General features: G+C 35.8%; 2 protein-coding genes across 3 annotated transcripts; one reads left to right on the forward strand and one right to left on the reverse strand.

Moving 5' to 3' along the window:
- The first annotated feature begins 14,818 nt into the window (after nt 1-14,818).
- Nucleotides 14,819-37,067, forward strand: RpS2 (ribosomal protein S2). The gene is made up of 6 exons (XM_069828615.1): nt 14,819-15,081; nt 15,575-15,805; nt 29,201-29,318; nt 29,537-29,700; nt 29,782-29,941; nt 36,847-37,067. The coding sequence occupies exons 2-6, from the start codon at nt 15,578-15,580 to the stop codon at nt 36,996-36,998; spliced, it is 822 nt and encodes a 273-aa protein (XP_069684716.1). The 5' UTR covers nt 14,819-15,081; nt 15,575-15,577; the 3' UTR covers nt 36,999-37,067.
- A 9,666-nt stretch (nt 37,068-46,733) lies between these two features.
- Polr1D (RNA polymerases I and III subunit AC2 l(2)37Cg) lies at nt 46,734-65,967 on the reverse strand. Of its 2 annotated transcripts, XM_069828616.1 has the most exons (5): nt 65,808-65,958; nt 65,560-65,708; nt 58,633-58,733; nt 58,327-58,483; nt 46,734-46,832 (listed from the first exon to the last, which is right to left on the reverse strand). In XM_069828616.1, the coding sequence occupies exons 2-5, from the start codon at nt 65,602-65,604 to the stop codon at nt 46,782-46,784; spliced, it is 354 nt and encodes a 117-aa protein (XP_069684717.1). In that variant the 5' UTR covers nt 65,605-65,708; nt 65,808-65,958; the 3' UTR covers nt 46,734-46,781. The 2 variants fall into 2 exon arrangements, with proteins under 2 accessions (XP_069684717.1, XP_069684718.1); XM_069828617.1 differs by lacking the exon at nt 65,560-65,708 and having other exon boundaries at nt 65,808-65,967.
- Nucleotides 65,968-72,089: the final 6,122 nt, after the last annotated feature.

Raw genomic sequence — 72,089 nt, forward strand, 5'->3', positions numbered from 1 at the left:
CGCTCCCAGAAAAATACAAGAGATCTATAATTGCCTTTACTTCTGTTGAATTTGTTGGTGAAACCACGTTTGTGGCTGAATCACCCTCATTGAATGGATATAGATATTTGTGGAATTCACAATAACATGTATAATGTCATCATCAATGACACAAAAGAAATGGTAATTTGGCTTCATGGGCTTTTCCTTTGCTGCCAGGTATAATCCAGGTCACCTACCCTAAGGGTGAAAGCTAACAATTTTTCCCCCATTACTACATATGCTAGTTTCGATACTGACTAATACTACAAAGGGTAGTGATTTTGTTCTCCAGGTATCGATCATTTTCCAGCAGAATGAATACAAGAGTGTCATTATCTAGCTAAATTTATAAGCTTGTACTTACTATTTCGGAAAAAGAAATGAACAGTGGAAGGAGTTCATAATTGTACCTGTCTTTAAAAAGGGGAACAAGGCTAACTGTAGTAACTTTTGAGGAATATCACTGTTGTTGATGTCATACAAAATTTTGTCCAATATTCTTTTGAGAAGATTAACTCCATATGTAGATGAAATTATTGGGGATCATCAGTGTAGTTTTAGTCGTAATAGATCGACTACTGATCAGATTTTTTGTATTTGACAGATATTAGAGACAAAATGGGAGTATAAGGGTACAGCACATCAGTTATTCATAGATTTGAAAAAGGCATATGACTCAGTTAAGGGAGAAATTTTATATAATATTCTTACTGAATTTGGTATTCCCAAGAAACTAGTTTGATTAATTAAAATGTGTTTCAGTGAAATGTACAGCAGGATCTGTATAGGCCAGTTTCTGTCAGGTGCTTTTCCAATTCACTGCGGGCTAAAGCAAGGAGATGCACTATCACCTTTACTTTTTAACTTTGCTCTAGAATATGCCATTAGGAAAGTCCAGGATAACAGAGAGGGTTTAGAATTGAACGGGTTACATCAGCTCCTATTTATGTGGATGATGTGACTATGTTAGGACAAAATCCACAAACTATTACTGAAAACACGGGAATTTTACTTGAAGCAAGTAAAGCGATATGTTTAGAAGTAAATCCTGAAAAGAAAAATATATGATGATTTTTTGTGACCAGAATATTGTACGAAATGGAAATATAAAAATTGGAAGTTCATCCTTCCAAGAAGTGAGAAAATTCAACTATCTTGGAGCAACAGTAACAAATATAATTGATACGTGGGAGGAAATTAAATGCAGAATAAATATGGGAAATTCCTGTTATTATTTGGTTGAGAAGCTTTTATCATCCAGCCTGCTCTAAAAAAAAATTAGAAAGAATTTATAAAACAATTATATTACCGGTTCTTCGGTATGGTTGTGAAACATGGACTCTCGCTTAGAGAAAGGAACAGAGGTTAAGAGTGTCTGAGAATGAGGTGCTTAGGAAAATATTTGGGGCTAAGAGGGTTGAAGTTACAAGAGATGAAGAAAGTTACACAATGCAGAACTGCATGCATTTTATTCTTCACCTGATATAATTACGAACATTAAATTCAGATGGGCGGGGCATGTAGCACGTACGAGTGAATGCAGAAATGCATATACATAGAGTATGTTTGTTGGGAGGCCGAGACGTAGATGGGAGAATAATATTAAACTGGATTTGAGGGAGGTGGAATATGATAAGGACTGATGGCAGGCTTATGTGAGGGCAAAGAGTTTGTAATATATAACTAGAGACACCAACAGCGCTAGTTTCGCGTACAAAATTGAAGCGCTGTTCGGCCGCCATTAAAGGGAGTTGATGCTTCGCCGGGAGTGAGAGCAGTTTATGCTTATTGAGGAATACGAATAAATATAAGTACACTTGAAGGGAAATAATAAGAAAATGGTGAAATACTGCATTGCAAATAATTGTTCGAACACAGCTACTATTGTAGGATGCTCAGGAAAGCATACATATCTTAATATTTGGAAGAATGTTCCAAATGCAGTTCCTCCTTTGAATGTGTTTACAGATTGTCGGAATATTTCTTGGATAAAGTTTTTCCAGAAACACATTAATCAGGTTTATAAGGTTGGTTTCAACAATGTATGTAAGGGTTTGGTGCCATCACATTACAGTGGATTATAATAACAGAGTGCATAAGAAAATCCTCAGACTATATGTCTAAAACTGTTTTGTTTCACAATAAATGAATTAATCATGTAATTTCCGTTTTGTACAGTATGTACTTGTAGTTTTTGGTTGTATTATATGCAAAGAAATTAGTGAAAATATAGCTGATGACCTACTTAGGCCTATTATTACCACTATACTAACTAGGTCTCACTACTACTAGGCCTACTAATTCCACCAAAACTAGGCCTACTATTACCACTACTAGGTCTATTATTACCACTAATACTAGGCCTACTATTACCACTACTACTAGGCCTACTATTACTACAAAAACTAGGACTACTACTACTACTACTACTACTACTACTACTACTACTACTAATACTAGGCCTACTATTACCACTACTACTAGGCCTATTATTACCACTGCTACTAGGCCTACTATTGCCACAAACACTAGACGTACTACTACCACCACTACTACTACACCTACTATTACCACTACTACTACTCCTACTATTACCACTACTAAGTTACTAGGCCTATTATTACCACTACTACTAGGTCTATTATTACCACTATTACTAGGCCTATTATTACCACTATTACTAGGCCTACTATTACCACTACTACTACGCCTAGTAATATTACCAAAACTAGGCATATTATTACCACTGCTACTAGGCCTATTATTACCACTACTACTAGGTCTATTATTACCACTACTACTAGGCCTACTATTACCACTACTATTAGGCCTACTATTACCGCTACTAATTGTATTGAAAAGTCTGAACTGACCTCAAACCTGGTGGTCATTAACTACACAATGAATAGATTGTTTTATGATAAAATTTATTCTCATTATATTTTAAATCAGTTTCCAGAATTTTTATGATCTCATATTTCACCACTAAATATTTTCAAAGCACCATATACCTTCCTCTTTCTTTGCATGAAAGGACTGAAATATAGATCATTTTAAATATTACAGGAAATATCCATTATTGTGTCCTTAAAACAATACTAGTAATACTGAAAATTAATGTTGACATTGCCATTATTCAATATTTCACATACTTATCCCGAGTGTATATGGGTGATTTAATTTATTTTTTAGAATATCGCCAAAGATGAATCATTATAACACTTTAATAAATATAGCGCTCCTCTGCATTCATGTTTATTTCATCACGACTCATCCTTTGTAAAAGATGTTTAAAACAGTGTCTATCACCAGGCTACATCTATGTATTATGGTACTGTTTTCGAATTTCGCGCCGCAAACACTCCCTTTAATGGCGGATGCTAGCCGATTCAATTTGTGACATTTTTCTTGCCTGCCACTCACGGGTATGTGTCTCTAGTAAGTATTACAAACTCTTTGTGTGAGGGCGTCAATGAACATCCGGGTTCCTTAAAAGCCTTAAGGTAGTGATTTTGTAACTGTTATGTTGGCAGCAGAGACAGACGTTTGTACTAGAATTCCATTTGTACTAGATTTCTGAGCCGGTTACTGGAAGCTAGTGAAATTTGAACATAGTAATAATTAATTAATATCAGTATTAATATTAAGTACAACATTCCCCCATAAGGATATACATAAATATACTTGGACTTCTCCAGATGGATTGATACACATTTATTACAGCAGAGTCCGTATAGGTCAGTTTCTATCTGATGCTTTTCCAATTCACTGCGGGCTAAAGCAGGGAGATGCACTATCACCTTTACTTTTTAACTTCGCTTTAGAATATGCCATTAGGAAAGTTCAGGATAACAGGCAGGGTTTGGAATTAAACGGGTTGCATCAGCTTCTTGTCTATGCGGATGACGTGAATATGTTAGGAGAAAATACACAAACGATTAGGGAAAACACGGAAATTTTACTGGAAGCAAGTAAAGCGATCGGTTTGGAAGTAAATCCCGAAAAGACAAGTATATGATTATGTCTCGTGACCAGAATATTGCACGAAATGGAAATATAAAAATTGGAGATTTATCCTTCGAAGAGGTGGAAAAATTCAAATATCTTGGAGCAACAGTAACAAATATAAATGACACTCGGGAGGAAATTAAACGCAGAATAAATATGGGAAATGCGTGTTATTATTCGGTTGAGAAGCTCTTATCATCCAGTCTGCTGTCCAAAAATCTGAAAGTTAGAATTTATAAAACAGTTATATTACCAATTCTTCTTTATGGTTGTGAAACTTGGACTCTCACTCTGAGAGAGGAACATAGGTTAAGGGTGTTTGAGAATAAGGTGTTTAGGAAAATATTTGGGGCTAAGTGGGATGAAGTTACAGGAGAATGGAGAAAGTTACACAACAGAGAATGCACGCATTATATTCTTCACCTGACATAATTAGGAACATTAAATCCAGACGTTTGAGATGGGCAGGGCATGTAGCACGTATGGGCGAATCCAGAAATGCATATAGAGTGTTAGTTGGGAGACCGGAGGGAAAAAGACCTTTAGGGAGGCCGAGACATAGATGGGAGGATAATATTAAAATGGATTTGAGGAAGGTGGGATATGATGATAGAGACTGGATTAATCTTGCACAGGATAGGGACCGATGGCGGACTATGTGAGGGCGGCAATGAACCTTCGGGTTCCTTAAAAGCCATTTGTAAGTAAGTATTAATATTAATGCATAATAGTTATTTTACATGTTTTTTTTTTATTTTATTGGGTTATTTTACGACGCTTTATCAACATCTAGGTTATTTAGCGCCTGAATGAAATGAAGGTGATAATGCCGGTGAAATGAATCCGGGGTGCAGCACCGAAAGTTATCCAGCATTTGCTCGTATTGGGTTGAGGGAAAACCCCGGAAAAAACCTCAACCAGGTAACTTGCCCCGACCGGGATTCGAACCCAGGCCACCTGGTTTCGCGGTCAGACGTGCTGACCGTTACTCCACAAGCATTTGAGCTGTTGCGTGTTGCGTTGTGGCCTAGATCATAGTATATACCGTTGCTTTCGAGATTATACAAGCTGGCGCATAGCGCTTGAAATACGAGTCTGAAGTGGTTCCCTCGTAATGCCAATTCCGCCGCTCGGAGCGCTGTTCTAGAATAAATATTCATAGCAGAACACTTAAACGACATTGACATTTGGAGCATTTAAAGGACTCACCATTGCTTATTAAATGCTTCGTACAATATTTTATGGACAATAGACGTAATTTCCAAACTTCTAAGTCTCAATTATATTACAATAAAAGGCTGTCAGTCTTGATATTAAAAGATTTTACAAACTAAGGTACTACCTTTCTGTTGTTCAATTCATACACCGTATCTTTTCGGAAATAATGAAAGAAACTTAATATATTTTACATGAACACTGTAGTCTACCCTTTTCACATATTCATTTATTATTATTATTATTATTATTATTATTATTATTATTATTATTATTATTATTATTATTATTATTATTATTCCAATGAATTAAGGTACTGTATTATCTTCCATTTCCCTGACTCCATAATTTAACCATTTGTAAGTAGGCCTAACTTATCCCTTTCTTTTTTAAAAATATATTGACGTTGAAGTGTTATGATTTTTACTAAAGAAAACAACATGATTAGTACAAATGTGCGATTTTTCTTGCACAAATTGCAGCGGTGAAATAATTATCTAATAGGCCTGCTCATTAACCTGTTACTTACAAATGGCTTTTAAGGAACCCGCAGGTTCATTGCCGCCCTCACATAACCCCGCCACCATCGGTCCCTATCCTATGCAAGTAGTGGTAGTAATAGCAAATGCTATGATATTTTAGTGTGTGTAATAATAATAATAATAATAATAATAATAATAATAATAATAATAATAATAATAATAATAATAATAATAACAACAACAATAATAATCCGTGGCGCTACAGCCCGTGGAGGGCCTAGACCGACCAGCCAGCTGCTGGCCTCACGCCCACATGACGAAGCAGAGGTGGAAGATCATCCAACCAGAATGGTGGTATCGTGTGGTTAGCACGATGATCCTCCCAGCCGTTATAGCTGGCATTCGCAACCGGATTTCGCTACCTATCGTGGCTCCCCAAGTGAATCATGATGCTGGGTTGGCACCGGTCCCATGCACTGGCCGAAATTTCATGAGAAAATTTCTTCCCCCATGAGGACTCGAACCAGCGCGCATTCCGTAACGCGAGTCCTACGCAGGATGCCTTAGACCACGACGCCACAGCGCAGGATCTTTAGTGTGTGTAAACGGTTTTTAAATTAGGAGTTAGAATTAAATTAATTAGGAAGTTAGACTGCAATATATGTGATTATAAATGGTTTTCGAATTTGACCATTTCCCAAAACATAAACAAATATCTCAGGAATATCAGGGATAATATTGTTTAGAATTTGCCGATCATAGGCACGTGCGCATCTGCTCTCCCCGATCCCCATTTCATTTTTTTTATAGTAATGTCTGAATCTCTCTCCCCTGAGCTGTTTTCTGTCGTCACTCATGACATGTCAATTTAATGAAAACATAAAGTAAAATTTTCGGTATACCATGCAGTGATAATTGTACTCTATCACAACGAATAATTGTAGTAATTATTTATTTATTTACTTACTTACTTATTTACTTACTTACTATAATTTTCGTACTCGATCAATAATGCACAATTAATCAAACTATTTTCGCGATACACAATGTTTAGTAATGGAACTATTCATCATTTCTTAGTGCAGCGAGGCGAACCTAGCGGCAGAAATTGTCATGACTCTCAGAGACTCTCGATCGTGCTATGCGCCAGCTTGTATAATCTCGTAAGCAACGGTCTCAACTCTTTTATTGGTGGTTCTATAGTCTGCACCAGTGATAGGGATACTTTTCTCTGTATAGCATGAAGACGTCTGATAATTTGGAATTTTGCATTGCTCAAGATTTCGCAGCCATAGGTCATTTGAGATCTTATAACAGAAGTGTAAAGGATTTTTTTCAAGGGAAGTCTGATGTAAGATGACTTCAACAATGGATATAGATGAATGAATCTGGCTAATGTTTTGTTACGAGCTGCTTCAACATGGTGATGAAATCGAAGTTGTTTATCAAGTGTGACGCCGAGGTATTTTACAGATTGTTTATAGTAGATATCTTCGGAGAAGAGATTGAGGTGATCTGGTATCAATTATTATCTTAGCGTATGCTCGATTACACTAACCTCTAGCGCTTGAAATTGGAACTATACGCTGACGCACAGAGAAACAAAATACAGGAAAATTCGCTCAGTGTCCATTCTTTATAATCCCTATTCGCTGGTGACACAGTCTATTATTCCTAGTACACACAGCGCTCCAAGCGGCTAGCAACTATCGCGAGAAATGCAAAAAATCACCCCAAGCTTCGCGACTGTATATACTAGACTGTGATATTATTCTGAATTGTATTCAGCTTCCTCCAAGTGAAGGCTGCCTAGAAGACAAAGCTTACAAAAAAATTGTTGTTTTTTTTTAATAAATGGTAGGTACACAACTATAATAAAAAAAAACAATGGAGAAGGGAAAGAAAAATAAATAACACAATTATAAATAATTGAAAACGACTAAACAAAAGATCATTAATTCCAGAAGAAACATAAAATTTCCTAGTACGGTATCCAATTGCTATCAAATGATCACAGTCGTCTATTTAGCACTAGTTGCAAGACCCAACTTAAGTGAGCAGATCGCCATAGGAAGAGATCAATCTATTTACGTGGAGAGATGGTTTCTTAGGATTTTTATAGATCCCTTTACTACAGACAGAGATACTTCAGTGGCAAGAGTTTGTCCTAGACCAAACTGCTTGCAAAAATGCGCGAATCTTTTTGTGATGGTCCCTCTAGCCCCAATCAGTAATCCAATAACTTCGATCGATGTTAGATGATATTTTTCCTTATAATATGGTATAGTGGGGTCGTATATGTCGCATTTTTCCTGATGTACCTCAGTAGGTTGATTTTCGCACGTTTCCATCCTTATAGTTGGATCAATTATGAATCCGCTTGTTGATCTTGTCGGGATATCGATGATGTCAATGCGCCTTGTAGATCCATTTGTGGACAAACCATGGACCTCCTCCTCTACTTGGTAGTCTTTTCCTCGTAGGGCTGATGCTAGGAGGGATCGAATCTTGTGGTGACGACTATTTCTCAGTAGTTTTCTATGAGGACAGGCTCCCAGAATGTGAGCAAGTGTTTCTTTCTCACTCCAACAATTTCGGCAATGGGTTCCATTCTGAGACCTACCTATTAGAGCACGTACTGGACAGACATTGGCAGTCATCTTAATAGCGTGCTTCCATTCGCTGCTGGTCAATCCATTCGGTTTAGGTAGCCATTTATTACCAGGCGTGTATTCTTTGTATAGAATGACTCCCTTTCCTGTCTGAGGCAACGTACACCAGGAATCAAATTCTTTGTCTCGTAGGAGTTTTCGTAAAGATGGTACGTTTATCTGATCGGAGGAGTCAATATTTGCCAATCCAAGTTTATCCAGACTTGCTTGTATTTCATTGATCAAATCACGTGTATTTGAAACATATATGTTGTTTGTCTTTGCAAGCAATTTGCAAGCGTTGATAAACTGTAGAAAAGCTTCCCATCTTGCTTTAGAAAGACCAAGTCCTTTGTACTTCTTAGGTGAGTAAAGCATATTGTCTGGAGTGTCGGATGGAAGATTTAAAATTTCTTTTACTGTAGTAGTAGTAGTAGTAGTAGTAGTAGTAGTAGTAGTAGTAGTAGTAGTAGTAGTAGTAGTAGGTTTATTTTGCCTGGCAGAGTTAAGGCCATGAGGCCTTCTCTTCCACTCAACCAGGTTTCAATAAAATACATGAGATACAAAATTTGATTACAAAACAACACAAAAGAAAATACCTTAGAAATTACATAAAATATAGTAGGAAATTACAATAGACAAGATCAGTTACACAATATAAAATTACAAATTTTCAAGATCAGTTACATAATATATAAAATAAAGTAGAAAATTACACATAATCAAAATCAGTTACATAACATAAGGGGAACACACACACACACACAAACACACAATTCATAAGATCTAAAATTCCCGAGACAAATTGGACGATTAATTTACTTGAGATATATTATTCAGTTAATATACTAATTGGAGAATACATATGGGTGACGTCCACACCTGTGGAGTATCGGTCAGCGCGTCTGGCCGCGAAACCAGGTGGCCCGGGTTCGAATCCCGGTCGGGACAAGTTACCTGGTTAAGGTTTTTTCCGGGGTTTTCCCTCAACCCAATACGAGCAAATGCTGGGTAACTTTCGGCGCTGGACCCCGGACTCATTTCACCGGCATTATCACCTTCATTTCATTCAGATGCTAAATAACCTAAGATGTTGATACAGCGTCGTAAAATAACCCAATGAAATAAAATAAACATATGGGTGACAAGACATAAAATGTTGATTACCAAAGTCCTACTAAATGGCATACAAACACAAATGATTAAGTAATATATGAAGATAATAAAAAAAAGAAAAGAAAAAAAATAACAACTTGGTCATTTAAGACTATTTAGAAACTTCCGCAAGAGTCTAGTTCTGTTCATTAAAGACATTTCTAAGTAGAGTGTACTTAAAAGATTTTAGACTCCGACTGCTCCTGATTTCCTGTGACAAGGAATTCCAGGAACGAGCTGTGTGTATTGTGAAGGAAGCAGAGTAGAGAGATGTTTGATGGAGTGGAATTGATAGAACATAGTTATGCTGTGAACGTGTATCACGGTTGTGGTGGGATGCTAAAAGTGTGAAGCGAGGAACTAGGTAAAATACTGTAGTTCTAATCAGAATGTCAGCATCAGAGAAGACACTTTGAAGGAATTCTCTTCATCGGAGTCGTTTGAAAGGTGTAAATAAGTGAAGGACATAAAGGTGGATATGACGAGAAACTTTTGGTATGACTGTAAGAGAGATGATGTTGCTATGGCTTCCAGCTTTTGTTTGAGTTTGTCCATTGTTGCTCTAGGATCGAAAACCATTGTAGAACTGTAATTGACACCAAGATATTTAATGGTTGCTTCTGGAGTTATGGATGGTATCGATTGACCCGAAGTTAAAGTTAAAGCTCTATATTCAAGAGCTCCATTTTTAATAGACAAGACTTTGGATTTGCTTAGACTAATTTGTAATTCAATTTCTCCAAACTTGGAAATAGCCTGGCTAGTGAGATTTTTAGCACTGTCTACATCTTTACCCAAAATGATAATGTCGTCAGCGAATGCCATTATATTTATATTTGGGAGGTCAGGCATTAAAGAATATCCAAACTCTTATAAATTCTCATTAGATGACAAATCTCTCAAGATATGATCTATATATAAATTATACAATGAAGGAGAGAGGGGCGAATCTTGTAAAACTCTTTTCTGATAATGACAGGCTTCGTCGTTTGGTGATTAGTCTCGATTTTTGTGGAATTTCCATTTTGCAAGATAATGATGAGGTTAGATAATTTGGAAGGTATGTTTAGGGAAGACAATGTTTCTCCAGATGACTATGGCCAGTGCTATCGAAGACCGTGCTTATATCAAGAAATACTAAGACAAGATCTTTTTTTTTTTTACGTTTTGCTGAGGAGAGAATGGATTCCAGTATAGAAATATTTATAAGACAGCCAGAAGAATTTGTGAATCCTCTCTGATGTTCTGAGAAATTAACAAAAGATCGTAATCGTCTATCCAGTATTCGCTCTAGGGCTCTTCTTAAAACTGATCAGATCGTTATTGGTCTCCAATTATTTGGATCTGACTTATCACCGCCTTTAAAAATTAGTACTGTTCTTGCACATTGAAGGAATTTTGGGACTATAGTTTGGGACAGCATGAATGTCGCAATGCGAGCAATACTATCGTAACAAGAATCATCTTTAAGTGTACGGACAAGTACTCTATCGGGACAGGGAGCAGTATCAACAGCTATTCCTCTGATAGCATCAATTAACTTACTTCTTGTTTGGTTATTACAGTGTTCTCTAGTTCTTCAGATAACACTTGCTCGGTTTCTGTGGGGCAAGGATATTCATGGCGCAGATGGTTGTTAGGCATAGACAGCAAAGAAGAGAAATGATCATAGATTGTATTTGTGTTAATTTCACATATCTCGTGTTTATCATTCAATACATTTCTCACAGCTTTCCGTCGTTGGTTGTAGAAAAGAAATTGCGTCTTTTGATATTCATAACGTTCTTTGCGTTTTTGTCGATCACATTTTGATGTTCTTTCGGGATTACTAGATGTCTTACGACCTCTTTGACTGAGTTGCAACACAGTCTAATATATACAGTCGCGCAACTCATACGTATAAAATATGCCAACATTTGACAGCTGGCGCGACAGTAGTCCTCTAGCGGCAGGCAAGTTAAAAGTGTGCACACGACATATGATAACACATCAGAAAACGGGTTTTGCGTAATTTATTTTATATTTTTATGCCGTACAGTAAGTGTATATGGTTCTTATTAATTTTACTTTAGAATCCTAGAAGAATTTCTCACGCAGTTAATCTACAAGTTTCAGAAGCTGGGAATAAACGTAATTCTTTCTGCTCCTTACAACTGAATCATGGCCCTGATCACGTATCATGGTTTGAAATAATATAATTGTTTGTGCGTGGACTGTTAATTCAATTCATTCCTGGCGTAGAGAGGGGAGAGAGCGACCGCGGCAGAGAGGAGAGAAATCCAGATTATTCGATAGTGCTGAGTTCGAAGTTCAGCGGATTGTGTCTGAAGGTCTGGGGTTCGAGATACTGTGAACTCGAGTGACTGAGCTAGAAGAACTAGCCAAGGCAAACGAACTGTGAACTGAGAACCGACAGTTCTGATTTGTAAATAGTGCTTTGTGAACATTAGTTAAAATTAACAGTTCATTGTTGTTCTCAATAATCCAAGTAAATTGTCATTGTCGTGTGGAGTGCAAATCCCATTGTTGACGGGAGTAGAATTAAATTGTAGAAAGTGATTATTACTGTTGAAATAATAAAAGTTACATTGTTGAGTTGGAATAAATTTACAATACATTAATTGAAAATATAAAAAAAAAATCTTAGGTTACTTTATTATAGACAAAATGGCAAATATCCACTACATGAAAATTATGTTCCATATACTATGCTTATGAAAGTGTACAATTATAATACTTTAAAATTACGTAAGGTTATTTACGACGTCATGTTCCTTCATTCAATTGTAAATGAATGTAATTGTAATCAATGAATCACTCTAGTCGAATTTGAAGTTCCTAATTATAGTAATAGAATTAATAAAACATTTTTTAAGGTATCCCCGGACAAATTACAGTACAAACAATACCATATATAGAAGTTGTTACTATTATAATAAGTATTTTAACAATTGTGATATTTTTAGTTTTAGAAGTACATTTATATCTGCCATAGTACAAAAAGCCCAATCTATATGCAATTTAGTTTAGATTAATTTGTATAAGCTTTTATTTTTTTAATTGCTACCTTTTTGTTATTTGTAAGTAGTTTACCCTTATTGTTGTTGGGTAAACTATGAAAAATAAATAAATAACTAAATAAATAAATCTCTTGATATCAAATTCATTATGTTGAAGATGAAAATTTATGCCACCAATCTGAAAATTCTTGTTCATAACAATTTCATAGGTAGATATTAGTGTGTTACATCTCACAATGTTCCAGTATTAGAAGATTATTGTTTTAGTATTCAATTAAAAATGAAGTAAAAATTTGCAATGTGTACATTAGGTGCAGTTGTTATGGTCTGTGTATGTATAGAAGACGATGTCACTACACGAAGACGTGAATTTAGTCTGAAATCACAAACACTTCATTACACTAATAGCACCACAAATAAATAAGTATTTTAACTTTCAAATGTAACTATAACAGCAGCAAAAACATAAAGAAATCAGTAAATATGTGACATATTGAGGCCTTTCATAACTACATTGACATCAATCACAAATGTGAGAAATGTGGCTGAAACCATGTCGCCATATTCGTTTTCCAACTAAACCTGTTCTTTCGATATTCTAGCACAGTCTACTATATACAGTCACGAAGTTTTTGAGTTTTGAGGGTGCTGTGACGGTACCACAGTCTACTATATACAGTCGCGAAGCTTGAGGTGTTTTTTTTGCAAATCTCGTGATAAAGCGCTCCAAGCGGTTAGCAACTAGAAACAATAGACTGTCCATGGTCGACTTTGGACTGTGTCGTATTTCTATCGAGTGCTAGCTCGTTGCGTATTTCACATTAATGCTTGTGAAATGTTCGTTATTGGTTGTAATGAAAATGTTAATGGCTAAAATATAATAATTGGAATAATAATATGGGACAAGGAGGAGACGTTTGTAGTGCTATAAATTGTAGCAACAGTAAGAGAAAGAGGCCAGAGTTATCCTTTTTCCGATTTCCGAAAGATTCAGAAAGGTACCTGGGTTTCCACAAGAATGCTGTGCAGAAACAAAACTCTTAATTTTGAAGTTCTTTGTGACTATTAGAATACATTATATCCTTAAATTTCACAATGAAATGTTTCAATCTAACCGAAAGGACATTAGATACCGGTTAAAGTTCTGTCACTTAGGCTGCTAAATTTCCAGAGAAATAAAGGTTAGGTCTACTTTTTTTTCAGAGGATATATTTTTAATTGTAGCTATTAATTTTGTTATTATTTTTATGTGTTATTTTACTAAAGATGTAGAAAAATTAAGTTTGTTTTAATGAAATTTATTGATCACGTTTTATTTTAAATTCTGGTGGGATTATTATTGCTTAGGCCTACTTTTTTCTTCAAAGCATATGTTTTTAATTATAGCTGTTAATTTTGTTGTTATTTTTATTTGTTTCTTTACTAGAGAAGTAGAAAAAGTCTGTTACAATAAAATTTATTGATCACGTTTTATTTCCAATTCTGGTGTGATTATTATTGCTTAACCTCATCCCACTTTGTTAACTACGTAAGCCTACACTACAAGTACCGGTAGACGTAAGTTACTCCATTAATTCATATTTCCATTATTATTGTTGTAAAGGGAAATGAAAATTAATATTTATTGGTTTCATAGTTCATTATCGTTATAATCTTGAATGAGTGAAGCTATTATTGTAAATTTCAGTTCGTTTTGCACAAACAAAATTATATTAACTTATTTCTTGCAGGTATCTTCGAGTTTATGGTGGAATTTAATATACTTCATTAAAATAATAAATTAACTTTATGCATTTAATATTTCAATAATGGAAGGAAGGTGTTAATTTTTCCAAAAGAACATGACAACGAAAGCGTAACATATTTTGTCGTCTGCTAGGAGAGAGATCTGCGATGATGAGGCGATAGTAGCGATCCTAGTGGTGGGCAACTACCCAATGTTTGCATTTTTACTACATATTGCGCATCGCGACTGTATATAGTAGACTGTGACGGTTACTATTTTGCTTTGGCTGTAATGAAGCGATATTAGCGATCCTAGTGGTGAGCAACTACCTAATGTTTGCATATTTACTGCGTATTGAGCTTCGCGACTGTGATTCAAGTTTTTAAGAAACAGCAATTAAATTTCGGACTTTATCTGAGAGGATAAAACGATATCCATGGATAAATATACGTTACTTGTAACCGTTAATCGAAAGTGACGCTGACAGGTATAACAGTTACAAAAAATAACCGTTTGTCACATCCCAAGCAACAACAAAAACCTATACAATGCCTTAGAAAAGATCATTTCGGCGGCAAACGTTACTAAATAAATGCAACAGTGGCACTTTTGCTGGACAGTATTATTAAATATTATATAATAGCAAGAAATTATTTTAATATACAGTATGCCAGAATAATGTCTTATTTTGTTCTGTGCACTTTAAATAGGACTGTTTGACTAGCATTGTGACTTCTGAACACAACTGCCATCTATCGTCCGAAATCTTTCTTAACGTTTCTATCTAATTGGAATAACCACGTGTAAGTAATTCTCTTAAATTTACTCTTTCAGATTTAAGTAAAGAAAATTACGGACTGAGTACATTGTGTTGTATAATTGGATCTTAAGCTTATATGTAGCTGAATATAATTTGTGTGTATGTATAATTTTTTAGAAATTATGTTGATTAGAATATTTTGTATTTTGCGTGCAGATGTTGCAATGTATAATGTATGAGGGAAGATGTTGCTAAATATGCCCACAAATATTCATATGCACCACCATTTCAATTACTGGGTAAATGTAGAAGTATTGTAAGCAGTGGTGATATTCAAAAAGTTTAGCAAGCAGTTTTCTCATGTGTACCTGTGTTAAACATATACGGTAGGTAGGTATATGTTCATGGTAATTGCAAATATTACCTAGAAATAATTTAACAACCGGTTAGTCCGAACCGGTGCGAACTGACCGAATATCACCACTGATTGTGTCATTGTCTTTTATGTACCTTACAAGAAATGTATTTAAAATTAGAAAATGGCGGACGCTGCTCCAGCCGGTGGACGAGGTGCATTTCGAGGCGGCTTTGGATCTCGAGGTGGTCGTGGTGGGCAGAGAGGACGCGGTCGTGGACGTGGACGTGGAAGGGGCCGTGGAAAGGAAGCTGAGAAAGAATGGATCCCAATAACCAAATTGGGACGTCTAGTCAGAGACGGAAAGATTCGAACTCTGGAAGAGATTTATCTCTTTTCGTTGCCAATTAAGGTAGTGTATGTTACAGGTAGCCTTTAGTACTACTCTGCAGACCGTACGTACTTTCTTAGGTAACCATAGTGGTTCCAGTCCAGAGTTTCAGCCAGTATTAGGTTAGTTCCAACAAGTGGTTCATGTATCAGTTCATAGGTTTGTTCCAACAACAGTCAAGAACCGGCCGTAATTATCGTGAGCATGCGCAGTACAGAAAAAGCGTTCTAACACACTCCAAACCAGTTCTGAATCGGAAACGTGTACTGCAGTCGGGCATTCCAACAAACTTTTGACACGGGTCCGAAACGGTCAGAAGTAGCGGATTGAGGCATGTACTTATAGGTTCGTTCCAGGAACCGTCCGTAACTATCGTGAGCATGCTGCGCAGTACAGAAAAAGCGTTCCAACACAATACGAACCAGTCCTGAACCGGAAACATATACTGCAGTCGGGCATTCAAACAAATTTGATATGGGTTCGGAACGGTCAGAAGTAGTCCGTGGATTGAGGCATGTACGGAAGAGTACACGAGATGTGCATGCACAAGCTTACCAACGTCTCCTGGATACTGAAGAAAGACATGATCTACTGTTCACATCAGTGAGGTTATGATGAAAAGTGACAGTGCAGACGAATAATAAAACTTGAGATTTAATTTAAATTTTCGCCAAAAAGGGAATGGAAATTATTTGGGTATTGAAGTAGTTAATTACAATTATTTCAACATGCAGCTTTGATTAAAAGTATAATAAATAATAATTTAAAAAAAGATTTATTTTTAGATGAGAATCCCCCAATACACGACATTGAATTAGCGGAATTCTTGCCTTCCATATTTTTTGTCATCTTTTTATAGAAAATGATCGAAATTCTATTTTCTGCAATTAGAATTAACTGCGAAACGATAATATTAAGCATCCCGTTCTTAGCAAAGATGATCACAGTTATAGCATCTCTGGATTTAGTACATAACGATCCGCGAAAGCGTTCCAGCAGCGTCCAGTCCAGTTTCAATCCCATAGCAGATGCTCAATTAGCGCATGCGCATAAGATGGTACAGGAACCGTACATGAACTGATCCATGAAGCGCTTGTTGGAACGAACCTGATGAGTAGACTAAGCAAGACACGCATGCGCATAAGCTCACCAATGTTTCCTGGATACTGAAGAAAACATGATTGACTGTTCACTCAGTGGGGTTAAGATGAAAAGTGACAGTGCAGACGAATAATAAAACTAGAGATTTAATTTAATTTTTCGCCAAAAAGAAAGATAATTAAAATTATTTGCGTATTGAAATAGGTAGTTAATTACAATTTCAACATGCAACATTGCTTAAAAGTATAATAAATAACGTACATAAATTAATAATTAAAGAAAAGAACTATTTTTAGATGAGAGTCCCCCGGTACACGACATTGAATTAGCGGAATTCTTGCCTCCCATATTTTTTTGTCATCTTTTTATAAAAAATTATCGAAATTCTATTTTCTGCAAATAGAATTGGCTGCGAAACGATAATAATTAAGCATCTCGTTCTTAGCAAAGATGATCACAGTTACAGCATCTCTGGATTTAGTACATAACGGTCCGTGAAAGCGTTCCAACAGCGTCCAGTCCAGTTTCAATCCCATAGCAGATGCTCAACTAGTGCATGCGCATAAGATGGTACAGGAACCGTACATGAACTGATCCGTGAACCGCTTGTTGGAATGAACCATGGATCATCTTATGTGCATGCGCTGGTTGGGTATCTGCTACGGGATTGAAACAGAACTGGATGATGTTGGAACACTTTTTCGGATCATTTTGTACTAAATCCAGAGATGCTTTAGCTGTGATTATCTTTGCTAAGAACGGGCTGCTTAATTATTATCGTTTTGCAGCTAATTCAAATTGCAGAAAATAGACTTTCGATAATATTCTATAAAAAGATAACAAAAAATATGGAAGGCAAGAATTCCCCTAATTCGATGTCGTTTACTGGGAGACTGTCATCTAAAAGTAGTTTTTTATTATTAACGGATAAACTCCAGAACATAGATTGCACCCTTTTCCTCTTACTTCAAAATTCCAACCTTGTGCACACAAAATAAATTATTGGCACTGAAAAGTGCCTTTTCGTAAATATGATGCGCATTCAACAAACGCAGACAAATCTGCTCTTTTTAGTATTTTAAGACATAATTTGGTAGGTGCAATCCATGTTCTAAAATTTTCTCTTATTAACTTATATACGTTATTTATTATACTTTTAATCAAAGTTGCATGTTGAAATTGTAATTAACTATTTCAATACCGAAATAATTTTCATTCTCTTTCTTTTTGGCGAAAATTTAAACTAAGTACATCTCTAATTTTATTATTCGTCTGCACTGTCACTTTTCATCTTAATCTCATTGATATGAATAGTCTTCTTTAGTATCCAGAAGACGTCGGTAAGCCTATGTGGATGTGTGAGAGATGCATTCATCAGTACATGTCTCAGTCCGCTGACTACTTCTGACTATTCTGGACCCGTGTCAAAAGTTTGTTGGAATGTCTGACTGCAGTAGGCCTACATGTTTCCAGTTCAGAACTGGTTTGGAGTGTGTTGGAACACTTTTTCTGTACTGCACATGCTCATGATAGTTACGGATGGTTCCTGACTTGTTGGAACGAATCTATTATATCCAACGAAAGATTGTTCTCATCTCACAAACACTAGTTTAGTCTAGCCTAGATTTGGATAAGAGTTGTAACATAGGCTATTTGCAGTATTTTTTAAAGTAGTGTAGGCCTACCGTACCTTTTAGTGAAGATTAATGCCTAGTCCTATGTGAGAAAGAAGAATGTCCGGCATTCCTTGGAAATTACTGAAGTCAGCATGGTCAAACCTTGAAAGTGGACCATGTAGTTGCATTTCGTAAGTTCTGTTACAGTGAGAAAAAAGTTTTGTGTAAAGGTTTGTTTCACCAAGTTTCCAATAATGTGCTTGCTAATGTGAACTACTTTAATTAAAATTTTCATAATAAATATGGAGGAGTTCGCTCACGTGAATCTGGGCGTTCTGCACTCGTTTAGCAATGTATAGAAACAAACCTTATGTCATGACTTTGGTAAACTGGAGACTATCACATTGGCTCATTGTTTAGCTGCATAGGTAGCTTGGGCTAAACTAGTGCTGATGTAGTTCCCTTCATACTCTGCTTATAGACGTGCGTATACAGATGTGTGACAGATTAGGTTTGATTAGTTTAGACTTTTGTTATAGCTTCCATATATGATCAACTGCATCTCCACAAAATGTTTCGGCTAAACTAGTGTAATATAGTTTCGTGGCATTCTACCTGACATATAGTCTTTGGACTCCCTTTGTTACACTAAAATTTTCAACCCCCTCAACTCCTGTTACAGGTTGGAGGGCAAAATATTGAAAGAAAAGAAGCCAGAAGCACCATCATTGGAAACTGTAATTCAGTATACTTTTGGGGAAAATCTGAAAAGAACAGAACAGAAAAGTTCCGCTCACTATCCCTCCACTAGAAAATAGGAGTTTAGGGCAGAGTGATACCTAGCGGAGAAAAGTGAAACTGAAAACACCATCTAGGACACAAAAATAGAACTACGTTCTGTCTCTCTCTCTCATCATCATCATCACACTCTTTTTTCCTCTCTTATTTTTTCACTTGTGGTGGGATCCGATCCATTGAAGTTGCTTACGGAACACACACTATGAGTAATGAGTAACGATTTAGACCACACATCCACGACAGCACAAGCTGATAAGGTGGAAAATTAATCTACTTAATTTCAGTAGGGAGTAACTCTGCAAATGAAGAAGCGAGTGAGGTGAGTTTGGGTCTCCAGTAGTGTTATTTTCACAAGTGAGTGTTGTATTATGCTAAGTACAGTCATTTAAAATTTGTTATTGGTGTAATTGCTACCACGTGAGGGTTGTTGAATGCACAGCTAATTTTGGCGGAAGTGAGCTAGTTAATAGGTGTAATTTTTGAAATGTGAGTATCGAATGCACATTGAATTTTGGTAGGCATAAGTTTGTTTTAGCCCTGATCACATATAAGGGATTGTGCCACTGGGGCAGTGAGTAAAGAAAGACAGCATACAATAAACAGAGGAGCTGCCATGTGAGAAGCGGTGAAAGTGGGCATAAGTTCCCCTACCACTATTCTTTTCTTTCAGAACCAGGCTACTTTTGTGTTGAATTATGAAGTGTTACTAGGCCTCTAGCTCCTGTGAGATTAGGGCCTGGTTTCTTCAGTCTTTGTTAAAATGCATCTAACATAGTGTTAATTAACTGTAAGTTAAAAGTATAAATTACTGTTAAAATATTGTGTTTCTTCTACTTCATATTTCACATTTTAACATTCTGTTTGTTAACTCTCTATTAAGACCAGAGATTCTAGAGTTTAATCCTAACCTACAACCAAGTACAGGCTCAATTCTGTTTTCTGAACTCTGACAATTGCAATTCTCGCTTGTTTCTGTTGTTTGATCCAGAGAGGATAGAAGTTTTTCTATTGTCTCAGGTTTGATTTATACTTCTTTCTGTCGTGTGTGCATCACAGTAGCATGGAGCAGCCGGCGTATTGATATTGCTGTTGTGAAATGGAAAACATTCTAACAAAAAGAAATTGTGGAACTAATTTCTAAGTAATTAAGATATAAAAGTTCAGCATCTAACGCACCAGCCATATTTAATACTTTCTTTACTAACAGAGTTAAATGATTTAACTGCATGAAATTGGGCAGTTAAATTAACATGGGTTTTAACAGCCTGTTAATGCTAGTGACAGTAATTGAAGAAATGCTTCAACTGTTAAATTTGCAGTCAAAATGGAATAACACACTTATAATTTAACAAAGGTTGAAGAAACCGGATCTAGTTGTAGTACATTGTTTCAAAATAAAATAAAAATATAACAATGTTGAACTCAATTTTGATAATGCATATTTTTACCATTTTTCCACTTCATTGTGCATGTTTTGTCATATTATAGTGCATGAATGCATGTATGTTTTAAGATTTGATAATGCATGGAAATCCTGGCTCTATTCATGATGTATAGCTGTTCTCATATTTGTTATCATGTTGATCATTCTAAGAATTAAATTTCTTACTATACAACTGCAATAGAATTTCTGCCGCCTGTTGATCTTGTCTCTGTCTATTTGAACGGCATGGCCAGGTCTGCCTATTTTCTCTCTCTATTGTTGCATACCCTTGCCACAGATAGTGCATACTTCACAGAACTGAACCAGTCGGCTACTGTACTCACTAATGTAGTGATGGCCATAAGGAAACTTGTGCACAGTACTGTGCGTTATCAAGAGCACTTGTGCAAGAAGCTCTTTGTGTTTCAAGACATGTTCTTAAATACATATTGTTAAAATCTTCTGTACTCTCTCTTGCACAAAAATTTCTCGAATGTGCTTTTCCATCTTGGTATGATGTGAAGGATGATATAACATTTCGGACACAGCAGCATCCTTGTCTTGAGCAGCTCCTCATTGAATAAACTATATATATTTTCATTTTTACACAGTGGTGCAAGATCTATTTTATTTATAAATTGTTCCATCACTCCATTCTTGCATTTCAAAGATAGAGTAACATTATACTTTGCAAGTGAACAGTTCTACATACAGCCTTGGTCTCCTCAAACCAAAAGAGATGGGACATAAGTTTTGTTTTCAGGTCAAGCAGTAATACTCGTAAAAGGACATAACATGAAAACATTTATGGAATTTTCGTTGTATCCATTTATTCTGCATGTGTCCTAATTTATCTGTTAATTCACATGCTTAGCAATGTTGCCTAACATACAACTCTTCTCTAACTTCCATAAGTCTGCACATGTGTACAATAATTTCTCTGGACATTGAAATTCATTTGGTCAACCACTTCCAAAGTTTCCTAATATCTGTGCATCATTACTACTACCATGGCGAACTATATCATAATCAGCAAAAGTTTCCTACCAATTCTGTCCACAACAGCTTCTATGAGATGTATATTGGATTAAGAGGTTAGAGTGTGGATTTCCTTCTAATACAGTACTTTGGTTTTCCATGCCATTCTCATTCCATTATGACTTTCATCTTCCATATAATCTCTTGACTGAATAAATAGGGAACTGTCTGCTACAGTCTCCATTGGTATTTGTTGACTATTTACTTCCGTTACAATACAATGTGTGCAATGCATCGTCTGTCCAAAACTCCGAATTCAGGTCCTCCAGAACAACCCAGTCACAGTAGCACGCATTGAACTTCAACTCCGGCGAAATTTCACATATCTAGGAATTCCCTCACCTCCAAACTCTCCTGGACCAAAGTAGCTAAAGAAACCTAGAGGAAAAATAACAGCCACCAGAGCAATAATCTACCAAAGTGATGTCAATTGACCAGGCTGTATAACCGAAATCCTCATCCACCTATGCAAAGCATTGGTTCAATCCCTATGCATACTCCCCCTCTATCTTCCTCACTCAACCCCCCCCCCCCCCCAATGACCCAACCAAAATTCAGAGCCCAGAAAAGAAGAATTCTTGTCAAAATGAACTACTGAACTTTATGTTTTTGGTAGATTCAGAGTTTTCGTAAGGTCGAGAATCAGTGAAAGCTTAGGTTAGGTTTGTTGCTTTTGTTATGCCTTGCATATACAGGGTGTAAGAGGTATAAGTGTCGTCCTTTTCACAGTTGTTGGGGACGGTCTGCAGGATCAAAAAATGTCCATACAACTTGGTATATTTCCCACTCCATAGTGGTCTGCTTTGTTTCGGGCGTGTAGTGGTATGCCCAGGACTCATCACCAGTGACAATTTCTTTTAGGAAGTCATGCCCTTCTGCAACATAACGCCTCAAGTGGTCCAAGCATGTCATCATTTGCTGGCCCTTGTGGTCGTCTGTCACGTTCTTGGGCACCCAGCGAGCACTAACTTTATGAAATTTCAATGTGTCATGCACGATATCGTACACCGCACCATACGAAATGTTGAACTGCTGAGATAAGGTTCACAGTTGGATTTGCTGGTCGTTCAGAATTGCCGTCTTAATACCTGTGACATTCTGCTGGGTTGCAGCTGTCACCAGCCGCCTGGAACATGGCGAATCACAAAGGTTCTCAAGGCTGTCTGCGAAGAATGCACATCTGGAGATGAGATGTTAATATGGTCCATACAGTCTTCCCTGTACACGCCACACATGTCCCTCTGAATTTCACTTGGGTTATGTCCTTTAGACCACAAAAATCGCACAACACTTCCCTGCTATTCACAAGTTGACGACAGTAACATGCGCGCCATCTTTGTTGTGTAGTTCACGCTTCTCTCGCTGGAACTGCACATGCAAAACAAATTGTGTCTGTAGTGAAAACTTCAAACTATATCTCGGTGAAATGTCAACATCTCAGCTGCAATACCAGTGTAGAAAATAATTATTGTGCGTTACTTTCCGATTCACCTTCATACATCTTCGCAAACCCACCGAACACAAAAACAAAACAACACTGGAAAAATTCCTCTACAACTACCACCAGCCCTGACTACCAAACTAAAATACACACAAACAAACCACGACCACATATTGGAAATTTAATTACTGTCTGAGAGAACACATGACAGCAACAGTGAGACAGGTCAGTAAAATAGCTTTGCCCCATGAAAGACTCCATAACCACTCAGACACTTGTGCCCAGAAAGGGAAACTTAAAAAACTTAATAAAAAAGTGTATATATACGTATATACTGTATGTGTAAAATGAAATATACATCATACATAAACAGTTTATCCTTCCTACTCCCTAATTCCCCACAAAACAAATAATAAGTAATAGTACAAATTACCAGAATAAATCAGTCACTAGACCTACACTGGAATAAATCAAATCAGTCACTCCACTTCACCCATACACCATTGGCACTTATGCCAGAAATAGTTTCATCATATATAATTATATGAGAGCATTTTACGTGTATATGATCCTATAACGGCCTCTACTGAAAGCCAGAAATGTCAATAAACCATACCATATACTGTCAGAAGTTATAAAGATCTATTATAAGTAAAACTAGATTGTGTTCTCTGTTGTAAATGAATAAAACGAATGTAAGTAAATTCATTGTTCTACTAGTAACGAAAGTACTCAAAAAGTAACTGATTTAAGCAATTAGTAATGAAATCTAATGATTTTAAAAGACTCGACTGATTCTGGGTAACGAAATTATGCATGTTGTTCCGCTTTACATATTTAATCTTGGTGCTGCTGCCTCAACTGTGGTGATTAGAGTGATTGTCGAAGATGGTGCAATACTCTAGGATGTGATTTCTGACATCATTCTGATGAAAAACGTTTGTATATACTATATCCGATTTTGAATAGTTTTAGATAAAATCACGTTTCTTTCTATCGTAACATGCAATCTTGTGAATTTGTCTCTCTCTGGATGTCACCTGTGCTATGAGTGTTACAGTACAGCTGATATAGGCGACACAAAGTCTCGTGACATCAGGGGTCAGGGTTAGAGATAACTCGCATCGCTTACATAGAGGCAGGCACACAGCAAGATCACTGTCGTAGTGGGTCATTGTCATTCAGTGCGTATAGAATGCTGTTTCATTTTTCAATATTGAATATGCAGATATGATTTATGTTTATGGCTTATGTGACGGGAATGCTAATAATTCTGTGGATGAATATCAAAGAAAATTTCTGGATCATAGAATGCCACCATGTGATGTTTTCATTCGCACATTTGAGTCACTGAGGGATAGTGGTTTAGTTCCCTGTGTTACAAAGGCGTATGAGCATGCGGTTGCCAAAAATGAAGCAGAACGCAAAAATATTCTTCATATGGTACAACGAAGCCCACACACAAGTACCAAGAGCATATCCAGATGACTAGGTGTTTCTCAAAGTGGGGTGTGGAGAACATTGAATGGTGAGGGAATGTACCCCTATCATTTACAGCAAGTTCAACATCTTCAGCCAGAGGACTATTCTAGATGAATGCATGGATAAATTGTGATCTTGAATTGCATTGATTCATTTTGTTTAGTGACGAAGCTCAGTTCACCCGCGATGGAGTTTTCAATATGCATAATTCACATGTTTGGTCGGAGGAAAAGCCCCACGAGATTGTGCTACGTAATTTCCAGCATCGCTTCAGTTGCAGTGTGTGGTGTGGTCCGATTAACAGTAATTTAATTGGTTCATACATTTTCAAAGTCGTCTTATGAGCCAAATGTACTTGCAATTTTTGCGAGAGGAATTACCTCCATTATTGGAGGAAATACCATTGCATACATAAGGACTAATGTATTTCCAGCATGATGGCGCACCCCCTCACTTTTCACGGGAAGTGATAAATTATTTAAAAGAGAGATCAGGACATTGGATAGGTCGTGGCAGTCCTTTTCCTTGGCCAGCAAGATCTCCTGATTTGACTCCATTAGACTGTTGTTTGTGCGGATGGTTTAAAGACATTGTGTACAGTGTGAGAGTGAACATGCGAGAAGAATTGGTGCAGTGTATCCACCTATAGTCCGACCATCGGATCTATGCCCCCATAAGATATGCAAACTGAACCTTAATTCCTTTTCAGCCTCGGCAATTCATTTCTCTCCCTGTATTCCTATTTCTCTCTTTTCTATCCCTCTCTCTTTCTCTCCCCCACTACTCACAATTTTGAGCCTTCTTGCGGGACAGTTTATTTGCACTTGCAGTCCGGTGTTGTCAACTCAACATGAATACTGTAGCACGGAGTGGTGAAAGAAATATTATTAAGCAAGTAATAGCATTTTGCATAAGTCAATCAGCGTCATTAGACCTACTTAAATTAAATTATGAATAAGTAATAATAAACCTTACAGTATTATAAGCAATATTCAAGAGACATGACACTGTTTGATGGAAGTTTGGCAACATCCCTATTCAGCAAGGTTCGTGGCTTGCTGTTTGACGTAGTGGGAGAGAAACGGGTGGAATGGGGTGAGTAGAGGCGTTAACTTTTCCAAGAACGACGACAGCGCTGAAGGGGCATAGATCCGATGGTCTAACAATAGCATCCGAGGAGATTCACGGCGAACAACAGAAGTTAGGGAATGCGACTTGCACAGTTCACACTTGGGTGGCTACGTGTATTGCTGCAGAAGGTGGGGGTCTTTGAAAACTGGCTTTAATATAGATTTTTCAGGTGAGTAATAACGTGAATGTTCTTTAATGAATTTACAATACACCCACTACCATTGTTAATAATTAAAATGCTTAAACCTTCATAATATCTACATTTATGTTTAACATTCAGGAAGGCGTAACACAGTTTAAAAAATATGACATGTTTATATGAACTTTTTTCATTAAAATGATACCAGAAATCACATTCTAGAGTATTGCACAATCTTCATGAATCACCCTGATATGCGAGTCTAATCAATCTAGAACCTGCTGAGAAACAAGTTGGGTGTGCGGCCATTGAAATGAAGATCTGAGAACTTAAGAAACATGTTTGATGACAGATCATAAGATGCCTGAAATATGGTTGTTTTTCATTGTGCTTAAGAGTAATTATTATTAATAAGTTGCAACTAAAAAGTAACTAATTTCTATTTCACATTTTCGGTAGACACCCTGGTAGTGCCAATCTAGTTTTGGGCTCACATTCTTAGAAAAGGCTGTAGAGGGCATACTAGTGTGGAGAGCGAAACATCCTTGAAACCCCACAATAGCTCAAGAAAACGTAATAGTACTACTGGTGTTATCAATACTGACATCACTATGATGACTGTTGCTACTACTGTTACTAGTAATAGTGGACTTGGGATGTAGAATGGAATTAATCTCCCGATCAGAATTGCGGTAAAATTGCTATTGGCAGTGAATAACTTAGCATACTTTGCAGACCCATTCTCACTTTCTGTAAAGCATCTACATGGCTAATTTTTTTTAGTTTAAAATGGCACAAAGATATAGTATTGCACAGTGAGTATTTGTGTATGATAATAAATGTTTGTTCTGTGAAGTTTGAAGACAGCAGGAAAGATTTGCAGATGTTAATGTTCCAAATCGTTCATTGATCCAGGACTGTGAATAATTAGTTCTATTGAAATTGCTACATAGCTATTAAAGTTAAAACTTGCAATTTTACAAGATCTGTCACCTGGGAGTCTGTAAACAAGGTGTCAATTTTAAATGGAGTGTATGATTGCGAAATTTACTCTAATATCCGTTATAGGATGAGACTTTTATTTCTATGTAAACACCCAAAACAACAGACATTGGAGCTCTGAAAAATCCAACCTCCTCCATGAAGTGAAATTAGCAGTATGGTGTGTTGTAAATGGTTTGAGGATAATAGGCCCCAGTTTTTTAAATGAACTATTAATACCCAAAGGTACTATATGTGCAAATTATTTTGTGATAAATTGCCAATAACACTCTCACCAGAACTAGCACACAGAAGTACATTGGCCAATAATCCAGTTGCCACTCATCTTGTACTACCACAGTCGTCATTGCTACTACCACTGAACAACAAATTTTTAATTTTTTGTCTTGCTCCAAAATAAAAATAGGTGAATGTTACTAAAATCACAACCTTTATTACTTTTATGCCTGCGAGATGTAACACTGTGATTCAAGAACAGGGCTATGCAACAAAATATTTGTTGCAGGCTCAGAAAAAGCACGTTTAATTTTCTTTTTTGTACAAAAGGTTATTGTCAAAACACGATTTCTCAATTTTATTTTTTGACACACAGTACATAGTCCCAGGAGTGTTATTATTATGTTTATATATATATATATATATATATATATATATATATATATATATATATATAGTGCTGTTTATAGTTTGTACAAGAGGCAAAACAATGCTGTAAATAAACCACTTTTGAAAAACATTATTGTCAAAACAGTTATGAACGCGACTGTATATTAATTGCCATATTTATATATGTATGTAAATATCGGTGTTTTGTATTTCTTTTATTAAGTAATTTATTGTGTATGGATCGATTATATATATCTGTTTATTTATTGTAACTATTTCCAGAATGTTTGCTTTAAGTTATTACATAAATTATTTTCTCTCCAAGTATCTTAAAGTTATGTTATTAATTCAATAAAATTATTTTTAGGCATGGAACTTACTACACTTATACAAGAATTAAAGAGGAAAGAACAAAAACAAAATACCTCTAGTAAAATATATGCATAGATCTCGTTTGTCTAATGAACATGTGTTGGCACAATTAAAAATAGATGTTACAGAAATAAAGCCAGAGTTTGATAGTATGCTTCATAGGATTAGAGAACATTAGATTGAACTGATAAGTCATTCAAAATATTCTCTTGTTTACTTTATTATTTAGTTTGTATAGATTTTTCATTTGGTTTCACATCATATTGTGATAATGTGTTTCTTGTTTCAGTGTATAGTGAGAAGAATGCAAAATATTTGCACTTCAATTCTGGCAAAAAAAAATTATATTGTTTGACAAAATATGGGTTTGTTTTAAATGTTAGTGTATCATGATGATCGTTTTTTTCCTCCACAGACCTTGTATACAGCAATCCACCACTGCAGACTTGTAATTCGCCTGTCTCACTCTTTCTTGTTCTCCTCACCTTGTCATGTTATTGTCATGCATGCTGCATCAATTGCTCCTTACATTTTGCCTGCCTCTGTATGAGAGGAAATCCTATTTCAAATAAATTTACTCAAATACAGTTACTTTAGTCAGTGATCGACATGTCTTAAGTAACAGCCACTAACATAGCTCAGACAGTAACATGTTGGATTCGAGATTGGAGACTTTTCTGAAGTATGAGCTGTAATGTTAGTTGGACTGATTACCAGGGGCGTATTTTGCGGGCTACCGGGGCTACCGGAGGTAGCCCAAGGAAATTACGAAAGAAAAAGTTTATAATATAACATAATGTAATAATTTTGTATTATTAGTTTTACCATAGTAATTAAAATTAAAGTAATTGTTAGATATATTTTGTGTAATAAAGGATCAGCGGTAGCCCAAACCCTTTAACCAATATACGCCACTGCTGATTACTTGGTTGTGTTTTTCCCAGATTTCCTCTAACTATATGGTGAATTTCAGGTCATCCTCTGGCAAATCCTCTCACTATTGCGAATTCCACTGACAAGCACATCACTCTTCAGGCTGCAGTGCATTCAGTACAGAAAATGTCTTATATAAAGTGTTTTTGTGACATGTAAAACTGTGATTAAAGGATTTATAAATTGAATATTTGCCTTTTGCAAAGCATAAGTACACACAAGTACTGATTGATTGGTTCTGAATTTGCTAGAATCTTTTCTAGTTTAATTAAGTTGAATGATAATATTATTACTCTTCTGTCCACTTCTCAACTTTGTATGTTTAACTTTACAGGAATTTGAGATCATTGATTTCTTCATTGGGTCATTTCTTAAGGATGAAGTTTTGAAGATTATGCCTGTCCAAAAGCAGACTCGAGCTGGCCAGAGGACTAGGTTCAAGGCATTTGTTGGTATGTAAGACACCATACATTACTGGCACTTTAGTGTAACATTACACATTGTGTGTAACAAGAAGATGAACATTATAGTTGAAATTTCATGTTTTTTCCACTTTAGTTATAATAACTGCCAAAAGCTCTGGGATAGAGTATAGCACAGTTGTTGACACCATCTTGCCTTAGGAGCCAGCCTGTCTCAAGTCTATATGTTATTTCTCTGATAATTGCAGCTATTGGTGATTCCAATGGACATATTGGATTGGGCGTGAAATGCTCAAAGGAAGTAGCTACAGCAATTCGTGGAGCTATAATCTTGGCAAAGTTGTCAGTGGTTCCTGTGAGGCGAGGGTACTGGGGCAACAAGATCGGCAAGCCTCACACTGTCCCTTGCAAGGTAACATGCCATTTGGTCCCATTCATAGTACAACTCATAGCTTCTACTTGACAAGGCTGACATGAATGAGTTGTTTTGCAGGTAACAGGCAAGTGTGGTTCAGTTCAAGTACGACTGATTCCTGCCCCCCGCGGGACAGGAATTGTATCTGCTCCAGTCCCCAAGAAGCTGCTACAGATGGCGGGTATTGAAGATTGTTATACGTCTGCACGGGGCTCCACTGGTACTCTGGGTAATTTTGGTGAGTGTAAAATTTTTTTTTGGCTTGAAAGAAATTGGAGATTCCATATTATGACTTAGACCAATATTGAATTTACATTTAAGTGATTGAAATGCGCAAAAGGAAGTTATATTCTTGTTGACAAGCTTAACATTGGCTCAAATTCAGCTATAGTCATGACATCTGTTTAGATTTGTATGTTATAAATAGGGTCAGGATTTATATGAACAAATGAAGACTGAAATATGCAAAATAAAATAAGAAATCTGTAAAAACATGCAAAATCCAATTTTTTATAGGGTTTACTCTATTCATGAAAAACAAAATGTGAATATGTCAATATAGTCTGCCACTGTGGAGTAATGAGTAACAGCACATCTGACCGTGAAATGAGCAGGCCCAGATTTAAATCCTGGTTGGGGTTTTGTCCAGGATTTTTTTCAACCTATTGAAGCAGGATTGCTGGGTAACCTTTGACATTGGACCTTGAACTCATTTTGCGATCATTAATTCACATATCATCCATATCATAGCCTGGGTTAAGTTCATGGTGCACAATAAAGCCTCAGGCTGCAGTGTAAGTCTTCAGTCTCTCTATAAAAAAGAGAGAGGAAATATTTAATGTGTGTCCCGCGCCATGGCATCGCGGTCTAAGGCATCCCGCCTAGGACGCGTTACGGAATGCGTGCTGGTTCGAGTCCTCATGGGGGAAGAAATTTTCTCATGAAATTTCGGCCAGTGTATGGGACCGGTGACCACCCAGCATCATGATGCACTTGGGGAGCTACGATAGGTAGTGAAATCTGGTTGCGAATACCAGCTATAACGGCTGGGGAGATCATCATGCTAACCACACGATACCTACATTCTGGTTGGATGATCGTCCGCCTCTGCTTCAGCATGTGGGCATGAGGCCAGCAACCGGCTGGTCGGTCTAGGCCCTTCACGGCCTGTAGCGCCACGGATTATTAATATTTAATATGTACACTTAATTTGTTTATCTTACTTTTCCTGGTTGCAGAACACAACTAACAAATTTTCTAAGTTTACTGGTATATTTTGTGTGTTATCTACAAAGATATTTTTGAATGCTGAAAGTGATAGTTCAACATCAAATGAGGTTGCTGGACATAATTTTAGTGCACAAATTCGTGAGTTTGTAAGATCCAAGTCGTCACCGGCATAGCTCAGTCAGCTAAGGTGCATGCCTGTTGATCCAGAATTGCGCTGAGGCACGGGTTCGATTCCCACTTGGGCTGATTACCTGGGTTGGCATTTTTCCGGGATTTTCCCCAACCGTAAGGCAAATGCCAGGTAATCTATGGTGATTCCTCAGTCTCATCTTGTCACATATCATCTCGTTATACCAATCCCATCAACGCTAAAATAACCTAGTAGTTGATACAGCATTGTTAAATAACCAACTAAAAGAAAAAAGATCCAAGTGGGCTCTTATGGTAGGAAATGTGTTCTGTTACAGATTCTACTATTTACAATAATTTTGGCAAGATACACCACAAAAGAATTCACTCATACAAATCACGCATTGGTAAATCCAAATAGAGTGGTCCAAGAGTGTTTTATTTTTTAGTAGTAATGACCCCTACCTGACAGAAATTAGTATTAGTTTTTACCTTCATATAAAAAGACAGCCATTTCTGTATTACGATATTCGACATTTTTGGCTTTTGTTGACAGTTGCGGTAAATGTGACAGCTCAACTGAGAAAAATGATACAGAGGTGGGGAAAACACTTATTTTCAGCACATTCCAAGCTACATTTTATGTCCTGTACCTTTTTACCCTTTCTCTCTATCTGATAATTATTGATAGTTAAGGCTAGAGTTGATTACCGTATTAAAAAAATTAGTTTTAAATGTTTTTTGCAGTGGGAAGGAATGAAACACCAGAGTTGTCAGTTTGTGAGAGATGGCTATACACTCAAACCTTTAGCAAAAAATATTTGAGTTCTTTTACTCGTCCCCTTTTTTTAATTAGAACAGTTTAAAAATACTCACTTTGCAGTTGTCTCTTAATTTGAGCCCTAATATCTCTGATGAGGGACCTAATAAAATTTCACAAAGAGTACTCAATGAGAGGTACCTGTAAAAAAAATTGGAGTTGGATATTCCATAGCCACCAAAGTTAAAACTGGAATAAATTAATGAAAAATGGGTTTATACTGTAGTAATATATGTATAATTAAACATTAGTTTAATAAATCATCATGTAAATACAGACATACTTACTAATTAAGATATTTTATGTAAAAAGTCCAGTACCAAAAACATTTAAAATATGTGTTGATTATGCCGTTGAATTTGTCGAAAATAACATGTCAGTGGCCTGTTACTATTAAAAGTTACAAAGTAGATACTCTCTGTCAGCAACTGACTTTTTGAAGGGGGTTCTTGGACATGCTGGGTGATAAAAGAACACATAAACATCCTTGTTTTCTAAAGTGATGTCCTCAATTTTCGTGATCCACTCTGTTTATTGTAGACGCATGTAACAGTGTAATGTGGGAGTAAACTCAAGAGATACAATCTTGCTGATAGAATGATATTCAAATTTTTCTGATTTCGCTGTCAAGTAACACCTGATAGTGTTGTCAGCAACATTATGATTAAATTTTCGAGTCCCTGGAATTCTCTGGCAGTGGTCAAATCTGTCCTTCAATTTTTGTACAAGAAACTTATTTTAATGAGAAAATATCCGACATCAAAGAAAATGAGCAGCAGTCTTTGGCAGAAGAGTATGTAGAACTAATTGAAAACTTGAAACAGAAGTGTGCTATCATTCCTAAAGAAGAGAAGGTAAAAAGTCTTAGTTTACTTCAAAATTCTTGGCCGAGAAGAAAAATTACTTCTGAGTTTAATGTTTTTCATTGTTTGGTGAAATTGATGAGAGCTAGTGAGAGATCAGGGTATATTACCGAAAATGGGTAAAAGAAAATTAACTTTCAGTTGTTACAAAGAGAGAAAGGGGAAAAAGGTACAGGACATAAAATACAGCTTGGAATATGTTGAAGATAATAATGCTTTTTCCATCTTTCTGTCATTTTTCTCAGCATTTACTGCAAGAGTCAAAAATGTCGAACACCATAATACAAAAATGGCTGCCTTTTTATAAGTTATTGTTTAGTCAACTGTCCAAAGACAGGTTTGAACTTCATGACACCAATAAGGCATCACTCATGAGGCAATTAAGTCAGGAAATAATGGAGTAGGATGGCCAGTTCCTTTCCCCTCCATTGCGTACATTGCCGACTAGCTACATATTACACCAGTCAGACTTCATATGTATTCAAACAATTGTTCTTCCTCTGACACACATCAAGTGAGATGTACTGCCTGATAATAGATGTACATATCAGCCAGAGCCTCAATCGGAGGTAAATTTTTATATGAAAGTAAAGAAAAAGGTAAACTAATACGAATCTCTGTATACTTAGAGGTAGAAGTCATCACTATTAAAAAATATTTAAAAATGACAGAGCTACCAATTAATTTATTCCTCGGCCATTTGGTATAGGCTGACCTACACTTGGCACTGGGATAAGTGAAACAGAGAAAGGGTGGGTAGGGGCTGTTAAGAGTCAGATATGTAGAGTTACTTGGGAATATGCATTTGCATGTGAATTCTTGTCCTAGTTATAAATACAGTCGAACTTCGATATCTTGAAGTGCTTTGGGAAATGCATAATGCTTCGAGTTATCGAAAATTCGAGATGTAGAAAATTTTTAATAAAAGCCCAATTATCATACTTATAGTAGAACTTGGTAACAACATCCAAGGGACCTTAAAAATTATGTTGTTATAAACGAGTGTCATAGTAACAGAGGTTCATATTATCAGTCTAGTGAGGTGGAAAATGAAAAATAACAAACTTAATTGGGCTTATTTTAGATTTTTGTGTTCACTTTTAATCCTACTATGAACATAATAAAATACACGTATAATTACAAATATTCTGTATTAAAACAGTTAGTTCAATACTCACCAAACTTCTTTACTTATGAGTGAAGTAATCAGTCATTTTACTCTGTTGTCTCCTACTTGCCCAATACACATTTTCTAAATTACGTTTTATGTTCATTATTTCAGTTGCAATTTCACTGCTCCCTCCCCTAGCTTCATAGAACATGTTTGCTTCTAAAGCATCACTCACTTCTTTTAGTAGCCATACTATGTTAAAATGTGTGCAGTAAGTGAAAACTTCCTGTTGAAACTGACTGTATGCAGGTACCGTTAATATCGTATGAATTCAGGTGGGTTTTAATGGGGTGGGGAATCTGCCTGGATTCCAGAGATCTGTGACAGAAGGGCACAGTAAAGAATTTGCCGGGTTGCAGATTTCAACACAATATTTCTTAAATACTTTGGTTCTTAGAAAATCGTATTCCAAACTGAGATTGAAAACGACATTATATGCCAGGTATACATTTGTCGTAATAAGCAAGGTAGAAAAGCATATGTCTTAAGGCTGGTTCACAATACACCTGGAACGGAAACGACTACAAGAACGAGAACAGAAATATTGTTAAAATGTATTTAAATGTGAGCATTCACAATTAACTATTCTGAATGCTTACATTTAAATACATTTATTTTAACAATATTTCCATTCTTGTTCTCGTTGTTTCCATTCTCGGTTTATTGTGAACCAGCCTTTATGGAAAATCAGTTGGGACCACAGAATATTTGACGTTATAGGCGAGATGTCGCACAAAACGAGGTTGCTATAACCAAGTTCTACTGTATTTTCGATTAATTTCATATTAATAATGCTTTCGTGCATTTTTTATTTTATTTTTATTATTATTATTTTTTTTTTTACTTAAAATGTTATGACTATGACTTCTTAATATCATACCCACAGTTCTACAATATCTCCCCTTAAGATTTCACATTGTACAGTAAAGCTTACATAGCCTAGGTCCATTGTAGCCTATTTTTGGAACAATGGAACTTCAAGATAGTCTATAGACTGCATATTTGCTTTTCAGGCTTACGATTTTATCTTTTAACACAGACGAACTTAAACTCTATAATTTTGAAAACAAATCGCTCTAAAAGAATAAAAAATAATGTTGAGGATTCTTAATGTCCTGCATTGGTGGATTTCATTGTGTATACTGCAGTTACTGTACTCCTACCTTACTTACGGCTTTTAAGGAACCCGGAGGTTCATTGCCACCCTCACATAAGTCTGCCATCAATCCCTCTCCTGTGCAAGATTAATCCAGTCTCTGTCATCATATTCCACCTCTCTCAAATCCATTTTACTGATGTTATGTTACCCCTCCTGTTCTATAAAGACTAGTTACGTTCCAAGTACCAAATCTCATAACCTTATTCATTTGCTGTGGTTGTGCCAGAGAATCAGTTCCATTCTGAGGCTTATTGTGTGGTTTCGTAACAAGCTGTTTTTCTTATGGTGATGGGTTGTTAGCCCTTTGCCCAACCCTCAAGCTGAAGGACCACCCTTTATCGGGTAACTGTATTAAAACAGAAATGGGATTCCTGGAGGAGACTAGGCAGGTGTTAAGTTCTGTCCCCAGCTTACAGTATGGAAACAATAATATTGTTCATCTCTTGAGGACGTTTGTATTGAAAGGAAAGCAGTAAGGTCTAGTTAAGTTTCACTAAAGTAACGGTAATTAATCCTTTTAGTTTTATTGCACAGTATTGAACATTTTCACCCGAACTTTGAGTTAAAGGTAAATGTTTTATGGCTGGGGAATAAAATATCCTTCAAAATATTGAAAATTTAGAGTATCAGATCTTTGCGTTACGGAATAAATTTTACACAAATTATATATGATGGCGGAAAATTCGAGATACAGAAGTTCCACTGTATATAACATATGGCAAGAAGTCTTTCTGGCTCATATAGATAAAAGTGATTCCACTTTCATCTCCAAAGGGCAAGAAAACTAGCTTCCACGTGACTTACACTACTATTGGTACCTAAAAATTTTTTGAGTGTTTTTTTTAGCCTCTCTTACTGTACATTTGTGTAATCAAGAAAGAAAATTAAGTTGTATTCGTTTGTTAATGTAAAAATACTCTAGTACAATGTGAGGGATTTAGAGAAATGTAATAACGCAATATAATTCTACTTAATTGCATTACTTCATATTATACTCTCTAATTTAAACCATTGAACAACACAAGTTTTTAACACTCTGCAATAGCTTTAGAGAGCATTTCCTCAACCACAATGGACGCATACCTTGCTCAAGTAATATTGTTGTTTAGTCAACTGTCCGAAGACAGGCCTGAACCTCACAAGTGTTACTAAGAAGACATTACTTAGGAGGCAACTAGGCCAGGAGATAATATATTTTCAAAAATAAACTGTATATTCCCGCCCTCAATATCCTTGGCATTGGATCTCTTCATTTAAATATTATGTTCCGAATTATCATGCATTGCAGTTAACAGGAAATGGTGGCATGTGTAAGAAAATTAATTAGTTGTTCAGTTGCATTAGTGTTGTTGGAAGATTGTGTTAAGCTATTTTTGTGCAAATGGAGTTTTGTTCCCCAGGTGAATACACAAGTTAAATTCTACAATAGTGTGTACAAAAAACAAAACATTTTACGTGTTTTGTGTAGAAAATTATTTGCAATAATGATCTGAAGTTTAATTTCTTTTTATCTTAAAACTCATTTTTATTACTTATCTCGATATATTAGTGCATTATTTTATGATTTAGCTTGAAGTAATAATATAGTCTGTCATTTGCGAAGTTACTGGATTGAACTTATAAACCTGTGGATATAGATGTAAGTGAAGGATTTTGGACGGAAAATTTGTTCAGACTCACTTTTTGAGAACCAGTAGCTTGCTTGCTTTAATTGCAAGTGTTGATAGTATTGCTACTGCTTGAGTACATGTAATCTCATCTTCTGTTTTAGCCAAAGCAACTTATGCAGCCATTGCAAAGACTTACGCATATCTGACGCCTGATCTTTGGAAGGACATGCCTCTCTCCAAGGCTCCATACCAAGAGTTTGCAGACTACCTGGCCAAAAACCACCGTCCTGTAGGAGGCCAGCGGGAATCTTAATTGCTTTCTGTGTGTAAGGTCTCTGTGTTAATGTATTTCTGTAATAAAGGGACCATTGTGGAAATGTAATTCTGTCTTTCCTTACGATTTTTCTGTTAACAAATGAATGTATGCCTGCATTACCCGTAATATCCCTGAAGTCCATTGTCTTTCGCATCGCTCTTTCTGTTTGAGTGACTATGATATTTATGTATAGATTTGGCTTGTTTTGTTATATGAGAGATGGTGTAGACCAAATTGCGAAAGATACAATTTCTTGCTTAAAACCTTGGTAGCACTTCGAGAGCATACTCTTATGAATTGAAATATTTGGTTATTGTATATTTTGTTTCCATCTTCATATTCAGTTTTTAGCAAATTTCTTGTTCAAAGACAACCCAGTTACTTCAAAATATGTCTCGACTATATTGATTGAAGGATAGATGTACATTTCACTTTACAAATGTTACATAGACGAAGATTTCGATGAAATATTACCTCATTTTATTGGTGTGTATATGATGTTAACGTCCTTAGCAAATGTATAAAACCATGCAATGCCTGAACATAAAGATTTACAAATCAAAATCATTTGTGATAAAAGAAACATATATTGATCAGAAACTAACTATAACCAAATATTGTAGAATGCAGGTCCTAACTTCAGTAGATATGGTAGCATGCAACGACACTGGAAGAATCAACCAAGAGAACAAGGTTTATTATCAATTCAAAGAACTAGTGTATTATCAAACAGTAGAGAAAGATCACAGATGTATGTAAACCTCAGTTACAGTCCAGTGAACTAAAATCGATTGGAAAAGGTTCACGAGTTTATGTATGTAGACGCTAGTATACTGGAGGAGAGGGGGCAATAAAATCACCCAGAAATTGGAGACAGAATTTCAGCGAAATTAACCTTACAAACATTATCTTCAGGGACGGCTATTCAGGTGAAGTGCCACTTCACCTATTTATGTATGAAATATAATTTTATCTCTTATTAATAATTAGTTCCAGTTATTACCGGTACTGTAATTATAAAATAAAAAAAAGCTTTTTTTCAGTCACGAACGGTGTTTAGTTGTATAAATAGTACCTGTAACTGTCAGCTGAATAGAATAATGTCAACTGTTACAAGTGCTGAGCGGTGTCTATTGGAACTTACAGTACTGTTGAGGTGAAATTATTTGGGCTCCCATTCTCATCCAGCACCTCGTTTCCATGGTAATCTGGTGTCACGCACTGAAGAAAGATTGTATGGGTGAAGTGCATTTCTGAGTCAGTTACGGAGAGCTGTCAGATTTGTTGTAGGTGAAGTGACCAGTTTGCAGATCGAATGGTACTAATAATAGAGAAAGGTTGAAGCTGGTCTCCAAGGCTGGGGGCTATTGTTGAAGGGCTGTGGAATTTTACAGTATGTGTTACCTGACTCGAGAAAAGTATCCTCTTGTATCCAAGCAGCCACCCTGTAGCGGTAAATTAGCTGACTATGTTATTGCATCAAGAATACACTCCACATACATTAGCAGAGTTTAAAATTTTTTCTTCTGCGATGTGTATTATTTCTTCTCATGACTACCAATTTTGTTCCTGCTCTTGTATTTTAAATGTACACATGTAGTTTAATAATGTGTATGTATATATTAATTTATTTAGTGTATACTACTGATAAGTGTATGAAGTGTATTAATCCTACATCATAGTGTATATTATACGTATAATCATTATACTGCTATTATACAAATACATACCAATACACAGAAAATGTTGATAAATGTATGCGAAAATGACATGGTTTGTAATTTATTAGAAATGTCGTGTCCACATCTGTGGAGTAACGGTTAGCATGTCTAGCCACGAAATCAGGTGGCCTGGGTTCGATTCCGGTCGGGGCAAGTTACCTGGTTGAGGTTTTTTCAAGGGTTTTCCCTCAACCCAATATGAGCAAATGCTAGGTAACTTTTAGTGTTAGACCCTGGACTCCTCATTTCACCGGCATTATCATCTTCATCTCATTCAGATGCTAAATAACCTGAGATGTTGATAAAGCGTTGTAAATTAACCTACTAAAATTAAAAAAAAAAAAAAAAAAAAATCATTTGTTTTTAAAAAGTGCTGAGAAAATAGGGAAGTTGTATAAGATAACTTCAAAAAATTCTTTCAGTGAAAGCAGTTTTTCTTTTTGAAAATATTGAACATTTCATTCTGGAGAATATTGCAGTATATATTGATTGACTACACCCTGACTCTGGCTACTAGCAACAGGCATCTATAATGAACACCGATCAAAATACCCCTCATTTCTCGTGAAAAACAACAATTGAATAGACTACAGTGGACCTTATGTTGTCAGCAAACAGCTGGATACATTAAGAAGATTGATTGATTGAACATTTCACTCAGAATGCTGCATAACTAAAAGATAGGAGGATTGACTTGATATGCAAGAAATTGGGTGAGTCCTGAAATAAATTAATTTTCCTGTTTGCACTGTTCTAAAACTAGTAAAATTGTACGTAGTTTACAAATAGTAGGCCTACTCATATATCGATAAAACTGTTCATGCATTTGTGTATGTAAACAGCACTTCACCCATTTTTTTTATGGCGAGCCACTACTGATTACATTATTGTCCGCAAAACTTATCTGGGCAGTTAAAAGAGAGGGGCGAGGGAGCAGAGCAGTAGCAAGGCAGGAGAGGGGAGGACAGTCTACGAGACAGGTAAAATACATTTGCTTGCTTGCTGATAAAGATACCTAGGCAAGAATAAAGAAGTGTATACAATATTTGTGGACCTAGAAAAGGCATTTCACAGAGTGGATTGAAATAAACTGATGGGGGATCCTAAAGAAAATTGGCGTGGGTTGGAAACAGAGGAGGCTGTTCAGTAACCTTTGTATGAAACAAGTCAAAGTCAGGATGTGAGAAGAAATGTCAGAAGGAAGTGAAATAGGGAGTACAAGGATGTCCTTTATCACTTACCCCATTCAACATCTACTTGGAGAATTTAGTGAAGAACTGTTTTCAGAACATGGGAGGAGTGATAGAAGGAGGAGGAAGAATAAATTGTGTAAGATTTGCTGATAATATGGCGTTAGCGTTAGCAGAAGACGAGACGATACTAAAGGATATGCTATTGGAGCTAAATGACAGATGTGAGCAGTATGGAATGAAGATAAATGCCAACAATGTTAATGTTATGTTTTATTTAACGACGCTCGCAACTGCTGAGGTTATATCAGCTGGTTGTGCCGGAATTTTGTCCCGCACAGGAATTCTTTTACATGCCAGTAAATCTACTGAAATGAGCCCATCACATTTAAGCACACTTAAATGCCCTCGACCTGGCCCGGGATCGAACTCGCAACCTTGGGCATAGAAGGCCAGCGCTATACCAACTCCGCCAACCAGGCCGACTAAATGCCACCAAGATGAACATTATGGTCATTGGAAAAAAAATAAAGAAGGTAACTTGCGAATTTTAAATGAAGCAGTAGAGCAAGTGGACAGCTTCAGATACTTGGGAAGTGTGCTATAAGCAGTAACATGAGCTGCTGCCAGGAAATCAAAAGGAGAATAGCAATGGCAAAGGAAGTTTTTAATAGAAAAGGAACTCTGAAAAAAGAAATAGACTATGGAAGTGCTTTGTGTGGGTTGTAGCACTGTATGGGGCCAGAAACATGGTCATTACGACGAATTGAAGGGAAAAAAGTAGAAGCATTTGAAATGTGGATATGGATAAGGATGGTGTGTGAAGTGGACAGAGTAAAAAAACGAAGCTGTGTTGGAAAGAGTGGATGAAGAAAGAATGATGCTGAAACTGATTAGAAAGAGGAAAAAGAATTGGCTGGGTCACTGATTCAGATGAAACTGCCTTCTGAAAGATGCACTGGAGAAGAGTTCGGAGCAGAAGAAGATATCAGGTGATAGAAGACATTAAGATATATGGATCATATGAGGAGACAAACAGGAAGACAGGAAATAGGAAAGACTGGAGGATGCTGGGTTTACAGTGAAAGACCTGCCCTTGGACAGAACACTATGAATGGATGTACATAGACGAAGAAGAATGCGATTTATTTATATTTTTATGGATCCATACACCTTCACCTACCATATCCAATGGAATGCACTGAAAATAAATACCGAACAATATTTTTGTAACAGTACGTATAACTGCAGCATCGACGGTGATGTAGCTAGCAGCTGGATACGGGGCAGTGAGAGAGCACTAGGGGACCCAGCTGCCTAGATAAGTTGCGCAAACAGTACTAGCAGTGTCATAAATAGGATAGAGAGATGGATATTTACTACTGCAGATGAAAATGAGCTTAGCACCTAAGAGGAGGAAATCTCATGACCAGTTTCAGAGGTGGAATTATGAAATATCTAAATATAGGAGTTTTCAAAAGTAAGAGAGAATTTTAATTACCCATATCTTTGTTATTTTCTGTGCAATTTAAAAAAAAAATCTGGCACTGTTTTATTACCTGGACCATTCCATGTGGTGGAGTGGGACATTTGAGTCGGTTTTCAACATGTTCTGTTCTATAAATAACATACATATAATATAAGGATGCACGAACTTTCTTTATTTCTCAGAAATCAGTTAAAGCATAAATTTACTTCTAGTGAAATAAAATTGAGAATAAGTTATTAATGCAGACATGAAAAATACAAATGTACTTGTGACAGAACGGGACTCAGACAAAACAGAAAATCATCCTAAGATAACTTACCTTACAATTTCTGTGAAATTAGACCAAATAGAGTTCTGAAATTTTCTATACAGAATTAGCAGACTGTGATTTAATAACATATTAACTAAAATATTTTTGTATTCATTTTTGTACAAAAAAAAATCAAAATGTTTAGGTGACGGAATGGGACAACCAGTGTGACGGGAAGGGACATAATTATGCAATGCTGTCTGAGATAATTATTTTGTATTAACAACACTGTTGTATAATATCAGTTTATATACCTCTCTTGTATTTATGATATATCTATCAGTAATGTTTAAGCCAGGAAATGAAAATCTTTGCCGATTGTAATATCAGGTGTTGGTAGTATCTGAATAACATCAGACTTTGGTACCCATGCAGTATTATTACTTTTGAACATAAATAAGTCTGCAGTGTCCTTTTTCAAGAAGTCCACTTCATATTAATCTGTACCTACTGTTAAAACTTGACCTATGAAGTGCTTAACAGACTTCTTGGTTGTAAATTTAACCGCTACAAAAGCACCAATGTGAAGATTTTGATCTGAATTGCTTTGATACTGATCACACATCTCCTTTGTCATAATTTTACCAGAAGCAAAGTTCAACTCAGTACTTTTTGATAAGAAATACTCTTTGTAAATCACAATGTAGGGAGATACGGCTTTCACACAATGCACAGAGTGAGTGTCAGGTATCGCATGAACATCTCGCATAGCAGCATCAAATCAGGTTTCAGTTTCACTTTATCCTTCGTATAAAGTGTCACCACAATTGATTTTGACACTTTTTTGGCAACCTCATAAAAGAACATTGCATCTCTTGAACTTCACACTTTCCACCTAAAACTGCATGCCATACTAATCGCTTGAGTTCACCATCAACACTACCTTTCCCATGACTTGCCGCTGGAAAGTTCCAAGATAGCTCAAGCTGGAATTCATCTTGGAGATTTGTTAGGTTACATAAGGTGTAATGCTGCTTAAAATGACTGGCTGCTCCATATGCAAAAAGATATTTATAGTTCATACTTCGGTATATCGTCGGCTTAGAGTGTAAACCTGCTAACCACCAAAAATAAAATTTTGCAAATGAAGCAAAAAATTGAGTTTAAATTAACTCTGAAACTTTAGGACCAAATCCAAAGTACAGGTACAAATACCACCTGTACTTTGGATTTGGTCCTAAATTGTTTCAGAGTTAATTTAAACTTAGTTTTTTGCTTCCCTTGTAAAATTTTCTTTTTGGCGGTTAGCAGGTTTACACTCTTAAACCGACGATATGTTGCTTTGATCAGTGGAAAAGTGTCGTAAAAAGGCATTAACAGCGTATTTGTCATGAGATAGTTCATCACTTATTATAACATAACTCTGTACAGTTCCAAGAGCTAACCAAGTAACTGCAGTAAAAATTGTTACTTGCTGCGAGTTTTGATAGGCAGAGACTGAATTTCGTTCTGATATCTCACAGTGTAGTTCTCAGCAAAGTCAATTTGCAGAACAGTTTTTTTGCCATTTGTAGCTGCCTTCTTTTCCCAAAAGGATTTACAGTGCTTTAAAAACTGTGGTATTTTGCTGAGAAGTTCTCCAAAGGTCTCATGCACAGTTTTCACCACTTTTCCTTCACTAATATTCCAGGCATACCACACTAATTAATTTGTGTCCTCTGGCAAGGTAGAGCACTGATACAGAATGTTTTGTACTCAGCAACTATCACATTTGCTGGCCATACAAGTTTCATTTTCTAGGTTGTTAGCAACTGTGTCCAATAGAACTGAAGATGACTTTGGAACATTGTATCCTGTTAGTGCCATAAGTAGCAAATTTATGTTTCATGGTAATGGCATAAGCAGGTGTGGTGAGGAATTCCACTAACTGGAAGTACAAATTTGAGTCGAAATAAGAAAAACTTTGATTTCCCCACTTTTGCATCTGGGTTTTCTTTCTTAAACAGCTGGTATGCCTCTGCTATTGTAGTATTCATAAACCTCTTCTGAAACTCCATTGTTTCATTCTCGTATTTTATGCTAATAACATCCTTCCACTCAGGAGCTTGCCTTGATAAGTCATCCCTTTGGTAAAATTGAACAATTTCCTTACCAATATTACCAGCTGAATTGTTCTCTCTCTTTTTTTTTTTTTTTACCCTTTTTAGGAGAGAGAGTAACCCCGTGTGTTTTGGCTAATTCTTTTATTACACATCGAATCTTTCTAGGGCTCGAAGGAAGTGACTTTGTGATCTTCTTGACAGCTTTTCTTCTTACTCCTTACAATGATAATCAATGCAGTTACTTCATCATGCTATGCTTTTGTAAAGAAGTAAATCATGTCTTAGTGTTTCTTTCTCAGAAAAAAAAAATACATTTAGACATTACCTATCCCAGATTACATATATGATTTTCATGTTTTAAGGTTATGGTATAAATTACATTCAGAAGTTTGTAACTTCAATGACTTCGACAATAATTTCCTTAAAGAACTAATGATAACTAACACCTTTTCTGTTAAATATCTGCAATTCTTAAAAACATGTTACAGAACAGGACAGTTTTTATTTATTAATTTTAAAATTATAGTTTCACCTTTGAGAGATGGACTGATATCCAAAATTATTCATGTATCTATTACTGAGTAAATCTACTCCTGCTAGTAATGAACTAGACTTTTTTTTTTCTCCCATAAGGAAAGTCGCACAGAATTTTCAAATGTTTTAACAGTTCAACAGTTGGTGACTGACCTTCAAAGATATCCAACCTTAAATTTTCTGATTGTGTAAGCGAACTTTCTAAATACAGAATGTCAAAACTTAAGACCTAAAAAATTGACAAACTTTGAAATAATTCTGCTAGTTCTCAATAGGTGACCCTATTATTGGGACGGGTGAAAAAGTATTTTGGAAAATGCTGGTATAAATTAAGTATAAATTATTCTGATAATTGACAGTTTCCCACTAATTCTAGGTTGTTTTTTTTTATTAGAGGGGATGCAATTTTGAATTTTATAATGCAGGTATATTTATGTAATATTGGTGATTGTTATCTTCGCCATCTATTCATAGAAGTAATAACTAAAGAAGATACACGAACAAATTATAGGTATCTTTGAACGCCTGTGTACACATAGCATCAAACCGAGGCACAACAGAAATCATCACTTTTATTAAATGTAACTTTTGACATTGCAGGATCTCTCTGTACGATTTTCATAACAGTTTTTGTATCGTTTCATTATTTTCATTCTGTCCTAAATATCACTTTAAGTATACTCTCATGCATTACACACCAGCTTCTGGCTTTGTTTAAAGTTTAAGAACCTTCCTTTCTCTGCAGAATCAGTGGCACTCAATTGAGAAATGCTTATGAGCATTGAGAGATATAATTAAGGATTTCATTGCACATTAGTTTTCAAGTTAAAATGAAGTGATCTGAAAATAACATTTCACAAAATAATTGTGAAAGATTTTCAAACAAAATCACATGTGAATTATTTGAACGAGGAGAGAATTGACAACATTTCTTTAGTCTTGGAAAACAAAAAAACTGAGACCCTTTACAGACAGGGAACAGAATACACATGAATTCAGAGCAGCTGCTGCTTTTGACACAGACTGAGGATGCAAAGAATGTCTTCACTATCAGGATATTCCGAAACTCAGCACTGAGCAATCAGATGGTATCACAGTGTTCCTAATTTCAGTGATGACATCATTGAGGCTGCAGCATTTCAATCAGCTTGCAGAGGTGGTGGCTGTGTTTATCATGTTTGAGTCATGGCTGTGTGTTCTGCTATGTTGTTTGTAATGAGCACTTTGTGAAAAAAAGAAAAAAAAAGTTAATGGCTTATGACAGAACAAGTCAATGGACCAGTTACTACTACTGAATCAAGTGTTTGTGCTTTCTTTTATTATTTCAACGAGAATTTCGCAAAATCTTGCTAGCATAGCACATGGGGTTGCCAGATTTTAAGATGGAAAATAAGGAACACCTTTCATCCACATTCGGTTTCTTAGAAAAAACACTGAATGTATAAGAAGAGAATTCATTCATAGTTTTCTGCTCAAATGCAGGTCCTTCTCTGCAAACCCAGCATTCTCCAATTTTTCCTATTTTCTGTCTTCCTCTTACTCTGCATATGATCCATATACCTTAATATCGTCTATCTGATATTTTCTTCTGCCCCAAACTTTTCTCCCTTTCACCATTCCTTCCAGTGCATCTTTCAGTAGGCAGTTTCTTCTCAGTCAATGACCCAACCAATATATTACATATTAATTAATACAGTTAATCTTATGATTTGTGCCTTATATTTTGTAATAATTTATTACGTCATATAATTATATTGTGAATTTTTTCATTTTATATATTCCTATACTTAACCTGTATTTCTCACTTGAATATACCATATTTAACTATTTATTTATATAACATATTAACAGAATCTTCTTGTAAAATTCACTACAGTTTGCATCATAGTTGAAATATACAAAAAGTTCATTTTTTATAACATTTGCAGTATTCTATTCTTTTCATTCTTCCATTTTGTAGCCATTACTGAAAATAATCGCCGTAAATGGGGTAAAGTTTAGCAAGAACTTTATTACAAATATAATATTTTTCGGTTTTTGTGCACCAGTTTAATCTATAAAATGCACCAATTTTTCTGGTATTCTCATACATACTACTACACCGCCACCAACTACACTGCAAATGTGATGTAGGTACTGCGTGCAGGATTTGTAATTTGAAAATGAAACATTTGGCATATGGTTCAAGACTCGCACCATATGCGGAATAAAAAGAGCTAAAACCATACATCTGACGACCCTAGTAGCACAGCTGCCATGATAGCCCTTGAAACTTCAGTTTTATTTCTATTTCGCTGCAGCATGACGTCATTGATGTCCACTGATCCAGTGAGATTCAGAATATGCTGAATAAAACATATATACAGATACATTACTGTAGACACACTTCATGCACATTTTGGGAATGTGGAGGTACTAGTCATTAGAAAAATTACAGGTTGTCATGTCCTGTCCAAATGATTTATTTATAAAATATATTACATAATCTCTTGTTTTATAAATCAGCTTCGGCTTTAGGTGTGGCTTTGAACAGCATCATTTCATCCTGAAAAATAAAATTAAACACATTTCAGTCAAGTAACCCTATTCTAATAGCACATACATTTCATCTATGCGAAAATCTATATAATTTTATTAGAATTCTTACAAATACAAATATCAACAATTACAGTATATTAAACCAAAATAATTTTTTCATGAAACACTGACGACTTAGTGCATAATAATCTACCATCATTTATGAGAAATAGTATGAAAGATTATATTAATTTAAGTGATATTGAATACTATTTATAAGAACATGTTGAACAACAGAATGTCAATTATACGATTTTTAAGCACTAATTGTGAATAAATCTACCGGTACTGAAAATTTACATTGTTAAAGATAGGCAGTATTTTCTAAATCACAACAAACTGTGTATAAACAAGCACGAAATTCCTTTTAGTTGTTAAATAATTCTATGTTGCAAACCTGGGTATGTACATTTTAAAATTATAGCCTGGTTTCTTACTTCTTACTGAACAGTTGTCTCTCTTCATAACAAATGTTCATTATAACGTCATTCTATTTATTTGTCTATGCTTCTTTGTAGTGTTTCAACAAAGCACCAGTTGTATGACTGTCGAAACTTCATACTGTCTATCATGCCTAATAACCAGGGCCCAGATTTAAATGCACTATAAAGTAGTAATGCTTCTTCGTATATAATATATTTAACCACATCCCCAAGCGCATTAGATATCAGATATTTCTGGATACTTAGCTGTGGTGTTGGAAGCAATGCATATTACGTTCAATCTTTAGACTTCAACAAACAAAATTTGATAACATAATCTCAAGGGAAAAAATGGAACTCTTTGCATCATAATCCACAGTTAATTCCCGATCTACCACGAAAATCGTCTGTAGCTGCATTTAGATTGGCAACAGGCCATGATTGTTCGGCAGAACACCTGCATAGAATTGGAATATATCAGTCCCCTAACTGGCCATTGTGCAACTCACACCAAGAAATGGATTCGGAACACCTCAAAATCTGTGCTTTAGTGGCTGGCCATGATAATATCTTTGAAAAATATTGGAGTGCAAGAGGTCAAATGACTTTATTGTCAAACGCCTGGCATTAGAAAACAACAACATATTACGTCCATTCACAAGCCTTTAAAGAAGGCAAAATAAATTTGAGATCAACATTTCTTTATAACCACTGTAACAGTAATTTTCACATGTAATGTGTTCAGTGTGCAGTTCAATAGATGACTACTTGCCTCCTTTAAGACTATTAGATAAAGACTGAAAGATTTAAACTTCGTAATGTTGTAAACCATGCTTTCTCAATTGTAATATACATCATGCCTACCCAAATATAATTTGTGTCATTTTTTATTTATAGTGCATTTAAATCCGGACCCTGCAACTTTATATGAACAAGGCCTACTCTCTATATACTGCACCTAAATTCAGCCAAAAGAAAAATTAAAATTCTCAACACAGACAAAGACAATAGCACACCACAAGTTCTCTACATGTGCCCTTAACAAGGTGACTGCAATACATGCTTCTGTTCTATAGAAATGCAACGATGTTGATAAATAAGATTCAGTAATAGGATAAGTATGTCGAGTTCTAAATACAGTATTTCTCTTTTCCACTTTGACAGAAACTCATAAATAAGATACGTCAATTTTATATTAAATACACAGGCACAACGGAGACTGACAAGTGTGACACGGTAAAGACTACTTCATGAAAGAGAGTAATGGAACAAGCTCCTAATTCTGAAGTCAAGAGAGCAAAGAAGAAGAAAGAGAACAATTCAGACGTTCTGTAGTGACTCAAATTATAAAAACATTTGCATTTGTAAAAGAAATCTAGTTAAATTACGATCATGTGAAGAAACTACTTTGCAAAACACATGGGCAGAGACAGCATCGATACAGAACTTAATCAACAATTGAGAGTAATGTTGCCTAACAATGAAAGGTCAGGATGAACAGGAAAATTCTGAGATGCCTTATTGAGACTATGCATACTTGCTTTTAGTAATGCAGGATTTGCCTTTTAGAGGTGAAAGTGAAAATTCAAATAAAAAATATTACGTCAAAGTTTTGAATTTGTTGAGTATCTATGACAGTACTCTTTGAGAACATCTACAGTTGGCTACAACATTAATGGGCACTTCCAATAGAATTCATAAATGACCTAATAAACATTATCTCTATTGTGATGATGACATTCATAAATGATTAAATTTCTAAGGTACAGCATGTTGCAATAATTATAGACAAGACACCTGACAGCAAAAAATCCCATCTGGCTACTAGTCTTAGATATTTTCTTAAGCAGTCTGCAGAGGTCCAAGAGTGATTAATTTTTCTCTCTGATGTGAATATCCATTAATGGGTTATTGAAACATGTAATGAACGTCCTAACCACCTTTGACATTAACGAAAAATTGGTTGCACAGACATATGAGAGTTACAGAATCAAATGGACTTAAGTGCAAGAAATGTATCCTATGGCTTTTTTGTGCAATGTTTCAGCCATGTGCTAAATCGTGTGCTTTCTCAGGGTGTCATGAATGTAGTGTCACATTTTTTTCAAATCTTGACTGGATAAAGCTCATTCTTTTCTAAATTCACAGAACATACTCATGCCCTTTCTGAATATTCAAGGAAGAAAATACCCAGAAATGCACCCACACAATCGAATTTCTCTTCTAAAATTATTGTGAATACTGTGAAAGAAAACTGCGCTGCTTTTAGACTACTTTGAATACTTGATATCAGATTGAGACTATGAAACTGTTACTCTTGCACATGGCCATTTTTATTTTCTTTCTAAATTGACATTATACAAGGTGGAAATGAAATAACCTTGCAGATTGAAAGGGACAATAGGGTATAATGAAATGAATAGAAAACCTATATTACGTTCTGTGATTAAATGCACGGTTAATTAGAAAATGAAGTTTGAAGTTTCAGCAGTCCGACAATATTGCCACCACTAACACATTGAATTGAATTTAACGGAGGGGGGGGCACTATGGCCCATCACTGCGACATGTTCAGATCTATTGCGCTAGCCCTCTGGTGATGCATTCCCAAACCCACACCAGCCGACCACACTAAGGTTCTCTGGTCCAGGTTTCGAGCAGACAACCCTACTTGTCCCTAGGCCAACCCCCTCCATGCGTCACCGGCCGGTATTCGGGGAATACTATGGAATGATAATGAAATGGAGAAATGGTGACGGAACGATGTAAATGCCTAATTTGGGGAAAAATGGGAGAACTCCGGGAAAAACCCCAACTGCGACCTTGTCTGCCACAAGTGTCACTATGGATATTTTTAATGAAAAAATCCCAAACCCGACCAGGAATAGAACCCAGGCCGCCTGCATGACAGTCTGAAGGTCTGACCATTCAGCCACCACAGAAGTTACTGTTAACACATACTTCTCGTGATACAGATGTAAGAGGTCAATGAACTCGGTAACTTGGTGTGTCTTGCTAGATGAGCTGCTCTCTGATACTGTGTTGCAGTGTGCATTGGCTTGAATTTAGAGGTTTTAAAATTAAATTTACACGAAAACCGTCCACAATATTGAAATATGCCAGAGGGCTAAATTATTCTTTATTATTTCTAGTGGGCCATGGAATGAGATTGGAGAAACAGAAAGGTTTGACGTTATTTATGTGAACTTATTAGTGTCATTTAAGGTGTTTCGACTTATTTTATGCAAGATATACATAGTAATTATTCTTTTTTAAGGGTACACTGATGTGAAATTTGAAATTTCTAAACTATTCGATGTAGATCTCTGAAATTTTGTACAGTTGTCCTACTGTATACAAATAGTCTGTGTACAAAGTTTCGCCTCATTTGATGCAGAAATATATGAATTATTAATAATTTTGTAATTTTAAATTGTGTAAATTTAGCTTTTCAAAAATTGCGACTCCTCCCACAAATTCAAATATTTTGGCCTGAAATTTTGTCTACATACTTGTCAGACCCTCGGAAATAAAACTTACTATACAATGTTTCCTTTTATTCTACTAAAAATAAAATAAAAAATATTTTATGCACTAAAGTGTAAAAACGGAAAAAAAAATCAACTCGAGCATAAAGAAAAATTAATATTAAATAAAATATGAATGTTAGGTATAATCCTGATAGTAAGTTTTGTTAAGAACACATTCAGAAACCTCTACAAAAAAAAAAAAAAAAAAAATCATGCATGTAGTACAAAATTTGTAGGAAGAGTAGCATTTTTAGCAATGAAAAATTTACAAAAACTGAAAGTGGAGAAAATTGACTTCAAAGTTTGGGATGATAATAATAAACAAGAACACTATCTTTTTGATTTTCTAGGCATTTTGAGATATATAGGCGTTGCTTATTATACGCAGAACTTACTCTTATATACACTACCATGCAGTGCACACCTAACCTGCACTAGTAAATAAAGATGACTGAAAAAAAAAAAAACATTAAACTTATGAAAACAAATCACTGTAGACTGTAGACACTATTATAACACTAACAATAAAACTGTTAGAAACTTGCAAATATTTCTTGTATAACAAAACAAAAACCAAGCATGGAAAACACGTTGTTATGGCTACTAGCAACAAATGGAATTTTTCTTTAGACATGAGTTGTGGTCTCCTTGGTAACTGAATATTTTTCAAAGGAAAGCATCCTTTGAAGTGACATCTGTTGGGTCCTATGAAGAAATATTTCGAGAAGTCGAGAAGCTACACTGTCTGAATTGGAAATCTAATGTACACAAATGTTTGTGGAAATTGCAACACCAAGAAAGATACATGTGACTGAAATGAAATTGATACCTCAGATTAGGTACATAACAATATACAAATGATTAGAATTACAGAATTGTACCTGATTTGTGACCATGAGATTTCAGTATGGTGTGAAGCTTCCATGCGTTGCAATCAGAGCTTCTAAGCGTCGTGGCATGGAATCAAAGAGAGACTGGATATGTTCCTGGGGAATCTCCCTTCATGCAGTTTGTATACGAATCCACAAAGAGTCAAGGGTCGGTGCTGGAGGACCATGACGAACAAATTGCCAACCAAACATTTCCCAGACATGTTCGATGAGCGACATGTCTGGCGAACGTGCAGGCCAGGGAAGAGGATACCCATTGTTCCTCAAAAGAAGGCTTGCACAATCCTCGCCACATGTTGCCGGTCATTGTCCTGCTGAAATGTGGCATGTGGAGTTGCCTGAAGGAGGGGCAGTACTTCGGGCTCTAAAACCTCCCTAATGTAGAGATTGCTGTTCAGATTGCCCTGAATACGTAGAAGGCGAGATCGCATATTGTATCCAATGGCGCCCACACTATCACACTAGCGTTTCTCCGCTATGCTGCTCAACAATGCAGGCTCTCAGATTGTGTTCACCACGGTAGGGTCTAACATGTATCCAACCATCATTGTAGGACAAGTAGGACTAGCATGACTTGTCCGAAAACACTAAATTTTGCTACTCAGTACGCCCATTATAGTCTGAGACGTTGGTGGTTTCTGGACAATGGAAGCCGTCGCAACGGCATGCGAGCCACTAGTGCATCCCTCAAAAGACGGCGACAAACGACAGCAGATAGATCAACACACGATGCACGTCGACTCAACATTGTGGATGAAGCTGTACGGTCCGTCACGGCCAAGAGGATAAGATGGCGGTCATCCCGTGCTGTGGTCACATTACGTGGTCCAGTATCCGCTCGTCTCTGTGTACGACCCTCTTCTATCCACTGGTTCCACACACTCATCACTGTCATAACAGCATGCCCTGTACGAGCCGAAATATCACGGTATGACAAACCTACTTACTGGAGAACAATCATTCCCCCCCGAACTCATTCACTTGCTGATATTATGACCTTCCTCGTCGACGAGGCATACCTACACTAGATTCACGTTTTCACTTCCTTTGGAAGCTCTGCATTGACTGAGCAAGGCATAACATTGACCTTGCTGGTGAAACAAGAGACATCACTGTTAAGCCTATGTGTACGCCATTTCCCTGGAAATGTAATCAATTATTGATGGTACACTGTTCTACACATCTCCCAAGATGGGAGTCATTCGGGCCATTCTTTCTGTGTGTTGTCTTTTCACAAACAGTAGTGTAATAAATAATATATGAAATACAGCGTAATTTCCACAATCATTGCAGAATTCAGAGTTGAGGGCGTGGATGGGGGATTTACATTACCAGTCAGAGAGCACAACCTTTTCGAAATGTGGCCCTAAACAGGTGATAGACCGATCGCATGGCCATGAAAATTGGCAGAGGACATCTCTACACCATGAACAATTTTTTAAAGATAAAAACAAAAAATCAATATTTTTGACCAAAAATGACAAAATTTCACATCAGTGTATCCTTAAACAAAGTGATATTCGCATAATGATTTATTGAATGACTTTTGGAAAATAGTGACTTTTTCGCCTTGTTTCCTGAACTGTTGTGTGTTGCTATAGACATTTTATCAACAACGTCCAGTTTTTATTGGTTTTGCATATCGTGATATGAAAGTTTTATAGTTCTGATATAAGTTTTGGAATATACTGTAGGTGAGACTATTGCGAAATATGAAACTTTACAAATACCATATATTATTATTAATTTATAGACCCTTACCTGGTAAAGTGTAAGCAAATCTTTAATATTTCCTACTACATGGAGGCTGCAACAGGAGAAGAGTCAACCGACATAAATAATATTTCTTTAGATACTTGTAACACAACGCAGAGTCCTAATCAAATTCAGTGTGATTATTGTGAAAAATGTTTCTTAACTTAAAGAGGAATAGCCATACATATTAGTAAATCTCACCCAGATATTCATCGAGAGCGTCTCATTCGTAAACAACCCCAATGTTCAACCACTGTGTGGAAGAACAATTCCAATAATAATTTAACTAATAATTCTGAAAACCACTCTACTGCTAATACAAGTCCTTTATCCTTCTACAAACAAAATCTTTCTACTTGGAAGGATAAATTTAGCGCAGAGTTATCCGACAATGTGTTTATGATGTGACACAGCAATTCCTGATTTTCTATCTGAAGCAATTGATTACCTGCCCGGGCCCAAACATCCAACCAGGAAATATTACGAAGCAAGAAAACTAAAGAAAAATTTAAATAACCAGAGGACATACAGCAGATCCCCTAACCCAGAAAGAGCCACGAAATGAGACCGACAGAAAAGAAAAAACAGATTTCTCTATGAGAAAACACAATTCGACTACTTCAATCAATGGCGGAAAGCAATAAGAACAGTACTGAGTCAAAATAAACCAACGTGCAAATTAGATGTCAGCGAGGTGCAACAACTTTACAGTTCAAATTTTTCTCAACCAAATAACAATATTCGATCAGAATATCCATCCCATTACACCGAAGCAGAAAATACTCGAATTAGATGAAACATTCCAGAAATCTATCACCAAGTCAGAAGTTGCGCTTTCAATATCTCAGATCGCGGTGGACACCGCTCCTGGCCCAGACCACGTCCTGATGAGAGTTCTGAAGGATGATACTGCTGCAGAAATCATCTCCTCCATAGCTACAAGAATGCTCCAGACTGGTCACGTACCTCCATGCTTCCAGACCGCAAGAAGTGTTCTCATTTATAAATCTGGTGAGGAAAATGACTTTAAAAACTGGAGACCAATTACTATTTGTTCCGTGTTACGTAGGGTAATTGAAAGCGTCCTCGATAAACGACTTCGAGAATACATAAAATTCAATCCTCATCAGAGGGGATTTACACATTCTCCAGGAACAATAGTTAATACATCCCTTCCATTTTAATGTCCGCAAAATCTAAAAAATGTGATGCAACTCTCGTTTTCCTTGACATTAGTAAGGCATTCGATAATATCGGACACTTGCACCTATCAAACACATTAGATAGCTTGCTTATTCCAAGCTTGTTGAAAACGTTAATTTTGAATCTTCAACTAAATAATTCCACTAGAGTAGAAATCAATCATAAAAAAAACGAATCCCATAGATTTACGAAAAGGAGTTATGCTAGGATCGCCCCTTTCACCCGCATTATACAATCTATGTAGTGACCACATCCTTAATGAATTGTCAGAAGACTCGATCGCTGCCGAATACGGTTTCAATCTTGTTTCAGGTTTAAAACCTATTACTATACTTGGTTTTGCAGATGATACTGTTATCATAGCTAAAAACAAAAACTCTCCTTTAGAACGCACAAGGATGGCTATTGATCGTTTCAAAGCTACTGGTTTAGATATAAATGTAAATAAATCTGTAGCTATTAATATTTCTCGCGGTAAATTGCATCCAAATCAACTAAACATTTCTGATGACACTACTGTTACATGCTTAACTGCAAATGAGCATGTACGCTACTTAGGAGTTAATTTTTCTGACGTTTGTACATTCGATTCCCAAACCGTTTTAAACGACCTGAAAACTAGATTAGATTTGCTAATTTCGTCGCCTTTATTACATCCCGATCAAAAGTTTTGTATATTAAATTCCTCAATTTGCCCATCATTAATCTACACATTTCAGACAATGCCCTTGAAAACAATACCCAATACCTTTTTAGATAACGCTGATAAAATTATTAAAAGCACTCTTAAAGAAATTTTGCAACTACCAGCTAACACACCCGATTCTATGATATATACACATCGTAAATATAAAGGTCTTGGTCTTTTTAGGGTACGCTGGGAATCCACGCTACAACACATTCATGGCTTAAGGGTATTACACAAAACTAATGAACCTTACATTACTTCCACTAGGGACCTTATTGAGGAGAGTAAAACATGTTTAAAGAGCCTTAAATTAACTCCTGCTAATTCTTTTTTAAATAATCGTGAAAATTTTGTGGACTCTCGAAAAGTTAGAGACGCTTTAAGAGACAAAGAATTTGAAAATTGGTGTACATTGCAACAAAAGGGTAAAGGAGTGATTCTTAACAAAGAGTTCCCCCCAGCAAACAGCTGGATAAGAAATCACAAAGGTCTAACCCTCTCGGAATGAATAGACACCCTTAAAATGGTAGGCTATGTCGCTCCGGTCCGAGCTGTACCAGGTAGTAGAAGTCGGGATGGTACCCGCTGTAGGCGCTGTCTCAGTGAGATTGAAACTCTTCCCCATATCCTTGGCTTCTGCCCCTATAGTGAGGCCCTTCGCAACATTCGTCACCATGCTGTCCGTTCTATGCTGGCCGAGGCACTGAAGGAAGTAGGGTTTACAGTCCATCAAGAGGTGCAGGGACTAGCCACACAAGGAAGTGTTCGGAAAATTGATATCATTGCCATTAAGAACAACTCAGCATACATTCTCGATCCCACCATCAGATTTGAGACACATGCAGATCAACCACATGAGGTGGACAGTGAAAAGAAACGGATCTATAAACCAACAATCCCGTTCTATAAAGATAAATATAGCCTGTTCCACATTGATGTAATAGGTCTGATGGTGGGAGCACGAGGTACCATACCCTCCTTCTATGCCAACAAATGTAAAAACCTGGGCCTAACACACAGCATTGTGAAGGAAATAGCCATTAGTGCCCTCAAAGGATCGATTCAGATATTGAGAAATCATTTGTATGGGAGTGATAATGGAAATTTCAAGTTATCTTAACCGATGGCTGTTGTGGTTTAGAGATCAATGTCAATCAATCCGTATTATTATTTTTCTCGGGGCATTCAAATCATTCTAACCTATCTGATGATATCCCCCCCTTTCTTAACTGCAAATGAACACAAACGCTACTTAGGTATAAATTTTTCTGACATTTTGCATATCTGATTCCCTAACCGTTTCTAATGTGTATCATTTTACCTTTTAGGTGTGTTTCCAAATTATATGTAATACGCTTTGTCAAATCTGGCAACCTTTTCATAAGGGAAGCTAAATTTATTATTATTATCAATATGGACAAAAAACACGATCCTACTCGTAATAGTTACCGAATAAGAGGTTGTTAAACATTTGGAAAAAAACATCTTTTTCTGAAAAAACTATTAACTTTCCACCAATATGATATAATTTTTTCTTACATACAACATGAGCTATTCGCTCTGAAAATCTGCAAGGCGATTTCACTTCCACCCTGTATTTATTCTGCAAGTGTTCTCAAAGATTTACATATACTCACATTCTATACAACATTCTTTAGAAAATACATTTGGACATATTGTAATCATACAGACAAGTACACGAGATGAGACAACTTATTTTAAGTGAAAGAGACAATTTCGATATATTGTGAACTGTCAGTAAAGAGAATCTATCTCAAGACATATCTAAAAAGAAGAAAACACTCTGGGGGTGGAAAATAAAAATGGCAGAAATGAGTGGTTTGACCATGAGTGTAACGATTATATAAAAGAAAGAAACAAGGCATATAAAGACTGACCAGACCCACCCGACAGAAGTATGAAATATACAAGGGGAAAAGAATAAGAAAAAAAAAATGCTTATTTAAATAATTATTTTAAACAAATGGAACAGAATTTTAAAAACAATGATATTTCAGATGCTTTTAAATTTGTTAAAACTCAAGGGAAAAAATGAAACTCTCTGCATCATAATCCTGTTCAACTCAAAACAAAAAATGGATTCAGAACACCTAAAATATGTGCTTCAGTGGCTGACCATGACAATATCTTTGAAAAATATTTGAGTGCAAGAGGTCAAATGACTTTATTGTCAAATGCCTGGCATTAGAAAATAACAACAACAAATTTGTTCAAATAAACTAAAGGGATTTTATAGCTACAATTACGTTTTGCAGGGATGTAAATGGAAAACTTATAAGAAATCCAGAGAAAGTAAAGAGTAGGTGGATAGAATATTTTAACGAAGTTTTGAACTATGCACATGAAGACAATGAGAGAAAACAATGTAAAATTCAATGCTCTTTTTCCTAATTTCGTGGAATGACCCTTTTGCTCAATGTCGAAATATTCTGGAATCAGTTAATGACTGTAATACATATGCTTCTGAAGCTGGATTATAAAATATAGCCTTGTAGTAGTGACATTAAGTGATCTCAAAAAGGAGAGCCTACCCGCAGGCAGCAGGCACCACATATCACTGGAATATACAGCCAGTGCCCTCTTAAAGGAGATAAACCTCCACTTCTCTGCCAAGAAACAAACACGTATTTGTCATAAATGCTAACACTTGAACCACGGTGGAGGTGCACTTCCGAGAGTGTGAAGTGATAATACAATGACAAAAAGCAGCAAAGAGAACAGAATGGGCAGCTTTGCTCACAGAAAAGTGGTAACATACTGGATACAATCTAACTTAAATGAGAAACTGAAGAATTAAAATAATCATCATACAGAACATTTTACAATATGAAGCTGGTCAATAAGTTTCTAATAGTTACAATGATTTGAAATATAATCAGCAGAAATAAGAATACTTGGTGAATAATCACAGGACCAAAATGTTATTTGTTGTAGTTACACCCTAACTTCTTACCTGAAATATAGATAGTGTATGATCACATAATTTCTCTAAATCTTCAATTCCTCTTTTTAATACATCTGCAGCTCTCGTTCCTGTTGTTTGGATTCGAAAATGCATGTTGACTTCTGAAGGATGTGGTACTGTGTAGCCACAAAACACAACATCAGGGCTACAATGTAATAGAAAGAAATAGTTTACATCATATCACATTAATATTAATTTATTAATGTAGTAATTTTATTGCAGGCAAAGAGCCCTGACATCTGATGTAAAGAAACAAACGCTAAAGAAATTAATCATCTGTTAAAAGTGACTTACTATCGAGTGATGATGCATCTTAGTGCATTTCCAAATGTATGTCCACCTTCCTTAAAGACAAATGTTCGCGATTTCTCACAAGAATCTTCATCACCAGCTAACTGCAAAAGAAGACAATTTCTCAGTAACTGTTACGCTTCACTCTGAAACAATTGGCTTAACATTTTTTGGTGAAACGAGCGTTGAGCGACTTCCGCCGATTTTGGAATAGATACCGATGCACTTGAACTGCCAACATAGAAAAAAAAAATCACACTCAATCGCTTTCATCTTCATCTTGACGGGATATTAAAAGCCTAAACTAAACTAACCTAACCTAAGTGCGTAGGTGTCTTATTCCAAAATTGGCGGAAGTCGCTCAACACTTGTTTAACCCATTTTTTTATTGCGACATACCTTTATACTGTTTTCTTCACTGTCACAAACTAATAACACAAGCCACATTTTAGTGCAAAATTGAACAATAAGCATCGTCAGTGGTTATACACAAATTTTATATACATTTACTTTTGAAAACTATATTTCACTAATTACAAGTATGCTACTCTTCCAGGCTTAGGAAGGTTATGACAATTTCGGATTAATAACTGTGTGAAGGCATATTCACCAAGAAGATAATTTTATTCTCATTCAATCATGACGCCTATATACAGTGTATACGTCTTGAACATATAATAAAACAGAAATTTTTTACTTGAAAACTAATTAAGATATTTCCATATGAATTTTCCAACATAAACAGCAACTCAAAATGTTTGGTGCACATGGGTTGCATGACGTCATAATTGCTTGTGCATAACTGCATTGGAAATGATGCAGCATCAATTATGTCAGGAAATCAGACCTGTGGCTAAGCCATGCCAGAGAGAATTCGCAGCATCCATTTTACGAGAAATTGAAAGAAATGACGCATTCCTTGATGAAATTTGCTTTTCAGATGAGGCAATGTTCCATGTTTCCGGGAAAATGCACAAGTACAATTGCAGAATTTGGGGCATGGAAAAACTCCATGTGGCACATCCATACCAACATGATTCTCCAGAAGTGAATGTGTGGTGCACACTAATGAAAGATAGGGTCATAGGACCGTTCTCTTCTTTGTGGAAAAATCTGTCAACACAGTTGTCGAGAGTGTTACACCTATAATATTGTCAAACACATGGGTATAGGCTGGACATTTTTTTGTGCCGCTAACGCCAAAGTTCAATCCACAGTACTGGATCGAATCCCCCTCTAGTGCTGTGGACTGAACTTCAGTGGTCGATCCCCAGTGCTGGAGCGAATTTTTCTCCTCTAACAATTGTTACCATAACAGATAAATTCTGTAGGACCAAAAATTAATCTTTACGTAGGTTCTTCGCCCAACAGTGCATATACTGTGGAATACCGGCCACCAAAGTCACTCAATTGAGTGCACTCATTATATAATGGTATTTCACTTAATATACATCAAACATGAAGTAAGGCCACAAAGGGAAAAACACTAGAGGAGGGAAATTCGATCTTGTGCTGTGGACTGAGCTTCGGCATAGCTCAGTGGTTAGAGTGCTTGATACACAGAATCAAGGACCTGGGTTCGATCCCTGGTGCCGGAGAAAATTTTTCTCCTCTAATAACTATTATTACAACTATACAGTATGTTTGGTTTAACCAAGAAATATCTTATGAAATAAGCACTGACAGGATCAAATTTCAGTTAGTAGTGCGGCTTATCCGAAATTCGGTTTAAGCAGTGGATATTTCTCTATTAATTTGGCTGGGAACAAACAGTTTGATTGGTTTAACCAAATATTCAATTTATCTGATTTCGGATTAACGAGGGTCTGCTGTGATGTGGAAGCAATGGGTGGATCCTGATGGCAGGTCTAAACTGATATCTTATGATGAACTTATTGAGGATGCTGCGTTTCATCTTCAGGATTAACTGTCAATTTTAAAAATTAATTGCTTTGTCGAGTGCAGGAAAACATTTTGAAGATAAAAAAGGTAACTCGGCATTGGAAACTTGGTTCTATAGTTTGACTATGCAGGAAACTAATCTGCAGTGAGTCAGAACGAAATTCAGTGACTGCTTTCACGTGTGTTGCTTGACAAGAAGATATAATTGTGATGTAAGATGAAGCGAGTCATGTTTCCAAAGAATAAAACTTGTAAGAATTTTATACTTTACTATTAAATAATAAATTGTATATTACGTTTTTTAGTTGGTTATTTAACGACGCTGTATCAACTACTAAGCCATTTAGCGTCAATGGGGTTAGTAATAGCGAGATAAGGCCGAGAATTCGCCATGATTTACCTGACATTTGCCTTACCGTTGGAGAAAATTTCGGAAGAAACCTAACCAGGTAATCAGTTGAAGTGAAAATCGAATATAATATTATGTAACAGCAATATTTGAATAGTAGCATTCCTATTGCAAGCTATTTAATGTCCAGATAGCTACATTTAAGCATCCTCGAGAGATTGAGAAATTACCGGTACTTGAAATTCTAACAACAAATTGTTTAACAGTTCAAAGTAAGATTAAATTAATTAATAAGATTCAATGTGACATTGTATAATAAATTTTAATAATCCTTTTATTCTCCTTATATATGAGTAATGGATACTCTCCTTATGATTTTAGTATCTTCATTTTCAGCAAGAATATGTTCGGAACATTTCAATCCCGAAGCTTATGAGAAGTGCATGCAGCAAATTATTAAAATATTCACCACAAAAATGTAGAGAGCTAAAATTTGATGCAATTCTTATGGAAAAATATTTAGTGATAATCCGTCTTCAAGTAAATAATCATGCTTCTCACAAAATAATATTATTTGAATAGTTATATTCGCACATAACAGTACCATCCTTGTAATATTATATATTTAGTGACAACTATACATACTTTACTATTTCCAGTATTCATTGCAATTACACAGCTCTTTTGATTTTGGTGACTACAGTAATTTTGTTTTGCTTTAAAAATGTTATTACCGGTATATTACAGAACATCGTCTGCTCTATCATTTTATTAAAGTACCGTATTACATATATAATATTTAGAATGTTTTAAATACATGAAAATAAATTGTATGATAAACAAATATTAAATCTCTGTGACAAATCAAAATAAAATTAGCAAGTAGATCATCATATAATACATATTATACAGGCTCATTCTCACAATGGCTCGTTTGTTCAACTCACCGTAACTCAGGAACCAGTAAAGATTTTGAATAGAGACAGTTTTTAAAAGTAATTTCCATTCTTTCACAACATTTGTCCTGCTTTGACCCACTGTCTAACATTAAAAATAAAAAAGTTTGCCGCTAACCAACTTTTGAAGGTGTAAATGTCTATTTTTGAATAGATCACTTCGAAGTTAGTATTTTTTCTCACTTTTCAAAAAGATTTTGATTTAGAATTCTTTTCTATACTTTTCTTAGACATATATCTATCAATCATAAAAATACCAGAGAGATTGATTGACTATCATAGCAGCTGCAACATGACAAATGTTTAATGGAATCGTCTTGGCCTTGGCTTCTCCTCGCGTCTTGGATGAGAATACAATCCAGATGACGTAACACAACGTACGCATGTGGCTAACGACAAATGCAGTAGAGGACGAGTTTTCGCATCGAAATGGATCCACCTGCAAGTCTTCCCACCACGGTGAACAGCAGGAAGGGTATAAGACGTGGTTTTCCTGCTTGGATTCCTGTTCCTGCTTAATCGGAAATTTCGATAATCGGAACAATTCCCAGTCCCAATTAGTTCGGACTAGCAGGGTTCTGCTGTATATGATGAAAAAATAAAATTATATTTTAGGCCTAGGGCTATCAGTCACTATATTTAAATAATTCAGTGAACACATATTATGTTGTTGATGATGATTATGATAATAATGTTTAATAGGGGAAACTCTGAAAGACTGGTGCAGCAAGCTCTTTACGAGTGGTCGAATGCTTGTACTATAGAGAATTACGGGAACCGGCCGCTATACCGCTCTGTCAGATTATGGGCATTTGGCCTTTAGGTGAGATACTGATGCACCGACACAATGTAAAGTAAACAAATTTTTAAAGGTTGCAAAAGTGCAAACATTTAAAATCAGAACAGCCACGTCAGACTCGATTCATTCACATGTAATTTAGACGACACATGCAATAAAAAGGTCTATGAACAACAAATGAGGGGCTTAGAACAAAAAGCAGGTAAGTGACATTAAAAAAATTAGGTAAGTGCGTGTTGTGATAGCCCAAAAGGATGTTTCTTTGGGATAAAATCAGGTAAATGATCACACTGTGCAGTGCTGCTATATGGGCATCATTTCATCAAACTAGTGTATAATATTCTATTGCATGTAGAACTTTAACTGCAATTTCCCGTTGCTTACGAGATTATACAAGCTGGAGCATAGAGCTTGAAAAACGAGTCTGAAGTGGTTCCCTCGTAATGCCAATTCCGCCGCTCGGAGCGCTGTTCTGCCCTATATATTCATAGTAAAAGGTAAAGGTATCCCCGTGACATGCCATGAAGGCACTTGAGGGGCATGGAGGTAGAGCCCCATGCTTTCCATGACCTCGGCACTAGAATGAGGTGGTGTGGTCGGCACCACGCTCTGACCGCCTTTTACCCCCGGGAAAGACCCGGTACTCAATTTTATAGGAGGCTGAGTGAACCTCGGGGCCGTTCTGAAAGTTTGGCAACGAGAAAAAATCCTGTCACCACCTGGGATCGAACCCCGGACCTTTCAGTCCGTAGCCAGCTGCTCTACCAACTGAGCTAATATATTCATAGTAGAACACTTAAATGACATTGACATTTGGGACATTTAAAGGACTCATCATTGCTTATTAAATGCTTCGTACAATATTTTATGGACAATAGACGTAATTTGCAAACTTCTACTCCTCAATTATATTACAATAAAAGGCTGTCATTCTTGATATTAAAACATATTACATATAAACTGAGGGACTGTCTGCTCTGTACTTCAGTTCATACACCAAACATTTCCGGAAATAAATTAACTTGACATCTTACATATACGCACTATAGCCTACCCTTTTCACCTAATATTATTAATATTGTTATTAAATAAGATATTGCAACTAATTAAGGTACTGCATTATCTTTAATTTCCTTGAATTCATAATTACGCTTTTGCAAGAAGGCCTAACTTTTCCCTCTCTTTTAAAAAAAAATACGGACGTCACAATAACTGAGAAGTATAATTATTGCGCGATTTTTTCTTGCAGTGGTGAAAACATTTCTATAGGCCTACTGATTAATCTATTGAGCATAGTAATAGTAAATGCTGTAGTATTTTAGTGCGTGTACGCCTACTTAGCTCTTGTAAAACGAAATTTTCACTTTCACTTTCAACGGAACACTCACTTATATTCAGTTCTTGTATCTTGCAGTAAATTATCCATTTGTGATCATCTTTCCAATATAACCTCCCATTGAAACGACCACTTAAAATCATGAGCTAGAATTTATTATTTTAAAAACATTTCCACGTACATACTGTTATAATTGTTATGAACCACAATACAAGAGACAACAGTGTGAAATTGGATTAATTTACCAAGATCAACATCAATACCGGTAGTATAAAATCATATATAGGCCTAGGCTATATTATTTCATTACTTTATGGTATTAATTAGAAGAATTAATTTTGAAGAATTTACAAATATGCTGAAATAATTTATGACACCTCTTATAGAAATGTAAAAATATGTATGTACATTTTGAAACAATGGGTATAGCACCACTTGAAAATGTTGAGCATTTTAACAGTAACTTGTAAATTGTTCCATCACGTTGTCTATAGTGTTCATTTATTGTAGCACTTTTAGAACGAACGTGGTTCACATACATAAGAAGAAATGACGATGGAATGAGTCTAACACATACAGTTTTCTTTAATTTTTAGCAAATGATGAAGTTGAATATATACTGTTACTTCATATCCTAACATGTAACACCTGAAATGAATATTATAAAATAAATTAATGTATTGGTAATGATACAAGAATAAAAAGAAATTAGGCTAGACATAACCTCACAAAATTACAAACACATGCTAAAAAAAAAAAAAAAAAAAACTTTACGTATCCGTATATAATAAAACTAGATATTCCAGATATAATTTGTTTCACACGATAACCACCTCAGCCTATTTCGGCAGCAGCCATTATTAGTTACAGTTTGAGGTGCATACCTAATCTCATACTAACCTTGTTAAGTTCTCTAACCTAATTCACTGATAATTACGTAACAATACACAGGTCTAAAATACAGACAAATACACATTAATTACCTAATAAGTACAGCATGAAGATAATTCATTACTTTTGTCGGTATTTTCTAAAAGAGAAAGGGAAAACAGTAACAACATTATCTTCAATGTTTACATCACGTCGTTCACATTTTCATTAGGCCTATATCAGTAATGCTTGGTAAGTGAAACAATGCATGAAATTATTTTACATTTCGGGTCACATCATTCGATAGTCGGAAAATGCAATTCGCCACTTTTAACATAGCATTGCTTGTTATATGAGAGAACTTTGACATTTACCTTAACCTATAAAGATACGACCTGTTGGTACCGAGTTCTTCACATAGCAAAACAGAGACAATTTTCGAATATAACTTAGCTGAACAAACTTCAAATAACACTGTAATATGCTTGGCATATTTATAATATTCGTACTCAATCAGTAATGCACAATTAATCGAACTATTTTCACGATGCACAATGCTTTGTAATGGTACTATTCATCATTTCATAGGGCAGAGAGGCGAACCTAGCGGCAGAAATTGTCATGACTCACAGAGACCTACTATCGATCGTGCTATGCGCCAGCTTGTGTAATTTCGTAAGCAACGAAATTTCCTCAAAACTAGGTTTCCGTCACTTACCTGCTTTTTGTTCAAATGTATGTCAAAGCTACGATAACAAAACATAATCAGTCCATACAAAAGTATGGTATACGTTATTAATATTTGTTTTGGGATTGTATGTAACAGCTAATTCTCGGACTGAAGTGGAAGCCTTATTCTAAACATTACTGTAAACAAACAAACAAAAAACAAAATAACTTCACACGTGTTGAAAAATTAGTCAATTCATCTTAGAGATTCCCCATCATAGTGCTAATGAATATTACCTCCGCAATTAAGTTCATGTCTTCAGATACGTATAATACAAGCTGCAAAATTAAGGTAATCGTTCACCACATCGTACCGGGCGAATCGCACCAGAGCCTTCTTCATGATAATCTTCGCTGTAATTGAATTATGTAACCGCGTTCACTATACATCGCATCGTACGCAGTGTTGCCAAGTAGCTAAATCTGCTGTTTTTAGGACTATGGTCAGCTACAGAATTTTACCACAGTCTACTATATACAGTCGCGATGCGCAATATGTAGTAAAAATGCAAACATGGGTAGTTACCCACCACTAGGATCGCTACTATCGCCTCATCATCGCAGATCTCTCTCCTAGCAGACGACAAAATATGTTACACTTTCGTTGTCGTGTTCTTTTGGAGAAATTAACATCTTCCTTCCATTATTGAAATATTAAATGCATAAAGTTAATTTATTATTTTAATGAAGTATATTAAATTCCACCATAAACTCGAAGATACCTGCAAGAAATAAGTTAATATAATTTTTGTTTGTGCAAAACGAACTGAAATTTACTATAATAGCTTCACTCATTCAAGATTATAGCGATAATTATAAATTAACTATGAAACCAATAAATATTAATTTGCATTTCCCTTTACAACAATAATAATGGAAATATGAATTAATGGAGTAACTTACGTCTACCGGTACTTGTAGTGTAGGATTACGTAGTTAACAAAGTGGGATGAGGTTAGGCAATAATAATCACACCAGAATTAGAAATGAAACGTGATCAATAAATGTTATTGTAACAGACTTTTTCTAAGTCTCTAGTAAAGCAATAAATAAAAATAACAACAAAATTAACAGCTATAATTAAAAACATATCCTTAAAAAAAAAAAGTAGGCCTAAGCAACAATAATCCCACCAAAATTGAAAATAAAACGTGATCAATAAATTTCATTAAACCAAACTTAATTTTTATACGTATTGAATAACATAAAAAATAATAACAAAATTAATAGCTACAATTAAAAATATATCCTCTGAAAAAAAAGTAGACCTAACCTTTATTTCTCTGGAAATTTAGCAGCCTAAGTGACAGAGCTTTAACCGGTATCTAATGTCCTTTCGGTTAGACTGAAACATTTCATTGTGAAATTTAAGGATATAATCTATTCTAACAGTCACAAAGAACTTCAAATTTGAGGTTTTTTTTCTGCACAGCATTTTTTTGGAAACCCAGGAATCTTTCGGAAATCGGAAAAAGGATAACTCTGGCCTCTTTCTCTTACTGTTGCTACAATTTATAGCACTACAAACGTCTCCTCCTTGTCCCATATTATTATTCCAATTATTATATTTTAGCCATTAACATATTTTTCATTACAACCAATAACGAACATTTCACAAGCATCAATGTGAAATACGCAACGAGCTAGCACTCGATAGAAATACGACACAGTCCAAATTCGACCATGGACAGTCTATTGTTTCTAGTTGCTAACCGCTTGGAGCGCTTCATCACGAGATTTGCAAAAACACACCTCAAGCTTCGCGACTGGATATAGTAGACTGTGATTTTACCACAGTCTAGTACAGGGACCGTCAAGTGACTACACTCTCGTGCGTACGTACAAACCCTCAAGCCCTCACGTACGGCTACGGGCAAGGGTAGCTGCTTCCACAGTGGCGGAGCTAAGAACTTGTATGTGAACTAAATTTGTGATAAGAATGTAAATTAATTTCAGCTTTTAATTGAAGCACGCTTTCACTGTTAATTGCACTATACTGAAAAACAGTCCTCTATACAATTTTGTACAGTTAACTATATACGAAACAAATTTTTGCATGTTTGCACAATAATGAAACAAAACAAAATATACACTTTTATACAGATTAATATACTGTTTGTCTTCTTCTCATTGCTATACAATTCAATTAACAAAATAAAACAACAGTACAAACGTTGTTATTCAAATACAATTCTCTAATAATAGTACTTTTTCTTAAACATCAGAGATCCGCTGCGATTTTTGCAGTTTTCTGTTAGTAAGCAGCTATTTAATTCTCGGAGCTATTGTTTTAGTACCAGCCAATCGCAAACATGCTTTCAATTGTTCATCACTTAGTTGTTTCTGTGACGTGACTTTGTAAACTTCATTAAACAAAACAGTGTTTCGCATACGTAGGTTGTCCCGAATATTTACAACGTTCTTGCAGCAAGATTGTACTGTTTAGGAAACCTTTCTCGTGGAAAACAAGTATAGAAATGGTTAATACTTTTTTCTGTTTTGATACTTATCCTTTAGCTCAATATCGCTTTGTAAATCAAGTATTTCTTATTGTAGTTCAGCAGGAATATCCAGGACACTCACTGAAAAAGATATTGCAAATATCTTAAATTGTTGTTCAAGATCTCTAATATCCTCAAATCTACGTTCGAAACTTCGCACAATTGTTGCATTATTCTTATGTATTCTTCCATGTCCAAGGCTTCTAACAGGTTTCCCATGTACATCCATAAATAAGGCAGTTTCATTTCTAAGTGCGAGAAAACGTTCCAGAATTTTTCGACTTCACCACCTTACCTCAGTATGGTAGAGTAAATCCCCATACTGTTAATACCATCAAGCAGTGCCCTGAAGTCCCTGTGATTGAGTCCTTTAGATCTTATGAAATTAATTGTTCGCATAACAACATCCATTACATCGCTAAGGTTCATGTTTTTAGCACATAAATATTCCTGGTGCAAAATGCAGTGCACCGGTGCCCCCAAGCGACCTCGATAGGCTCCACCACTGACAGACTACAGTGTACTGCCCGCAGTGGAAGCCGTAAGCAGGCCTGTACGCCCTCTCGCGATCTTGACTCGGCTTGGCGGAGCCTGGTCTAGTACGTATATACCATGGATAAATATATATTTATCCATGTTTATACAATCACGAAGCTCAATACATACATGTAAACACACCTAGACAGTTGAAATATGCATCCATAGATAGTTGCTAACCACCAGGATCGCTACTATCGCCTCATCACAGACCCTTTCTTCAGCAGACGATAAAATGTGTATTGTACTTTCGATATCGTATTCTTTTGAAAAAATTAACACCTTCCTTCCACTATTGAAATATGAAATACATAAGGTTTATATATTATTTTCATAAAGTATATATTATATTTTATAAACTCACCTTCCTGGATCTTTCGGAAGAAGAATCAAATTATTGTATTTTAGCCATTTACAGTTATTACAACAGATAATGAACATTTCACAGTTTACACAACTTTTCACAACAAAGCGAAATACAGCACATTCAATGTATTTTCGATCTAGCCATAATGTATGTTCGGGTTTTCTATTTCAGTGTATGTAGCTCAGTGAAATATTATATTATAACCACAGTCTACTACTGTGTGTTCATTTCAAAGTGTGTCATGACGTCACTGTTGTTGGGTCACCGATTTGAAGCGAGTTTCAGCTTATATGTCAGAGAAGTTGCCTATTATTTAAGGCGTTCTTCAATCTGAACTTGAGAACGTGTACGATATAACTTGAACGTCGTAGCAACAGATGGCGGTCTGTACGGTCTGTGTGCTACCATAACCTTTTTCGAACTGTGTTTTGGGCCGGCAAGTCGTACGCAGGGTATTTGTTATAATCGGTTGCGAACGGTAACATTCCACAACACAAATCAAATACTCCGTGTCCATGTTGACCGTCGAAGTTAATGTCAACAAATACGTAAGTAATCGTCTTAACCCTCTCCCCATATCCCGACAGTACGTATTTCCAAACAGTTCACATTCCTGCCACTACCGGCGTTATCGTACGCATCGGTACGTACTCTTCAGAATGAACGCCGTACTTGCTAGGCAACTTCTCTGCCTCCTAGGTAATACACCTTTGCGGAAGTGTAGGAATATTGAATTCTCTAGGCTCATCGGCTAGCCACATGACGGCATACAGCGAGCCATGACACACTTTGAACTGAACACCCAGTATATACAGTCACGAAGCTTGAGTTTTGAGGGTGCTAGAAACAATAGACTGCGCCGGTACTATTTCGCATTGTCTGTAATGAGGCGATATATATTAGCGATCCTAGTGGTGAGCAACTATCTAATGTTTGCATATTTACTACGTATTGAGCTTCGTGACCGTATATACTAGATTGTGTTATGACTTTATTGCGTATCATTGCTAAGTTTTATTTAGTGAGTGTAATGTGTCCCTAAGTTCCGTTTACATCTTGTTGCATAATATGCTGCAGAAATATTACAAAACTGTGTTATTTTAATGTGAAGAGAATTTTACGTGCTAACATAATCTGTTCGCATCAACATTTTAAGTTTTGAATGGAAGCTATTTTGAGGTTTAATTTAAAAAAAAAAAAGAATTTATATTGTGATTTTAATTTAGCACATCTACCTTCCTTAATTTTAGACACAACATTTACCATACCACTCCTATGAAATTATTGTACGTACAATTGTATTACTTTGTCTCTTAAGTAGTAATACTCAATTGTAGTATTAAAATACAGACAAATTGAATGTCCGGGGTATCATACATGACATTATGCTTCATTATAATGTATGATTGTGAATGTAGGAATATAAGTTAAATATAGTAAGCATAACCTATAATTTTCATATCAATGGCAAGGCATTGGAGATCACTAAATTTAGACAGAAAGGGGCAACTGGTACAGTACACATAACCTATAATTTCAACATATCTAAATATTCGTGCGGTGCAACTGAAAATGCATAAATGAATGTTCAAGAATTTCGCAATATTTAATCGGAATAAAGGCAGGTATTACCAGAGCCTTCTTTAGTTACAAGCCAGGGCATGGGTAGGTTTGGCAACGCAGAGTGGAGGCGGGGTATTTTAAAGTGATATTGTGTTTGCTCATTGCTTTCGTTATACGTAACGCGTATTTTTTCAATATTACTTCATGCACAAAGGTAAGATCAAGATTCAGAGTAGTGATGTAAATTATTACGGGTTCGAAAATAGTGTTTTATTGCAATCAATTAGCTATACTTCAAAATACAGCGTAAGTAGGCTACTTACATGCAAAGGCTGCCACTTAAAATAAAAAAAAAAAGTTTTTTATTGATAGTACGAAGGTAAATAAATAAATAAAAAAGATATTCCTTGCACCGAAAATAATAAAATCAATAATGCAATAAAGACGTAACTTCCTACGCAGTATTCTTAAGTTCCATTCAGTTAACAAATTTGTGGCTAGCAAATTGACAATGTTTAGCGACTTAATGGTGTTTCATCTGTGAAAGGTTTAGGATATATTTTAATATTATCTTCTCCGATTATCTATCGTGTTTTTCTACAAATATTTCAGATGCCTAGAAAGTGCTGTGTGCCTATGTGTCGTAGCAACTACACTTATAATTTAAAAAAAATAAAAACATACTTGTTTTTTTATTGATGGTACAAGGGAAAATAAATAAATACTTAAAGAAATGTTACTTGTACCAAAAATAAATAAAATAATGACGTAATTTCGCAATACCCTATTCCAATCAATTAACCATTATGTGGCTAGTAAATTGACAATGTTTTGCCCCTTAATGTTGTTTCACCTCTGACATGAAAAATGTGTAGGATATCATATGCATTTTAATTTCATGTGATTATGTCGTGCTTTTTTATAAATATTTCAGATGTCCAGGAAGCCAGTTTTAGTTTGAACCTGGCCAGTCACCATAACAATACTGTTATCCTAAATTATTTGTTATAAACGTTTTAAAATATAATTTTAAATAAATATAACTACAGAAAACAAGCTAAGAATGTGAATTATGCAAATAGGCCTAAAATAAAATGTAAACAGAAGAAACTACTGACATTCCTATTATAATAAAAGTATGAGGATGTAAATACAGTTAAGCCAAGTAAAACAATCTATGAAAAAATGAAAACACATCCCTTCAACATAATACTTAACAAAATGCAACATTATCTATTAAGTATTATTTTTCCCCCCATTTCTTAACTGTAAATGGCACAAACGCTACTTAGGTGTACATTTTTCTGACATTTTGTATATTCGATTCCCTCATTGTTTCAAATGCATATCATTTTACCTTTTAGGTGTGTTTCCAAATTATATGTAATACGCTTTGTCAAATCTGGCAACCTTTCTTCTTCCTCTATGTATCAATTAGCGTAAACTCAGTGGACTTTAAATCCTGTAAATACCAAGTGGGTGAATGTAGAGTATCCAACGCCCACTGAACGAATTAAAGGCGGTCAAACACTGTCGTACTCCCGCGCGCTC

Source organism: Periplaneta americana, chromosome 6, assembly GCF_040183065.1.
Source record: "Periplaneta americana isolate PAMFEO1 chromosome 6, P.americana_PAMFEO1_priV1, whole genome shotgun sequence".
Taxonomy (NCBI): domain Eukaryota; kingdom Metazoa; phylum Arthropoda; class Insecta; order Blattodea; family Blattidae; genus Periplaneta; species Periplaneta americana.

Coding starts and splice junctions, on each gene's coding strand:
- RpS2 (XM_069828615.1), top strand. CDS start 15,578: ATGGCGGACGCTGCTCCAGCCGGTGGACGAGGTGCATTTCGAGGCGGC. Junction 29,319..29,536: donor TAGGTTCAAGGCATTTGTTG/GTATGTAAGACA, acceptor TGATAATTGCAG/CTATTGGTGATTCCAATGGA. Junction 29,701..29,781: donor CTCACACTGTCCCTTGCAAG/GTAACATGCCAT, acceptor GTTGTTTTGCAG/GTAACAGGCAAGTGTGGTTC.
- Polr1D (XM_069828616.1), bottom strand. CDS start 65,604: ATGTTTTGTTATCGTAGCTTTGACATACATTTGAACAAAAAGCAG. Junction 58,734..65,559: donor TACATTTGAACAAAAAGCAG/GTAAGTGACGGA, acceptor CTTCTTTTGCAG/TTAGCTGGTGATGAAGATTC. Junction 58,484..58,632: donor AGATGCATCATCACTCGATA/GTAAGTCACTTT, acceptor ATTACATTGTAG/CCCTGATGTTGTGTTTTGTG.